General features: G+C 39.8%; 1 protein-coding gene and 1 long non-coding RNA gene across 14 annotated transcripts; one reads left to right on the top strand and one right to left on the bottom strand.

Moving 5' to 3' along the window:
* Positions 1-32,668: 32,668 nt before the first annotated feature.
* LOC103713326 (uncharacterized) lies at positions 32,669-43,337 on the top strand. Of its 13 annotated transcripts, XM_088709260.2 has the most exons (22): positions 33,817-34,167; positions 34,253-34,523; positions 34,831-34,910; positions 35,398-35,484; positions 35,707-35,757; positions 35,870-35,987; positions 36,171-36,227; positions 36,345-36,409; positions 36,570-36,653; positions 36,753-36,803; positions 36,899-36,961; positions 37,066-37,112; positions 37,253-37,322; positions 37,441-37,503; positions 39,369-39,458; positions 39,542-39,580; positions 39,714-39,941; positions 40,051-40,136; positions 40,247-40,295; positions 40,441-40,521; positions 40,613-40,706; positions 42,485-43,337. In XM_088709260.2, the coding sequence occupies exons 3-22, from the start codon at positions 34,860-34,862 to the stop codon at positions 42,691-42,693; spliced, it is 1,683 nt and encodes a 560-aa protein (XP_088565386.2). In that variant the 5' UTR covers positions 33,817-34,167; positions 34,253-34,523; positions 34,831-34,859; the 3' UTR covers positions 42,694-43,337. The 13 variants fall into 13 exon arrangements, with proteins under 13 accessions (XP_008798436.3, XP_088565371.2, XP_008798435.3 ...); XM_008800214.6 differs by lacking the exons at positions 33,817-34,167; positions 34,253-34,523 and adding an exon at positions 32,669-33,302; XM_088709245.2 differs by lacking the exons at positions 33,817-34,167; positions 34,253-34,523 and adding an exon at positions 32,671-33,302 and having other exon boundaries at positions 37,072-37,112.
* A 4,138-nt stretch (positions 43,338-47,475) lies between these two features.
* Positions 47,476-49,988, bottom strand: LOC120103940 (uncharacterized). The gene is made up of 3 exons (XR_016397933.1): positions 48,913-49,988; positions 48,638-48,703; positions 47,476-47,706 (listed from the first exon to the last, which is right to left on the bottom strand). It is a non-coding gene; the product is annotated as an uncharacterized LOC120103940 (long non-coding RNA).
* Between the last annotated feature and the right edge of the window lie 14,792 nt (positions 49,989-64,780).

Here is a 64,780-nt window from a genome sequence, read left to right as displayed (position 1 = left end):
TCGCCGAAGAAAGAACCACTCCTCGACCATCTCAACCTCCAACTCACTCATTGTGGACCCGATTTCATTCGGACCTAGACCCATTAGGAAAAAAGAAAGAGAAAGAAGAGAAGGGAAGAGGGGTTCCGAGCGAATGAAAAGAAGGACACCTATGGGGGTTCGCCGGAGATAATGGAGGATCGACCGCTTCGGACTGAGAAGGAGATGGGAAGAGGATGAAGACAATGGGAGGAAAATCGGAGATGGCCAAGAAGGGATTTATATATAAACCCCTCTGACGGCCCAGATCTGCGAAGTGGAGCGCTGCTCCCCGCTCAGATCATGACACGCGTCAACCCTGAGAATTAATGCGTGGCGTTCAGTTCGGACCGACGCTTCGAATATAGAAGCATCTCGTCGGATCGTGTGGTCTCATCATGAGCCCACGACGCGAGGATGCTTCGAAAAATGAAAAGGTACTCCTCTGATAAAATATTTTCGAATAAAGAGACGCCGCCCATTAAAGGCGTCTTGAAACGCGCAATAATTCAAAATTCCCCTAATCCACATTAACGCAGCCAAAACTACTTCCCGTGCTCGAGCCTGCGAGCAGCTCGAGCTCGAAAGTTGGGGGGTAGTGTTGGGGAAAAACGTCACCACGCCCTCCGAGCAGGGGCCGACCGAGTAGATCCCCTCCGAGCAGGGGCCGACCGAGCAGATCCCCTCCGAGCAGGGGCCGACCGAGTAGCCCCCTCCGACCTGCGGGCGGTCGAGCAGACCCCCTTCGACCTGGAAGCACCCGAATAGCTCTACCAACCCAGACGTCCGACCTGCGCGCTGAGGCCACATCCTCCCGCAGCACGACCGAAAGACTACGTCTTGCCTTCGTCAACAATTAATGTGTATGGGTCCTGCGGACATCCGGTTCACTCAACAATTAAAGCGCATGGCACCTGCAGGCCCTCAGCCTACTCAACAATTAAAGCGTATGGCTTCCGTTGCCTACGGACATCGAGCCTCTCACGGCAAACCCGCTTGACTACGAATGATGGCATGACTCCACGACGACTTAAGAGCTCTGGCCTAATCTCCTACAGCAATAGCATTGATTCACACGATCGAGCATTAATGTCCACTGTATGCCCAACTGTACGATAGACCATTTGCCCTGTCACATCACAGGTAACCCGACACCCTCTATAAAAGGGAAACCCCTCCATTTTAGGGGGGGATTGAAATCCTGTTTTTTGGCTTCCATCTCCGTTTATACACTCCCCCTCTGACTTAAGCATCGGAGGGCCGGAGCCGGAAACCCCGGCCACCGGCTTCTTGCAGGTCTCTCGGAGGACGTCACGCACCGCCGGACTGCCGCACCCCGATTCTCACCGGAGCTCCTCCTTCCTGGCCCATCGATCACCCCCGGGTCCAAATTCCGGCAACACCAATAAATCGAATTCATCGGATCGAATGGAATCAATTAGGGTTATGTTAGCTCAAGTATAGCTAGGACTTGCTTTCATTCTTTTTTATTTCTTATTTGAATTTGATTTTTTTTTATGTTTTAAAGCTTTGGCAAAACAGATACTCCCTTGGTCCTCATGGGAGTTGCAAGCATGTCGCTCTACAGTTCGTATTTTCATTAATACAAGTTAATAACTAATATCTCCTTTATTTTTAACTTTCGTGGAAGAGAGGGATTTGTCATTGCTATCAACCAAGAGCAAAAACTTTGGTATAAAACCACAAAGGTCAATACTTTGCCTCCAAATGTAGTTGGAGATAATTCAATTAATGAAGGGTGCATTAAAAATGCCATCTATGATGGAGTGTAATCATTTTATATTTTTTTCAAAGCCCCAGTGGTGTGTTAAATTTAGACGAGAATTGCTAGCCAGATAGATCATTATAAGTAGAATCATTGTTATATGTGGAGAATAATAGAGAAACTAACCTAACATCTTGAAGCATGGTATATTGTATCGGCCCGAATCGAATGGTACGGGACGTACCATACCGGTTCAGTACCGGTACTCAGTGCGAGTGATGTACCGACACTCGATACATTAAAAAGACTCTGTACTGTACTGTACCAATACTGTGCTAGTGTGGTATTGGTACGGAATTCAGTACCGAGATGGTAAATCTTGTTTTGAAGTATTTACCATGAGAAAGAGACAGAGAGAGAGGAAAAAAGAGAAAATTTATGGTCTAAATATTGCTAAAAAGTAAAAACAAGAGGCAGGACAATTTGGGTTGACATAGTCTGCATAATGAAAGCACCGGCCTGCTTAATTCAACTGGTAGAAGATGGAACCAGGCCGGCTGAAAGTCCAAACCTCCACCGAAACCGAGAGAGACTAGACATGCAGCCCACTCAAAATCAACTGGCATTTAAGTTTGACCCAACTCAAATATCTCCCATTGCCTCTTCAATACCCAACAAACAAGCACATAAAAGGTGTAGTTTATATGACTAGAATATATAAAAGGTTACATAAGCAAGCATGGTATCAATGGGATCCTCTAAGCCAATCAATTTTTAAATATTATCTTTAACACAAAAATACTCCCTTTTTGAAGAGATGTATAGGGAACTAACAAACTTTGACAAGAAGGGCAGGCCCAGTAAGCCCATTTTGCTTGTGAAGCTAGGATACAATTGTGACCTTGCAACAACGTAGGCCCAATTCCTTTGAAGTTAAGATAGGGACCTCCTCTTTTGCTAGAAATAGCTTAGGTGACTTAAAATCCACTCCTGACCTTTTGGGGTTGGGTTGGGAACTCCAGCATATTACCAAACCTCTGCTATATTGGTGATTATACTGTTTGATTTGGAGTTTTTCTATCATGCATTTGCCACCCCTCTCCTTACAAATTGTTCCCTAATGAGCATTATGGATGCCCCACCAAACAGGCCCTAATGAGACATCAGGCTATACCAAGATAAGGGAGGCTTACAAAAGAATTACTTGCAATACTCCAGATAGCCTATGAAGCGATTAGATAATAGAAGCTAGCTGATGTGATGGCCCGAAGAGAGCACATGCATAAGAATACAAAAAAAGCCCACACCTATAGAATTCTCCGCACCCCGCTCAATTATTGGTTGGACCAGAGTTACTAACTCGGCGGTGGATCAATCCAACCGCAAAACCAATACGTACATTCATGTAGGAAAAAGAAAAAAGGAGGGAAGTGGAGCGATACAAACATGCATGTTGCTCTGCAGTTGGGTTGGTCTATAGCTGAGTCGGTGGATTTGATCCGGCCAATAATTTTTTTCTCTCTCAATATTCATGTGTTGTTTTCATGAGCCCATGTTCAACCACAACTCAGATATGGTCAAGTTTGTAATCACGGGGCACCACCTCGCAACACATGCAGTCATGTACGTACGCTACAAGATCTTGCTGACCACATCCTGCACTCGTGAGAGTTCAAGGTTGGTTAAGAGATCCGGACTTTTACCTTGGGCCTCATATGCTCGAGACCAGAGCCACGTGTGTTGTCGGGGGGGCATGACCCATTCGCCCATACTCGGCTTTTGGTATCACATGCACCTGACTTCCCCGCAGGAAAGCCCACGAGGCCCATCACATCAACAAGAATCTCTCTCTCCCTCTCTCTCTCTCATTTTATAGCTCCAAGATATCATAGTATCTTCATCGGGAATAACGACTAGGAGACATCATATCTCCATCAAGAAATAATAATTGAGATATAGAAGCATGAGATATATTAACACCAGAATGGTAAGACATTAATGATATTTCAATCTGATATTATTTGGACTGAAGAGAGCATGAGGGTTTTTTTTTGCGTACATGCCCTCCTGATATTTGAATTTACGTAAATATTCTTTTAAAATTGATATTTGCATGTATATCCTCATCAAACACTTGTTTTGTATATATATTCTTTTTTTCTTTCTTTTTTTGCATGTGTACTCATGCTATCTAACGCCATTAAGAAGTTGGCGGTTTAAAATTGAAATGATGAAAATACCATTAATGGATAAACATGCAAAAAAAAAATGTTTATAAGGGTATATATGCAAATAGCAATTTTGGAGGGTATTTATACAATTTCATATATTTATAAAGGTGTACACACAAAAAAATTCTTAGATTTTTGCATAAATACCCTTCTAAATATTGAAATTTTCATGAATTCTCTCCAAATTGATATAGAAATTGCATGAATGAAAAAAAATAAAATTAGAATTTTTTGCATGTAAATCCTTCTAAATATGTGAAATTGCATGAATACTCTCGTAAAGTGTTATTTGCATCTTACCCTTATAAACATTTTCTTTTGCATATCTACCCATTAAGATTATTTTACTTATTTTTAATTTTAAACTACTAATTTCTTAACAGCGTTAGATGATGTGGGTATATATGCAAAAAGAAAAGAAAATGAAGGGTATGTACGCAAAATAAGTATTTTATGAAGATATACATGCAAATATCAATTTTGAAAGAATATTCATGCAAATTTTAATATTTAGAAGGATATGTACTTAAATAACTTATTTTAATATTATTTGGACCTAAGACATTAATAATGTACCAAAGACAGAATTTAGACCCAAGTCTGTCATAGAATCAAGAGACTTATATCATTTGGAAACGGAAAACTCTATGTTTAGAAGATGGAAAAGAGAACTGAAATATGTCTACTGGGTTGTTGATATCAATATGTAGGCTGGTATATTAGAATGTATCAGTGCACTTTGGCTTAGGTAATGAGTGAGCTAATCTTTATCTACTGTACATGTGACTGAGTTTTTGGGATGGATCAACTAAGATTAAAACCATATACCCCTTTTTGATCTTTGAATCGCAGCCTAGGGATCTCATGGTCTCCGAGGTTGGAAAATATAAGACCTTCCTGCATGAACAAACGCCGCCAAATCTGACCCTCTAACTGCCCATGTTTTAAGTGTGGTGCCGTCCCTTATCCAAAAACTATAACATCTGTGGAAAGAACGTGGATCGCGAAGACCAAGAGACAAAACTTGAGCTTTCAGCTTTTCGTAACAAGCTAGGATTCTTCATATGCAATATGACCCAGGATCTTCTACGTAGAATGTTGTACACCTCTCGATAGCCGCCATTAAGAGCAGCATATAGCACTCTGCAGTGCAAACTGCACACCGTAGATGATTTGTGCCCGTGGAGTATAAGACACATAGGCGAAGAGCATAGTAACCATTTACACCTTGGGGTGGTAGGTACGGCAGTTACTAGGACTATCTTAGATGAAAGGCTTGCAGGAAGGTTTCGCCGTGATTGCGTGAGATTTCGATATATTTCCAGATTAGGGTTCACTCCACCTTAATAAAGGTAAGGTGAAAAAAAGCCCTTGTTGATGTTGAAATTTTGATCAATAAGCCTAGACAGCCCTTAGGGGCCTATCATTATCAGGCCCCTGCTCCTTTGGAATGGAATTCCTGACATGTGGACCCTAGCTAGCTAGGTTGCTCAGCAAAGCACACCAATCCTTTAATCCTGAGCATTTTAGTATGAGATTTCACACAAGGAACAGATTCAATTTGATAGCATCTCATCTGCTGCAACAAACTTATAGTGTGAATAAGATTAATGATAGGGCATATGGGATAAGCCAACCCAAACTTTGAACTCATTTGAAAATAGTAATAGTTGCAATAACTGATCCATAATGTTGCACTGGGACAAGTGTCATGGCCTTGGCCTTGCTGCACATCCCAAGGTCTAGTGAAGCGGACCCTAATAGGGAGATACCTATGAATGGGTGAGGCAGAGTTGCCTAATACTCTTAGAAATGTTTTGCTTTTTAATTTTTTTGGCTGTATTCATATACATTTAGTATGATACTTCCGTTTTAGTGGGAGAAAAAAACGACCTCGTTCAGCTGGGACGCAATTCCTCTTGAAAGGGATATGCGGAAATTTCCAAACAGTTCGGATGGGTGAAAGTAGACAATTGGTTGGTAGCACGTTAACTCTGACCTTTTTATTTTTTTGTTTTTTGGTAAGGGAAGAGACAAGAATCTTTTTCGGACATGTTATATTTTCAGAAACCGAGCTCTCTCCACTGTGATGGTCACAGCTATAGTCGCTAAAAATTATAATAGGATTTCGTAATAAGATTTTCTCAGTAAGATACATTAAAAATTAGTTTTTATACTCATATTTAAAAGATAAAATTTTAAATTACTTATCATCTGCATACCAGCTATGGATTTCTTTTTTGAAAATTCTTTACATATACTTGTATATATGTGTGTGTGCAGATATATGTATATTTATACGCATAATCTAACTAGAGATACTTAGGTACGTAATATACTGGGTTGTTAATGGACTGGCCTAGGCAGCATGCCGGAGAGATTAGAGGCTGGTTATAATTTTTGCTTGAATAAATTTTGAATCGAATTTATTGGTAGTTTGTAATTATGGCGAGGGAACTTTCGGGATATTGTTTGAATGATTTTTGAATACCAAAGTTTAGTTATCTAGGTAGAAAGTAGAAATGCTCTAAAAGCCACTGCCTATTCATCATCATTTGGAGAAATATATTTTTTGAGTCATGAATTTATTTGACAAGTCTTCCATGTTTTATGGGGCCAACTTTATGGGAAAATCGTGTTGGTGGTTCTGGGTGTGACAGCAAGACTAATGTATAGAATATGTGGATAAGTTGAAGACTAATACCAAGTTATCAGACTAGGTGCTGTGAAACTACAGTCCAAGGATTAGAATTTTTCCTGCATTGCTGCACCTAGCATTAGTTTCTTTTCAAGAAGAAAGTAAAAAAATAAAAAGGAGATGAAGACAAAGGACAACTTTGATAATATTCGAGCATACCCCATTACTAGCATGCGTAATATTGACTGTACTAAAACCTAACCCGCTCCACCAACCATCCTCTTTCACGTACGCATGCAGCACCTAATTTTGTTTACTCTGGAAGAAACATGGTCAAACCAAACCGTGGAAAAAATGCTATGATCATTTGACTGTTGTTCTTGATGACACATTAACCAAACAGAATTAGGCAAGTGTAAAGTCTTCTGGCCTGATCCATGTAATTCCTTATTATTCAATTAAAGTTTCAAGGACTTGCGAGCAATTCAACATTGGACTCTAGGATGGAAAAAAGATGCCTGACTGGAAAAGAAAACCATCTCCAAAGATATATATCGTTACCAAACTCTAACTGGAAAAGAATTTCTACCATTTGAATGTTGCATGGGTCGGATGATTCTTCTCCATGCAACCCTAATCGGACGACGTGCATGGCGTACAATATGCACGAGAATTGCATGGCATAAGCACATAAGATTCAATCAATCCACCTCTTCCTCTACATTTCCAAGCCTCCAAGGCATGAATCATAGGATGTGTGATGTATAGATGTCAAAGCAATTATCTCAAAATCTCCATCATCTTGACGTTGATGAAGATGTGGGTATCATGCCCAGATTCTCGCGTGGTTCTTTTTTGTTTCTACGTTGCTGCCAAGCGTTGCAACGGACGCTTTGGCCCCAACCAATCTCCTCTCCGCCAACCACGACCTAAAACATGTGCAACCAAGAGCCTGCTCAAAATAATTTAAGTGATCTACGCAGTTTCAATATGGAAGAACCTTGGAAGTTTGTTTGAGTTGAAAGGTGTGGTGGTTTGCTCTCCCACAGACCACCCCACTTTTAATTCCATCAATTGCGAGCTTTTGGAATAAGAAAAGTAATATTAAATCTATTAATCTATACCAGTGTAAACAGGTGTAGATCTTAATTTTTATTTAGGAAACAGTAGTGTTATGCGGACAAATGCTTGCAGTTATTCTGTGTGTCTTTGGATGCTGATGGAGAAATGAAATTCAACAAGTTTGCCCTTCAATCACTCTTATTCTGTCATATAACAGTATTATGACATCATACAGTACTATGATATGAAAAATGATATCAGTAACCTAGGTGTTGTGCGAGGATTAGAATTATTCCTGCATTATTCCACCTAGCCAATATTAGTTTCTTTTTAAGGAGAAAGTGAAAAAGAAGATGAAGACTGTGAGGACCCGTACGGGCGTGTGTTTAGTCCCACATCGGTTATTCGTTGGGTAGATCTTGGGTACTTATACAGGATCAAGGAACCCAAATAATAACTTCCGGCTAGCCATTTTGGGTGAAGTTCTAGGTTGTTACAAATGGTATCAGAGCGGAGCCAGTCCATAATCTATGTGGGCTAAGGGACACTGCAGCACGGATCCCTTGGGGCTGACCACGGGCCGATCATGGTGTTCGTGATTAGATTTAAATGGATTTGAACCCTTAGCCTGACGAGGACGTCAGGACTTGAACGGAAAGAGTATGTGAGGACCCGTGCAGGCGTGTGTTTAGTTCCACATCGGTTATTCGTTGGGTAGATCTTAGGTACTTATACAGGATCAAGGAACCCAAATAATATCTTCCGGCTAACCATTTTGGATGAGATTCTGGATTGTTACAAAGACAAAGGACAACTTTGATAATATTCCAGTATACCCCATTACTAGTATATGTAATATTATTGACTATACTACAAGCTAGCCCGCTCCGCCAACCATCCTCTCTCACGTATTACGTTTAATTTTGTTTGTTTTGGAAGAAACATGGTCCAAGCAAACCGTGGAAACAATGCCTTCATCGTTGGACTATTAATGTTCTTGATGACGCATTAACCGATCAAAATTAGGTAACCGTAAAGTCCTGAGCCTGATCCATGTAATTTCTTATTATTAAACTAAAGTAATTTTAAGGATTGGGAGCAATTCAACACTGGATTCACTACAAAAAAGGAGATTTTTCGACGCCTATTTTCTAATGCTAGGAAGAAGTGTCGAGAAATTTTGGTTCAGCACCAAAATTTACCAACGCATTAAAAGCGTTGGTAAATCTTTAGAATTGACGACGCTTAAAATGCGTTGTTGTAAGCAGGACCTACGATGACGCTTATAAGTGCCGTCATAAGCCAAATCGCTTCCCACCCTCGCCCCACTCTCGATTGATGCCCTAGCTGCCTTAAAATTCTCTCCTCTCCTCTCCTCTCCTCTCCTCTCATTCAAAAGCGTCCCCATGCTCCGATCGGCATCCCCGTGCCGATATCAATTCATCGCCTCCCCATCTCGCTTCCTGAGCTCCGATCGGCGTCCCCGCATCGACATCAATCCATCGCCTCCCCATCTCACTTCTCGAGCTCCGATCGGCGTTCTCCATTCCGCTTCCCCGCCACCGTCGACCTCGCCCTCTTCCGGTGCCCTTCTTCTTCTCTCGTTTCTTGCGTTTTTTGCTCTTCGTGAGGCTAGTATTTTCTGTTGATTTTTTGGGGGGTTTTGCAGATCCCTTTCCTTTCTTGGTGATTGCAAGTGCTTCTGGGCCTTAAAAATTATAGGCGTTTTCTTTCTCGTTTCTAAAGCGGCTTAGGAATTTAGAGAGGACAGAGAGGAGCTCTTCTTCTATAATTCCTCCCCCTCCATTACGGATCGTTCGCAATCATTTCTATTTCTTCTCCTCGAAATCGAATCCATGGTGCGAAAGCGGAAATCGAACACGACGCGCCTCGACGAGGTGGATCGAACACTCTACTCCGTCTTCTGCAGCGCGGCCAAGTCGCTCTCTCAGTTCTACACCCAGGCCATAAACCATCAGAAGCTCTCCTTCCAGGCCGGCAAGCACCATGCCCTGGTTTCTCTCTCTCTCATCCTCATCAATTGACTATTCCCAGGTTCATCTTTACTTTATGGTTCATTTAGATCATTACTGGTTCCTACTTGATGGATTCAATTTGTATTGGCTCTTCTTTCATTGAATTTTTGTAAAATTTCTTCTTTGTAAAATTTCTCCTTCCAGGCCATGAACCATCAGAAGCTCTCCTTCCAGGCCGGCGAGCACTATGCCCTAGTTCCTCTCTCTCTCTCATCCTCATCAATCGGTCGTTCTCAGGTTCATCTTTACTTTATGGTTCCTTTAGATCGTTACTGGTTCCTACTTGATGGATTCAATTTGTATTGACTCTTCTTTCATGGAATATTTGTAAAATTTCTTCGTTGTAAAAGTTCTCCTTCCAGGCCATGAACCATCAGAAGCTCTCCTTCCAGGCTGGCGAGCGCCATGCCATGGTTCCTCTCTCTCTCATCCTCATCAATCGATCGTTCCCAGGTTCATCTTTGTTTTATAGTTCATTTAGATCGTTACTGGTTCCTACTTAATGGATTCAATTTGTATTGGCTCTTCTTTCATGAAATCTTTGTAAAATTTCTCCTTCCAGGCCATGAACCATCAGGAGCTCTTTCTTTTTTATATTTTTTTAAAAAATTGAAGGCTAAAGAGCGTCGGCTTTGAGTCTTAAAAGCGTTGCTAAAAACCGACCTTTCATGACGCTTTCTAAAAGCGTCGGAAAAAAACTTTTCCCACTCAGATATCACCGATGCTTCGGCGACGCTTTGGATAGCGTCGGGGGGATCTTTACCGATACTTATAAGCATCGGTAAATGATGTAAAAAATGCCAGGAAAAACCACTTTTTTTTTGTAGTGATCCTAGAATGGAAAAGGGTACATGCATAGCCAGACTATACAAAAGAAAGATTGAAGATGATATGACCTCCTTATATATTATCCATGGGTGGTATATATTCTCATCAATCAAAATATTCCACTTTTGAGAAAACCATCTCCAAAGATATAATCACCAAACTCTAACTTGAAAAGAATTTCCATACGTCTTGGATTCTCCTCCTGCATGGTGTACAAGATGCACGAAAGCTGCAATGCATAAGCACATGGAATTCAATCAATCCACCTCTCCTCTACATTCTAAGCCTCCAAGGCATGAGTCATGGGTGGCGTGATATATAGGCATTGTGCTTGTACTATAGAGAAAATAGGAATTTTCGACTCTGATCTGCTGATGCTAGAAAGAAATATCGGTAATTTAGTTATCGCACCAAAATCTGCCGATACTTTTTACTAACGTCAGTAATGTCAGATGTTCCTGTAGTGACAGTGCAATGGTACCATGAACTTAGACAATTGTGTATAGTATACACGTGGCTGTGATTCAGATGAGTCAATTAGCGCAAACACTCTTGTCCCGACTAATCTTCTCTCCGCCAACCACAATCTACAATACATGTGCCACCAAGCCAACTCAAATAATTAAAGTGATCTACACAGTTGCAATATAGAAGAACCTTGGAAGTTTGTTTAACTTGAAAGGTATGGTGGTTTGCTCACCCACAGACCACTCCACTTTTCCATCAATTGCGAATAGTTGGTCCATGAGCAAAGTTATATATATTAAATCTATTAATCTATACCAGGTAAACAGGTGTAAATCTTAATTTTTGTTTAGGAAACATAATGTTACATTGAGCAATAATTGCAGCTATTCTCCGAGTCTTTGGATGCTGATAGAGAAAGATACGCTATTTGGATGTCAGTCAGGGATAAGTCAATGAAAAAAATATTTTTTTATGAAATTCAACAAGTTTGCCTTTCCAATCACCCTTATTATGTAATATTACAATATTATGGTATTATATAGTATTACATCTATATTATATTATCGAAAGAGAGGTTTATTTTATGAAAGTAATATCATTAACAAATCAAATATATCTCTATTTACTTTCATGATTCTATCACACTTTCTCTTTCATTTTCCAGAATCAGGTTAGACCCACATAAAAAGTAACCGAAAGTCTTAAGAAAATTAGATTTTTCTAACCAAAATAACAAAAATACAATAAAGCAACTAAAATCCTGGATAAATTGGAGTCCCACACACCTCTCTCCCAAACATCTCTTACGTCTGTCTTTCCCTCCCACCTACAGGACCTCTCTCTTTCCCTGTCCTTCCTTCCCTGTGCACCTCGCTCACCCCGTCCCTTTCCTGCATCTAGCCTCTCTCCCTCTCCTATCCTCCAATTTCCATCCCTAGTTTACATATTCCGATATAGTTTATTTTATTAACTTCTTATATATTTCTTATTTGCCAAATTTTTTTGTATCTTTTGCTTATTTTATTTATTTGTTCTATAGGTTTTATTAAATATCATCAATTATTTATATTCTCCGTTGAATTTTAGTTTGTTCTAAATTTTATTTACAATTCTTTTTATATTCAATATTACATTATTTGATATTTTCTTATTTAATCTTTTTTATTCTTATTCTCTGTATTTTCATTTTTTATTTTATTTTTGCTACAAAAAATCTAGTCTTTTTCGACGCTTTTTACAGCATCTACCGACGATTGTAAGTATCGGTAATTTTGGCGCCGATGCTTCTAAAAGTGTTGCAAAAGAGTTGGGTAGGTGGGGATGGAAATTTTTTTTGCCAACGCTTTAAAAAAGTGTTCAAAAGAAAATGAAAGCTATGAGCGTCGGCCCGTTTTGGAGTCCGCCAACGCTTATAAGCGTTAGCATAGATTTCAAATAAAGATTTTATTGCTCCAAGGATAATCCGTGAAGCATTTAATCCATATCCATTCATAAGCAGCCCCAATTCTTCATCTGCTGTTTTAAGTTAAGAAGAAATATTTGCTCAAGCTCCCATGGAAACAACTCAAGATGACTCTGACATGGTTAGACAGACTGATTAATAACTGCAGTATGGCTTCCCATCCAATATGTTAAAACAAGCCCAAATAAATCAGAGATAACACAGCTTCCCAGATCGTAACTGCGCAACTTGAGGTTGGGAGAAAGGGGGGAAGATGATAAAAAATACCCAATATGCAAACAATGAGCCAAATTACAATGCGGATTAGAGATGAATAGGATTAGAGATGAATCCACAAAAATACAAAAAATAGTAAAAAAAAGAATTAAAAAACATACAAGTGGGTAAACGACCCACTTTGGATAAGCTTCCGGAGCTTCTTTCTGGCAAGGGGTTTGGCGATGGGGATTGCAATGGCTCTCTCTACTTCGAACAAGCTTCCAGTGATGGAGACTGCAACATCCCTCCGGTCCTCTTCGAGCTTTGCCATCTCATCGGATTCTTAGATCGCTTCCTGAACCACGAACGCCGATCCCTCGAATGTGGAACCAAAGAGAACAAAAGAGATTTTGGAATTTCTCTAACATCGGTTAGGAGGCAGGGCATCGGCCGGAAAAATCGCAAAGCTTCCTAAAAGAAATTCAGACATGCATGACATATAACCCCAAAACTAGAATATATAACCCCAAAACCTCTGATACTCGAATCGATCAAACAATTAGAGAAAGATGACACAAGAATCAAAAATCTAGGTTGGAAAATCGAAGACAACAAACACAGGAAGGGGATCCTGAGTGCAGGACAAATCTGGTAAAATTATTACCGGAGAGGGGACAAATCCAGAGCTCGGAGACGACAATATCTGGAGATTTTCTCACCAAGACGGAGAGAAGAAGGAAGAGGGGGGTTGGGGAGCTTCCGGCTAGGAACGGCGTAGCGTCTTATAAACGTCGTCGGACACCACGAGCTTGATCAGGGTTTGGGCTGGGTTGGTGTCCGACGATGTTTTTAAGCATGGGCTCCCTACTAGGTTGGTGTCGCTTGGCATCCGACGACGCTCTTCGGCGTCGTCTGGCCCAAAATTTTAAAGAAAAAATAAATGTTAAGTGGAGTAGGATTCGAACGGCGCTTCACTTTGGCCTCCGATAACGCTTAACAGTGTTATGTTATAATTTGGTTTTCACGACGCTATTTAGCGTCGTTTTAGTTTCGTCACTGTCGACGATGCTAAAAAACGTCGGCAATTTTTTGCGCGCTCATAAAATTGCTGACGCTTCTTTCCCGCATCGGTAGAAAAAAGTCAGAAAAACTATTTTTTGCTATAGTGTTTATTATGTTACAAGTTTTATTTTTATTTGATATATTTTAACTTTATTTCTATATAACAATAATTTGATATTTCAAGAATGATATCTTTATAAGTATATCAGTTTTATTATTTTTGCTTATCATATCAATTACTTATTATTTTTTAATTTATAATATTCTATTTATTATGACCTCTTTCATTTCAATGCAACTCGTTTCTTTCTAAATTTTGATTCATATTTATTATATCTAAATTTTTTTGTTCTTTATTCATTTCATTGTATTTTATTCTATCTGTGGCTTTTAAATATTATATTTATTTTATTTTTAGTTATGGTTTTTAGTTATGGTTTTACTATGATTTTATTTTTGTTGTTATTTTATACATATACTAGAGTCCCTTAGGTACGAAATTGTATTAGTTTAAAGAATCTAGGACGTTGACCGGATAGCTTGACTAACTTATCCCAGCCCACAGCTTATCGTATTTGGGTATTTTCTCCGGGATAAACCGGGATAAAACCCGGCGTATCCCCGCACCTAACGTGATGGTGTAGTGTCCACTCTCACACCTTAAATAGCATCATCCTGATGTCCTCAAACCACCTTTATCCATTTCCCTCGGTCCACGTCTCCTTTTTATCTTATTTTCCTTCTTTCTTATGATGCTTCCTTGAAAACGCCTGACCAAAAGAAAAGTTTCCCTTGAAAACGCGGGTAGAAGAACGAGAAGGTGGCGGCCATGCCCGTGCACTCGTCCTTCTCCATGAATCCTCGCAAGCCAACGCAGCGCCGAGGCATCAATGAGACCTCTTGACGTGCCACCTACGTGTCTCGACTGCGACCCTTCGAGGTTGGCCTAAACCGACAAAAAAAGAAAAAGAAGGACAAAAGAAATATTCTGCTCTGTTCTAGATATTCCACGGAGCGGACTATCTCCTTCGGAGTTGGAATAGAAACTTTTTAACTATTCCGGGAGGCATCGGTGGCCTGCCGCCAATGGAGATGGAATAAAAACAAACTATTCCCCGGCGCATAGGTGGCTTATTCCGGTTTCTGGAGAAAACGAGAAAAGCAATGGGCTTTGAACAATGGTTCCATCGCCGGGTCCCATTGTACAGTCCGCTCAGATCCCGCGACCCCGGGCGGAGACTTCTGGGCGTCGGTGGCGAACGGGCAGCCGTCTCGGTGGATACCGACACGTCGGCATGCGGTGGCGATAAGAAGATGCCGCCGGATCGATGCCGACAGCGCATCGGATTGATGGGCTAGCTGGCAACGTCGGCAAATATCTGGTGGGAAGAAAAAAAATAGAACAGGGTTTGAAATCGCGTCCATCGTATCTCTACAACTGACGTAATTCCGTTTCAGCTTTGTACACGGTTGATACGTAAATTTGTTTTGAAAGGAACGGTTGGTCAGGTCAGTTCTGTACTTTATGCCTATTTATTTGATGGCTCACACAGCGGTGCCGAAGACCGTGCTGGTGGAGATAGAGCGGCTTATGCGAAGCTTTCTTTGGGGCTCCTAAGGGGGGCCATGGGATACATCTGGTGGCGTGGGAGAGAGTGTGTCCACCACTGCGGGAGGGTGGGCTAGGGGTGCAGTCACTCTTGGTGCGACGCGAGGCCCTCTTGGCACGGAGGGTGGTACAGTTTGTCTTGGAGCTGCACAGTCTCTGGAGCGAGGTTATGATAGCCAGGTATGGCCGAAAGGGACTCGAGGGCCAAACGACAGCTCGGCGGAGGAGATCCTTTATGTGGCGAGAGATTGGGAGGTATGTGCCTATGGCCGTGGCGCATTCGAGGTGGCTGATCGGCGACGGACGTAGTATTGATGTGATGGAGGACCCATGGATGGATGCACTTTCCTTGAGACTATGGCAGACGATTCTTAGTACTGAGGCGGGGGAGGGACTCTGAGTCTCTGATCTGCTCCGGCTGGGAGAGGCGGAGTGGGATGGTGACAGGCTGGGCCAGTTATTTGGAGAGCATCTAGTAGAGCGGATTCGGTCGATTCCCCTTCCGGGATCAGCAGGTCCACATGTCAGGGTCTGGAGCACCACCTATCGAGTGAGCATTGGGATCGGCGAGGTTGCCCGGCTTCTTCAGCCGGGCTCACCACCGGGCCAGACTGTGGCTGGGTGTGGAGGTTTGGGCTACACCAGAGGGTTGCTCTCTTCCTCTGGAAGGTGGCTTGGGAGCGGTTGTCGACATGCTCAGTGTTGTGTAGACGAGGTATGAGCCTCTCCCCCTCATGTCCGAACTGTGGGGTGGACGAGTCGGTGGATCATGTTCTATTCCACTGCGTGTGGGCGAGAGGTGTCTGGAGTATGACTGGGATCCTGGGGGACAACTGGAGCAGGAGGGATTTCCTGGAGGAGGTTCGGCAGTGGGCTGGTGCTCCTCAGATGCGGGGATTGGCTATCAGGGCGTCTTGTACAGCGTACCAGATATGGCTGGCCAGGAACGCCTGAGTGTTTGGAGAGCCGGCTGTCTCTATGATTTGTGATGGAGCGGGCCTGTGCTCAGGCTGCAGAGATTATCCAGGTAGAGCCAGCTCATAGACCTTTGTTAGCTCGGGAGATCTGGGGCTCCCACATTGCCTCAGCAGCTCCACATAGGGTATTCTTTACCTAGGAGCCCCCACCCCCAAGTTTCCTCAAGGTCAATTTTGATGGCTCTGTCTTGGATGGTGGCAGGAAGGGAGGGGCCGGATTCGTTGTTAGGGGCCCGAGTTCTGATGTGGTGGCAGCAAGGGGCTGTCAGATTTTTGATACTTCAGTTCCAGAGGCAGAGTTACGAGCGGCCTGGATGGGCCTGTCTTATGCGCGGCGGGTGCTCCGGGCAAGCTCGGTTTTCTTGGAGCGTGACTCGGCTACGCTGATTACCTGGATCCATAGTTATGGGGGTGCTCATCTCTTGCTTCACGACATTTGGATAATGGTGAGAGAGGGGGTTACATTACAGGCCATGCATGTATATCGTGAGGCTAATGGGGCGGCCGACTGGGTGGCAGCGTATGTAGTAAGCCACTCAGGAGGCACTCTATGGGCTGGGGAGAGAGAGATGCCCGGAGCACTTCGGGACCTTTTGTATTCTGACACTTTAGGGTGTATTCATACCCGTGATGTATAAAATGCCCGCTTTAGCCAAAAAAAAGAAAAAAAAGGAAGGAATAGTTGGTACATTATGATTAACCACTAGCTTTTTGTACTTGCAGCTGCCACCAACATTCAAGCTGAAGAGATCTCACAAACTCTATGCTGATTAATGGTGAGAGAAAAAAACTTAAAGAGTGCCACCAAGATGGTAGCCTGGTGGTACGGAGGGCGATAATTCTACTCGAGTTGTTCGAGTTCGAAACGCGCGGACGTCGATTAAATTAGGGGACCGGATGCTCCATGCCCGAATGGCTTACTAGCAGATATACTTTTCTTCCATCTATATCAAGATGGCGCTGGGGTGACATACCCACACGTGAGGCAGTGAGCCCACGGGTCAGAGAAGGCACGCGAAAACCTGCGACCTATATCGAATATTTTCTGGTGGAAGGGGGGCTCAGTGGGGGCTATTACGCAGGTGGGCTGGTCCCTCCCCCTCCCCTCCTATTCTTTTTACTAAAAAATAAAAAAAAAAACTTAAAGAGTGTCTAGCAAAAGATCTTTGTTATGCCTAAGTCAAGCAAGAATTTTAAAAAATAGTATAGGCTTGAGAGTATGAGAGAACATAAAAGTGTGCAAGCCTGAGATCTTGATTTTAGATTACATAGAGCAAAGATCGACTCCTATTATCGAGTAAGGCAGATGTGCGATTTAATTGCTTGATAACCGTTCCACATTATGCATGTCGCTGAGTGCATTGGACGTGCGTTCACGAGTTGAGCTATAATGGCCGCCCATCAAAAAAAATAAATAAATGGCTTTATGTCTGTAATGAAGGCCACCTCCCAAGCTGTCATTGGTCGGCTTTCGGCTTCATCATCCAACAACTATTAGATTCGAGCCATTTCACTTGCTTATGTTCATTCTATATAAAAATAAAATATTTATAATCTACATTTTGAATGTGCATGCTAGATCATGATTGATGTTTTATCATGTAAGGAAAAAAACTACATTTTGCTATTGTATTTTTTTCCATTGTTACTGAGCTAGAATAATAAATTGAATATATTAAGAGCAACAGCGAATCATTATTTTTATGTTTCCACTATAAATGGTTTTGATTCTTTCCTGACAACTAAGTTTCTATGCTCTGAGTTATTTTTTTTTTGAGATGCTAGCAGTGGTATCAAAACTAATAATATTTTTTTTAAAGGATAGATATTGGAGGAATTAAACGTACCATTCAAGTGTAAATACATTTATAAGAATCAAAAAATAAAATATTTAACAATTGAACTAGAAATATTTATCGAGAAATCCTATAAATATGACACGATGCAATCAACTATATTATTAACTTTTTTTGTAAATATATAAAACTTCAATAAAAAAACAAACTACACGCCATCTTCCAATAGTCATACAAAAGTAGATGGAATCTAGCATTGGTAAAAAAATTAGATCCGAAAGCTATCTGATAGCCACTGAGGTGGTAGCTCAGTGGAACTGAGCCTTACTTCCAACCAAGTGGTTTCGAGTTCGAACGCACGGGCGTCGATTAAATTGTGGTGACCGGATGCTCCCTGCTCAGATGCGTGGTTTGAAAGGGCTTATTGGTCCGCTGGTAGCCTCGCTAGTGCTAGATGTGACGTACTCACACGATCATTTCTGTCTGCATCGAATATTCTTCTGATGGGGTAGGAGCTCAGTGGGGGCTGCGACGTAAATTTTTTTCTATCTAATTGATTTAGATGGCACTGTAATTCATCTCTCAAGCCTCCATTTGCCATCCGACACTTGTATATCGCACTGCGAGAGACAAAGGCTACCAAATGTAATAGCCGACAAGTATCTAGCATCGAGAGGCATATCGCACAAGGCGGCATCGTTGCACGTAGCACCAAATAAGCAAGTTGGTACCGACATCACATGCAGCCTGTCCTCTCAAGCAAAAGCTAATGTAGATCCCACATGTTAGTTACACAGGATTGGAGTCTTTGTCCTTTTGGATAAGTGGGTCATCACCGGCAACAATTGTTCAACGTCCAATTCCAGTTAACTAATCCATCCAATTGCTGGTTTTTCCAACTTCCTGTGGGTGGTCGGGCCAGTAAATGGAATTCCGCGGCCATTTTGGTCCACCTCCCCATTAAAGGCTCCAAGAGGTCCATCGATTGTGCGGTCCAGATGTCCCCATCGAGAAAGATTTCCAGTCCCTAATATCTCTCGTCCCAAGTCTTAACTACCAACGGTAGCTGCCGGCCACGTGCCGGATGCCCTCGGGTACGGGGCTCCGCCGAGACCGCGGTCGGCAGAAGGTGGAACCTTCTCTGGCCCACCGGATTCGTGCGTCCAAACCACTCAACAGCCACGTGGGCCCTAGGTGTCAGGAAGCGTGCGCGGATACACGATCTTGTGACGTGGCAGATACCGGACGGGAAGTTTGGTCGCGCCGGATCCGCGGGTCCCACACCAAATCCTCGGAATAGATCCGGGGCCCGCCGATCGTAGCCCCCGAAGCGCGCTGATGACGGGAATCCCGCGTTCAGGATAATTTTATTTTAATTTAATTAATCGTTTTCTTGTCCCTCCTCCTTCCCGCCAAATTTACGTAATCGAGGAGGGCGGCGATTGTAAGGATGGCTCTCAGAACGGTCATGATTGACCCACGTGAGGGATTCACTGGAACGTCGGTGATCTCAGTCAATGCCGCAGGTATGGACCACCACATGACCTGCTAGTCCTCTGTCATGATGCTGGCTTCGCAACAAGGATTAGGCTTAGAGCACTTTGAAACGAAACCAATATTTGAACACTTTATAAAAAAAATAATAGTTTAAAAAAAAAACTATGCCACTTATTATTATTATTATTATTATAGGTCAATTGAAAGAAGACTTCACAATCGTAATACCGTAGATTGATATTTGGAGATTCATTGCACTTAGATAAAAGGCAATAGTATACACGTGGTAAAGCATAAAGAAAGTGTGGTATGGAAGTTTTCATTGGAGCCACCCCAATGACTTCGGGACTTGATGATTATGACTGGCGCTATTATTTAATAATCAATACTATTGGATATATCTATTCTAAAACTTCGTAATGAAGACCGAGTCAAAAAAAAAAAATAGATATTTTTATCATTGAACTTGTTGAGAGAGCAAGAAATATTAAAAATGCAAGTTTGTCATTTTGAATATCTTATTATTAAATAAACTAAATTATTTATAAAGTATATTAAATAAATAAATATTTTCTATAAATATTACAATGTTGACTGAATAAAATGACATTAAAGTACAGTAATTATTATTGATATGCTCAATAACAATAATTAATTTTGATTATTGTCTGTCAATAAAAAAACACAAGAACGTGAAATTTGATTGTATTTAAGGTCCGATGATCTAACTAACATCTATTAGTTCTAACTGGCAACCCACATGGATTTCTTCATCTTGGAAAGGAAACATCACATGGCTATCAGTTCACAGGCCGGCAAGGCAAGTGAATTCTCACCAATGAGGTGTACGGCGAGGGCGTCACGGACCCCCCCCCCCCCCCCCTTCCCATAACTATGTCCTTATAGATAAGAAGAGCTACGAGGACCACCACCTGAAAGCAGCCACATTTTCCTGCACACGATAAAGTCGGTGCATGCCTAATTAGGAAGAACTCTCTCTCTCTCTCTCTCTCTCTCTCTCTCTCGGTTCAGCCGGTTGCCGAAAGGTCCAAATCTGACACAGCGTCAGTTATGGCCGTTTTTTCTTACATGTTGGGTGCATTGGAGGGGCCTACCATGTGCAGCGCGACAGACATAGAGCGCCGTGTAGTGTCGCGTGGCACAGTTAATTAGGCGATTGCCTCCGTGCAAAGAACGGTCGGATCGCGCCCGCGCGAATCATAAAGCAGCATGAGTTCTTTGCCCTGTGGGCGGCCAAGTGGACCAAAGCCATTGTAATGGCCGTTATGACCGTTTTAAGAAACTGATCACGTTACCGACAAGGGGAGTTTATAGCGCTGGACATGTGATCCAACGCTTGCAAACATTGATTGCGCGACAGGGGGCCTACCATGTGCAGCACTTGACTCATGGAGCTCCGTGCGACGCATCACTTTAGTTGCATCCCTCCCAACGTGTCAACCGTGGGACTGCATCTTTTACCAATCTTAAAATACTTTATATTATTTTATAAATCTCAAAGCAGCTTTTTTTTTTCACTTAAAAATAAGATAAGAGGAAAGAAAGAGACAAGCCCATCCCAGCGTAGCAGCACCCACTGGGTCCCCATCCCGCTAGGAGAATGTTCGATGCAGACAGAAATAACCGTATGTTGGACATTCCGGTCGGTTTTAGTCATACCCTCCTCATCCGTGGGCTAGCTCGGTGACCCCTCTGGGCTCCAGCACGAACTCTCCGTGTGAGTACGTCACATCTGGTACCACCGAGGCTATCAGCAAACCAGTAGCCCTTACAAACTTCGATCCGAGCAAGGAGCATCCAGTTTCCTTAATTTAATCGATGCCCGCGCGTTTCGAACTCGGAACCACTTGGTTAGAAGTAAGGCCCCATTTCTCTGAACTACCACCTCAGTAGCTATGATCCAACTATTGATGCTGTGAAAGAAGATGAATCATTAATCATTTTTTTTGTATCAATCTGAACTAATATTTTCTTGTAAAAGGTGAATCATTTTGTTGCATCGATCGGTACGATCGCATGAATCAAACCGAGACAAGTGGACTAATATTTCCTTGTAGCCTTTTGAAATGGTTATCTTTAGGCTGAAAACATGGGTACACACAAGCACTTTGCTATTGAAAAAGAGCCAGATTGGAATTGAAAACTTGTGGGCCCAGAACATGGCACGTTTAGTGATTGAACTAATTGTATCTGAATTGAAATCTTAGAAATTTTCTTTCTTTTGTCATTCCTGCTATGCATTAGTACGTGCATTGGATGATTCTAATTGAAAGATATTCCTCATGCTGGAGAAATTTTGTTATGCATCCAATTCATTGAGGTGGAAAATGTGTAGAAATTAACTACAACTCGGTTTGGCGAAAGAGTACATCTTTCGGTGGTCTTAAAAATGGATACGTGAAGCACTGCATCAGTTCAAATTGGAAAAAACTTAAGCTCCTGAATGATGAATCCGCGTGTTCAATGCGAATGAGAAGCAAGTATAGGCACCAATCAAGCCAATGCCACGCCACCTTTGAAAGTCAAATGGCATGGCACGTACTTTTAATTAGAAAACCTAAGTTTCCTTTTTCTTCTTTGGTAGCCTAACAATGGAATTTAAGTGCATGAGTCATGCACTCATGTAATCATAGAAATATTTTGTTGGCATTTGCTAATTTGATAATTAGCTAGGAGGTATTGGGCACTGCTTCAAAAAAAATTCTACCTTCTAGCATTTGTTACGCTGGGAGGTCAAGCAACATGACTTCTTCACTTTGTTTTCTAATTCTCCAGACAATTCTTGTTTCCTAACAAATTTGTACTACCCACCTTTTTTAGGGAGGAAATGACACAACTTCAGCAGCTAATTCTAAGGACTTGGTTGGTTCGTGTGAACAGAAAAAAAAAAGTCAATAAAAAATTAAAAAATATCTTCTATTTGATTAGAGTTTTTTTTAAAAAAAAGATTTTCAATGGGAATAAGATTCCTACACGGATAAGTTATTTTTTTAGTGGCAGAAAATTAGATTTTTTTTTTCAAAAATACTCTTAAGCTTTTAAACAAAATAAGATAAAAAATTTTCTTTTATTAAAAGCATAATAGGTTTTTTCTATACAAGTTTTTCAAAAACATATCTGCTCAACAAAAAATAAGTCATTCTGAAATATACAATTTGTTTTATGACCAATCAAATATATAAAAATTATTTTTTCGTGCATCATGCTCGAAAGACCAAATTTTCCGTAGAACCAAATAAGTCATCACTGTATTTGACTTTAACGAGTGATGAGTCAAAATCTACCGGTTCCATTACAAAAGCTGTGCCTCATGGAAAAAAAGGGCAAGATGATTTCATTTGGCGGGGACAGAGGACTATAACTTTTTTCCTCTAGATCACTCCGGTCACCCAGTAGTGATTGCACCTTCCCCTAACTCACGGCACTCCTTGCGTCGGCCTTGGCCAGTACCAGCAGCGCAAGAGAAGGCTTTTTTTTTTTTTTTTTCTTTTTTTTTCCGATACAGATAGAATTTTTTTTACTTATATCCTTTACATCCGTGGCAGAGCCTCACCAGCGTGGCAGTCCTATCTTCATGTGAGTACGTCACACCAGTACCATCTAAGTAAACGGCAGACCAGATAGCGATTCTACTGGACAAACCAAACGGAGAACATCCGGTCTCCGCATTTAATCGATGCCTACGCATTTCAAACCTAGGCCACTCCAGTAGAATCAAAGCTCCGTTCCTACCGTGCTACCATCTCGGTGGTAAGAAAAGCCTTTTTGAATCCTACAACCGTGTCCATGAGACTAAGTTGAGGGTGGCTCCCTTTCAAACTCCATGCCCAAGAAAACCCCGTCCACAATTAAAATCAAATAGAAAAATAGACCCAATGGCCCCACTTCAATATGAACTGCACGAAACTGGTCAGTTCGGGATGGATGTTACACTTGACAAACAAGCTTCAGGAAGTAGGGATAAGGGATGAATAACCATCATGGTCAAACTTGCTTTACCACAACTTTGAACAACTAGTACATGACTGCTCTTGGAATAACACCCTCTCTTATTCTTCTCATTTTTTCACATGGATAACGACATCCTCATTTAAGAGCCACTGCAATCAAAGATAAAAAATATTCCAGTCAACAAAACAATAAATGACTATTTCACAAGAAATAATCGTTTTTTTTTTTTTTTTTTTTTTTTTTTGAGATAGGAGGGTTTCATCCCCACCTACCCGATAGCTATCCCATCTGCTTTCCAAGGGAGCAAGATGTGATACCATCCAAGAGCCTATTTGATATTATTTTTTTATTTTTTAATATATACGAAATCTAATATAGAAAATATATTTGATTATTCTATTTTTGTTCTTATTTTTAAATAACTTTAATTATTTTTTAAAAAATAAAAGTGAAAAAATTCACCGCTAATTAGTCAACTTAATCTCGTCTTTAGCTCCGTTGTCTCCGCCCGATCAAACGGACTCTTTGAGTCCCATCGATCCTCTCTCTATTCGATGCTGAACTATTCCTCATCTGCGGTCGTATCATCGATTCTATCCATATTTTCTTTTTCTTTACTCCTCTCTCGACTGCCTCTTCATTCAACATCGAGCTCTCCTTTATCGCCAACCACAATATCAGCTCCATTCCTCCTTTCCCTCCCCTCTTGTTTTTAATAAAAAAACCAAACATATTATCTATTATCATAAATCTAAAAAAATAAAAATAATTTTTAAAATTTAGTTTTAGAAAATAATAATAATGCCAAAGGTTGTCCAAGCAAGTACTTGGTGTTTTTTTTTATGATAGATAAATCTAACACGGTCTTGGTGTGGTCCAATCCGATGATTGACTTATCAGCCAATAGCAGCCGGACGCGTCATCTCCTTTACGTTTGGAATATTCTTCTCTCGTGATCCCGGGTCCGCTTTTCAAATTGGAGGTTCAGTTATACTTGAGGTCAGAATCACGAACAAGAAAACTATTTAAATCTCATCATAACTGAATGCTCATGTTACCATTTCTCGCAGAACAAACGAAAAGTTTCTGATAAAAAACGGACCGCTCCAATCAAAGACACCTATGAGTGCTCCCATATGCCTGCCGGTTGGTTGGACAAACCACGGCGACCGGTTCAAGGAAAATTACGTCATGGTCCTCGAAGAACGAGGTTTTTTCCGCACTCTCATGCACCACAGGACTCGCATCTCTAAATCCCTCCAATAAAGCTATGTCTTGTTATTGGTTGTTAATAAATGATATCATGTCTTATTATCGGTTGCTAATAAATTAAAGCCATATCCTGGGGGACATCAAATATTCTGTAAGAAGACACAAGGGGACAACGAGACCATAGAACACATGGACGCTAGATACTTTAGCATTGGCCGGTCAAGTAGTGAGTTCTCAACACTCCACAATAATGGGAATCTATTTTCATATTTATGCTCTTCGCAATTATGGACAATGGTTGTGTTGCTGGAAAATGGAACTGGATGTGACCTCTGACTGAGAAGGTGGGGCTCCGAAGAGGATGGTACGTCGGTGGGCTGCGTCCTCCGGGGGGCCTGCAAAAAATCGGCCCCTTCAAGAGGAAGAAGTTCCTCTTTTAAAGGAGGGATATAGTACCTGTATGTGACTGGGCGAATTAAAGAGTTACCGTTATAATTGAGTGTGATCCTGTGAATTAATGCGTTGCCGTGGAGGACTGGACTGGGGCCAATGAGTTGTTGTGGGTGACTGGACGTAGTTGAGTGGGTCGATGAGTTGCCGTGGATGGCCTGAGATTTTGAATAGGCTGGAGGTCCGTGGAGGTCGTGCGCATTTAATGGTTGACAATCGTGGCAGGGCATGGTCTCTAGTTGATATGTCGTGACAGGGCCGGCGAGCGAAGCATGATGTGGTGAGGCTGCTGCAGGGCGTAGCCGCAGCATGTGGACGACAAGGTCGGCTCGGCCTTCATGAACTCGGCTCGACTTGCTGAAGTTGGGGATGCCGAGGTGGGGCGCCTTGATGCCCGGCGTCACGTGCCGGCGACGCGTCCACGTGCTTCGGGACAATCCATTTTCCCCCAGCAGGTTGTGATATATTTTCATTGTTGTACGATTTTTATAATCATGGAATCTTTTATTGTTGACTTCTATTATTGTATATATACATTATAATTATTTTTGAGATCGTACGATTCATATTTAAAATTATTTAGAAATTGTGTGATTTGTATTATACGAGACTATATACATTTAAGGAACATAATAAGGAGAGTTGAAGTCAGACCACATACCATTTTCTTTCAATATACTCAAGGTGATAGAATGCAAAAAGAAATGAAATGGATTTAATGGAGAGAAGATGGATGTTACATATCCCGCTCTGATGCATATATAAACTCTTGAAATAATTAAATGGTTGCAATACAAATAAAAGTATGTATAATGATACAACTCATACAATACAATAATCTTATATATGGTTTAAGTACAAATAATCTTACGCATATATCAACTCATACAATACAAATTCTATAATTTTTGAGATAACTAGAAATAGAAATTCAATAATCTTATAAATGGTTACAAAGTATGTATAATGATAACAAAAAAGAATCCCATGATCGTGGAGGGCATAGATATGAAAATCGATTCCATTGATTATCTATGATCGTAGAATGCATGCACAAATATGAAAATTGATCCGAAGGATTGTGGAGAGATGAGATTACACGTGCTTGACTAGGCTGCCTAATAAATATATGGAAAATAAACATCATATTGTAAAGTGCACAAATATGGAAATGGATTATTGATAGCAAGGGATTTTTTGATTAGTGGCAAATAAAATCTGACATACCTGAAGATACCCAAAGAAAAATCAATATATATAGAGAAGAAAACAAAAACAAATCAATGGCAATAATGTAGATCCCATCCTCAGCAATTTTGGAGGCACCTGCATTCATGTTACGTTTGTCAGTGGTCAAAGTGAGAAATAAACCTGAACAACTCATGAAAATGCAGTTAAAAAATCCCTCAAAAATCACTACCTTTCATCTTTGCCACCTATTGGTCTTTCACTTATTTTTTGCTTTTCCTTGCTGCAAAAGATGGATTGAAAACTTTTTATAACTTTGTCATCTAATAATTGAAACAAGAAATTAGGATTTACAAGTCATGAAATCACAATGGTGATGTCAATTTGCATAGTAACTCGCAATTCCACATTAAGTCTACCAAATGACAAAAACATGCAAAGCCAAAGATCACATGAATACTCTTGTTTTGAAGGCAAGCATGGAAGGTACAAAAGTTCACGTGATTTACCAACATGACCTCTCATGATGGACCCTTCTGGCACATGAGTTGGTAGTTCTTGTCTGTTGTTAGAATCTCGCACAAGCTATGCACGTGCCAGTTAGCACGTGCGAGATCCATCTCAAAGAGAGGTTTAAGGGACTTGGTCTGCTCTCTCTCTCTCTCTCCCCCCCTCTTTTTTCGTGCTCTTTTGGTGCGTCATGAAACATTCCAAATCTAATACACATGCATGCTGGACTCGGGAGTTTTATAGAAGTAGAGATGTTAGTCATGTTGAGTGCTCATCCAATAAAAATCTGTCCCAAGCTTCAAGAACATCGCTAGCACCAATTAGACTTGACCATGGTTCCGAAACCATCGGTTCCGGTTCCACAAAAACTTAGAACCTTAACCGGAACCGAAAATAGTCGGTTCGGTTCCGGTTCTAGAACCGCCGGTTCCGGTTCCGGTTCTAAACGGTTTCGATTCCGATTTTTCAACATAAATTATATTTTTTATTAAAAAAAAGATTGTGTAATTAATTTGGAAAAAAAATTTAAATACAAATAGATTGTGTAATTAATACAAAATGATAATTTGTACCTCATTTTATTATTTACTATCAAAGTAAAATTTAATAATACATCTAGATAACATTATAAAAAAATAATAAGTTACATTAAATAAATTTGGAACTAATTTATTTTATTATAAATGGGAAAAAAATAAGGCTTGAACTTAATTAAAATTAAGCTGCCTACGTATCCTCTTGGGGTTTAGAGGAATCAAAGCCTTCGTAGTTCACTTACCTTTATGGTTGAGCAATTAACCCCCTTATCTCAATGATCAATATCATTGCTGCCGGTTGTAGACGATCTGCTAGTTCCAATATCAAATAAGTCTTCACTGTCCTCAAATGTGTTATCTTGTAATCTACGTTCTGTCTTTCTCCAATCGTCAACACATGCTTGGGCTTCCAAGTTATTCGGCCTTAAACAAGATCGTCGCTCATCTAAGATTTGACCTCCAGCACTGAATGTTTGCTCAACAGCAACGGTTGAGCATGGGCAAGCTAAAATCTCCTTAGCAATTGCCGAGAGGACTGGGAATTGGTTTGAATGCTCCTTCCACCACTTTAATATTGGAAATTGTTGATCTGAAATGCTATCACCAAACTCAAAAGAAGTGGTTAGATAATAATCAAGTTCTACACTGGAATTTGATGAACTCCTCGGGCGCTTTTGACGTTGCAAAATCATTTGCTGTGCAACATCTCCAATGCCTCCAATATTACTGGATTGTTGAGGGGTGACATTTTTACCATATTTTGTATTGTACTCATTGTATAAATTAATAATATTATTTTTAATAATAAAAATAATATTTAAAACATTAATATCTTCTTCAAAAGAATCTAAACAACTATAATATGCAGGTTGTAAAGCTTCTTGAGTCATAGCAACATATTCAGGATGTTCAGAAAATCTGAATGACAAATGCATTGCTGAAACTATTTTTGCTAATGAATTCCTATATTTTGCATCATTATGTTGAAATAATTAAGAAAGACTAGATGCAGTGTACCCGGTCATTTGTGTTTGTGAGCGATCGATGCCTACTTCTGTTGCATGCTTGCTGTTAAGGTGCTTGGTGAACGATCCATATCCACCATCGAGTTTCAATTTGAATATGTGACTGCAGTAGTTGCAAATTACTTGCCATGAACCATCTGGAAGTTGCACTTTTTTGAAATGCTTGACAAATATGTTGGATTTTGGAGCTCTTTCTTTTGATTATGGATTTGATGGTGGAACTGTAGAATGACTTTCTTGAGTAGCTGTATTTGGATCAATATCTTCGAAGATTGAGTTAAATCGAACTCATCAATAGAGGAGGGTCGGTAATTTGGATCCCAAGAATTTGGGTTTGGAACATATATTTTCTTGCCTTTATTTGAGCGGGAGGAAGACATTTTTGATAATTGGATTGGAAAAAATGAAAATATGGGAAGGTTATGGAATGTGTAGAGAATTGGAATAGATTGAATAGTTGAAAGAGTGAAAAATTAAGAGAGAGATTGGAAGATTGAGTGGTGCGGTGAAAAAAATGATTTGGAGAGGTATATATAGTGTTGGAAATAATTTTCGTTTTCCAAAATGCCCCTCAAACTAGCCGTTTTTTAGTTGTTAGGAGGGGTAAAATAGTTGTTTCCCAAAATGTCCCTCAAACTAGCCGTTTTTTAGTTATTATGAGGGGTAAAATAGTCGTTTTCTTCGGTTCGAACCGGAACCGAACCGCCGGTTCTGATTCCGATTCCGGTTCCTGTTCCGGTTCCGGTTCGGTTCCTTGAAATCTGAAAGCTTAACCGAACCATATTCCACAAGGTTTCGGTTCGGTTAAGAACCGTGAGACACGGTTCTGGTTTTGGTTCTGGTCCGATTCTTTTCGGTTTGGTTCCGGTCCGGTTCTCCGGTTAGAACCGGACCGTTGTTAGGTCTAGCGCCAATCTATAGAAGAAGGATACAAGCATTTTAAAAAAATATCAATTTCATGGTTTCATTTTATATTTTCAAAAATGTTGTCTTAGTTAAAATTTCATCGGCATGAATCCCGCGATTAGATCATTTAGTGGCCACTTTAAAATTTATGCAGTAGATGAATTATGGAGTTTGAAGTGCTTTGAGATTTCTGCCTCGTCATCCAATAGTGGATTCATGAGGAGAAAGACCAATGCAAAAGATACAACCCTGGTGCTTGCAAAACAAAATGTCATGAATTGTTATGGAACCCATTCATCGCACTATCCATTTTTAGAGTAGACAAGGTATATGTTTGAAACTTAATTGACAATATAAAGTGTCTCAAGATATTTGTTCATAGAACTGCATTTGGAGGTTGACACATCGTAAAACAAGACGAAGTGGCCTTATATATTTTTGGATTCGTTATGGATTCAATAAACGCCGTCCAAGTTAATCATCAACCGTGAGCTGAACTTGGATCCCGAGCTGGAGTCACATCCAAGTCTACGTTAGGCATGAGCCATGCCAAATCCCCAAGGGGTCCTCGTACGTCCACTTGCCCCTCGTCCTACTCCCGTGGATTGTCATACAACTTCTTGTCATGCCGTCATAATTACCTTTCACACACAAAAAAAGAGAGAGAAATTTTACATTCTTTTCTTTCAATGGAAGAAAGAATTATTCTGCATGGTCCCAGGCTCTCCAAACCGATGATATCTTCTTCGTGCAGCTTTCCGAAAGTGAAGGGAGACTCAACTGCGTCGACTTTGTATGCTGTTATTATATAAGTTTAGAATATTCTTTTCTTATGCTGTCGTAGGATAAGGACTTCTTTTTGGCGACCACCCGACTAGACTTCAAGTTTCGGCTTTCGACCCCCCAAAAAATAGAACCCTCTGCCGTATAATTCACGCACCACAAAATGCTGTGCACTTTTAGATGGCTGCTATCAGAAGATGGACAACTATCAAATAACATATGCTGTATATGATGCAGTTTTTATAAACTGTCTTGTTTGATGGCCATCCATAGTTGTACAACACTCTACGTCAAAGAGAGTCCGCGCTCGTTCACACTAGAATAAAAAAACAGCCCCATGGCATATGGGGAGTAATGCTTCTTTGGTATATATAAACCGATCGGTAGTGTGGTTTAGAAACATGATCTTGTTAAGGCGAGACATGGGCTTGGTGGTCTCTAGGCTGGTTGCTATAATCAAAAACTGCAAGCAAATAAAGTTGTTTATGAATAACTTATCTTGAGTTAATAATTTATTCGTTCACATAGGGGGCCACTTATAGTTTTCGAACTTGGAGAGACCTACGACAGGCTCTTTTTATTGAGCTTGAACTCAATTTCTTCGTATGATGACAACTTACATGGTTTGAACCAAGATGTGCAATCAACCTTGTGCTGCCAATCCAATCTTAACTTGGTAAAAGCATAGCTGCCGACCAACCTTTCTAGGAAAGGTCTAGAGTTCAAATTATAGTGCTCGCATTCCTATCATAATTCACAAACTAAAAGTTAGGTTATATTTGGCATGGTTATTGCTTTTCTTTTTTAATAAATAAATAAATATACATATATACATGTATATTAAATTTTGATAATCTTCTACTAAGGTTGTCTCCGAATCAGGAGGAAAGTGCAGGAGGAGGCAAGGAACCGGAGGATAAGGCAAATACAAATAGGTGCAAGAAGGGAAGAGAGGGAAGAGGCAGAACCTTCTCAATATTGCATTGGGGGGGGGGGGGGGGGCAACAAGGTAGTAATCATCGAGGGCCAAATAGAAAAATAAATAATGGAAACTAAGACTCGATTTAATTTCAAGGCTCGAAACTTACTTTTATAAGTAAAAATAATTCTCCTGCCACCTTTTCCATAAATTATGAAAGTTACTTTTAAAAATAAAAAATAAAAATAATAGAACTAAACATCTAATTTCATATGTCCTCTTTTAAAAATAAAAAATAAAAAAATACCAAAGAGAGCCTTAGCTTTTTTTTTTATAAGAGGTGAGATAGATACATTGTTTTTTTTAAGTGGATGTGTGATAATTTTATTTTTATATGAACCTAGAAATAAGCTAACCTCGACCAATAAATTAAAAATAAAGATCCAAAGTTTATGGCAACGTATACAATCTAGACATATTTTATAAACCCAATTGTTGGAATTAGGTCATGTTGTTTTGATCGAAATCACAAAGTGGCTTTGTGTAACTCGTTTCATAGAAAGAAAGTAACTAATAAATAAGCTACTTTCATCTTTTCGGTGCGGTAATATAAATGGCGAATATTTACCCACTCTCTTTATATAGACCAACAAATCTAAAATAAAAGGTTGTTGCTACCATATTTTTTAATAATTTAATAAAATAAAAGAAATTACCTTTTGGTTGAAAATAATAGACTGTTGGTTGATAGTAGGCTATCTTTTTATTTTTTTGTTATTTTTAATTTTGGCCGTGTTCATCGCCGGCGAAATCTTGGGAATCTTTGCTTCACCTCCTCCTCATCTGCCCCCAACTAGTTTAGGGCTAAATCTTTGGGGCAAATAACTTTGAGCCATGTATAGTGATGGCTTTTGGTGCTCAGATCTTTGACTCCTACCAAGTTTCCTTGGACAACCTGACGTACCAGCCGCCTATGATCTAATCCTATTGAACGAGAAACGGCCTCCACAAAGGCCAAAGCCGGTTCTACGAGAGCATGGGAAAAATCCAAAACACCAATAGAGGGTGAGATGTAACCTAAGTAAAAAGGATAACATACTCTAATGCTTCGTCGCTGCTGAGCAATCAGTGTCAGAAACCATGGACTACTGGAAATAAACTATATCATGGATGCTAATCCAGATCGAGAATGCGAATATATAAATTTGGACAATGAATTAGGTATAAATCAGTGATGAAGAGGAAAAGGTGTTGATTTTTTGTTACAGAGAAGCCTCATGATGCCTTGAGTTTGGATTTTTTAGGATGTATTTATATTAGTACGGTATGATTTAGGTATAAATTCAGGGTGAAAGGAAAAAGTGTTGATTTTTTGTTGATGTATTTATACTAAAATGATATGATGTACCTATTTTATCAAAAAAAAGTGTTATTTTTCATCATGCATGCACCATTTGTCTTTCGTGCCGGCCTCGAGCATCGTACTAATGTGAAATCGGATAAGCTTAACCAAGGGTGTTACAAAATTTATATATTTAGACACCTATTTACGTGAAAGTGTGGATTTTTTTTGTTTTTGGAAAGCAATGTGAACGAGGGGAAAACCCTGATCAAGAAAAGAGGTATATTTGTAGTGCCATATGGCTTTCAAGAAAGCTAAAACAATTTAGAAAAAAGAAAAGGAAAAGAATTCCCCCCCCATTTTCTGATATCCTAATTGTAATATTTTCGTCAACAGGAGGAGGGAGTAGGCGGCTTGAGAGCGAGGGTATTTAATCCCCTCGTCCTCCGCCTATTCTCTCCGTCCCAATTTTAGTTACCTTATTCTTTCTCCCTTCTTGGCCTCGTTTCTTGCACCGCCGCCGGCGGAGAAACAGTGAGGTATATATAGACAGAGAGCGAGAGAGTTTCGTCGCCGACGCCGCCGTCGCGCATACCTTTCTCATGTTCTGTTCTCACTGAGCTCCCGGGCCCTTCTCTTCTTCGCTTTTGTTTACAATCTTCTCCTTGTTCGTTGTTTTGCGGTAGAGAGAAGGCGAGAGAGAGAGAGAGAGAGAGAAAAGAAGGGAGAGGAGATGAAGTACGTGTTGGTGACGGGGGGAGTGGTGAGCGGGCTGGGGAAAGGGGTGACGGCTAGCAGCATAGGAGTCGTCCTCAAGGCGTGCGGCCTCCGTGTTACGTCCATCAAGATCGGTATTTGCCTTGTCTTTCTCTTAAAAATCTTGTCTTTTGATGTTTTTTCGGTTCTTTTCTGGAAAAAGGTGGACTCTTTCTTTCCAATGAGATTCGGTTGGGGGTATAGAGTCTTCACCTTCATCAAGATTGGCTTTTGTTTGCTTTTCTCTTTGAAAGATGTTCTAAATGACCCTTTGCTTCTTGTTCAAGAAAAGAATGAGTTTTTCCTTCTAATCAGTTCATTTTTGCTGGTATAGAGGATTCACATCCAGCAAGATTTGGTTTTTGCCATACCTTTCTCGTTGATGTTTTTTTGCTTTAAATGACCTTTTCTTTTCTTTTCTTTTCTTTTGAAACCTTTATTTCTAATGCGGTCTTTTTTAGTGGCATCGATGTTTCACCTCCATCAATATTAGTTTTTAATCTCACCTACCTCTTTGTAATCTCTGTTTGAAATAGTAATTTTCTTTTGTTTCTATAGGGAATGAGGTCTTTTTTGGGGTATAGATATCATTTCCATTCCCTTCCTCTTGGTTGTCATTCCTATTTCGAATATTCTTAACTTCTCTTTCTTTAGAGAAAAGATCCTTTGTAATGAGGTCTTCTTGCAGCGAGATGGCTTTAAGAAGAGAAATCAGTTGTTTTTGCCAAACTAATTACCTAAGTTTAATAAACATAAAACTTGCAATTGCTATTTTGAAGATGAGGAAGACGGCATAGATAATAGTTTCTGGGCATTACAGATTTTGGTTTTTATTGCCACAGACTTGGATTAATACCCTTTCGGTTAGTAGTCAGTTTTATATCTTTCTGGGGTTTTCCTATATGTTCATGTATATATGGTGGGAGTGGTACTGTGGAAATAGACAATTTACAAGCCCAGGTAAATATGGCATCTTCTTGATTTAATTTTTTTTAAAACTCACCTAGGTTTTGGCTTCTAACATTGTTTCCCCTTGTCCTTGCAGAAATCGTTGCTGTTTCTTTTATTTAATTACTTTAATTTAAACTTTGTCCAAAAGATTGATATCTAGGTACTTTTCTTTTAAATTAGTTTTATCTCAACCAAAGAACAGAAGAAAGGGGGTAAAGTTACGTGGTCTTTTCCTTTTATTCTTTTATCTACAAAGGGGAATCTGCTGTTGTGGTGCTTTGAATCATCTTTCGTCTCGGTGCTTGCTTCCTGGACCACTTTTTTTTGGGTCTTTTTGCCTCTCCTGACATGAATTGGGAACGAACGTATGGCTTTGATACATCTTATGCACTGCCACTCAATTTGTTCAGTCATAGCAGTTCTCTTCTCAAGATTATTAGAAGAATTATGCAATACTCTTTTCCGACTATTGTTCTGTTGATTAAGTCTTATATTCTTTATAATATGAAAACATATCTACATTGATGTGTCAAATTGAGAGGTTTACATGCTGAGATCATTGTGCCTTTTCCATCCTTTATGTCAATGTCCAAGCCACAGTGGGTTGATGAATGCTGTCACATGCTTTATTTTGTTTTGACGAATATGGCTTTTGCCTACATACACATGCAGATCCATATCTGAACACTGATGCTGGAACGATGTCCCCGTTCGAGCATGGAGAAGTGTTTGTTTTAGATGATGGTGGCGAGGTAAAGAATGCTTCTGATCCCTGCTATGTTCCTGCTTACCGTTTTAGATTTCTGAAGGTGTAACACCTATACATCCCTTCCTTGTTCTCACCCTCATACGGGTGTTTGTTTGAAGATGTCTACTAAGTGGGAAGTTGTTGAAGCAATCAGGGTTCGACTAGGCATACAATTTTTACCTTTTAACCATGATTTTTTTAAAATTCCCCAGAATAAAACTTTGGAATTTCATCATCATCATCATCATCTCAAAACTCTGGTTTGAATACCTTGAATCTCTCCCTCTCTCCCTCCTCCCCCCCTAATGGTTTGTAGTTTAAACATTTTCAGTTGCCTTTTAGCCATCCAAGTAAACTTTTAACTCTTGCTTCATTCTTTCACCATGTCTGGGAAGATTCTACATTCTTTCTTGTTATTATAAGGTTTCAGCTATGCTACATTGAAATTGTTGTGCCTTATGTACTCTTTTTTTAATTATTTTATATGGAAGGTGGACTTGGATCTTGGAAATTACGAACGGTTCCTAGATATCAAATTGACTTGTGATAACAATATCACCACTGGGAAGATCTACCAGGTATTCAATTAATCGGGCTTTCTGGTTGTAGATGTATTGCATATTAAAGCCTATTTTGAAGTTTGATGGACAATGTAATCAGGAAAAAAAAAATTGAGGTCCACCTTTTTCTTAATTTTTGATCTATTGTATGACCGCTGTGGCCCTGTTTTCTCTTTTTCTTTTTCTTTTGAATCTTCTCACCTTTCCTTTTTTTCTTCTTTGTGATGTGTTTGGTGATAGTCTGTCATTAACAAGGAGCGGAGGGGTGACTATCTAGGGAAAACAGTGCAGGTGTGTGTGTATTGCTTGCATCTTTTTTCTTAATCATTTTGTCAGTTGCATGGCCCATGTCTATCTATATTTCGTAAAGGTTCTGATGCTGTTTCATCATTTTCTTTTTAAGGTTGTGCCACACATAACAGATGCCATACAAGAGTGGATAGAACGTGTGGCCGTAATACCTGTGGATGGCAAAGAAGGACCTGCTGATGTTTGTGTTATAGAATTGGGTGGAACTATAGGTGAAAAGAACTTCTAAATTGCTGCTTATTATAATAGGGAAATATAAAACAATATCCTGGTGCTTTTGGAAATTGCTTTTTGAAGAATTACAATTTGCATGATACTTCCCATAGTGGTGTAAGTATGCGATGCAGGAGCCACGATCTTTTCACGGCATAACAACAATGGAATTCTTGATGCAGGGGATATTGAATCAATGCCATTTATTGAAGCACTAGGTCAATTTTCTTATCGTGTAGGTGAGTAGACTGTGCAGGCACCTGTTTAAAGATGGTTATTTCAAAACTTCCTTTCTCATACTTTTTCATACTCATACTCTTTCATAATGATATTTTCTTCTTTGGTTCTCGTTTCAGGTCCTGGTAACTTCTGTCTGGTTCATGTCAGTCTTGTGCCTGTTTTGAGTGTAGTTGGTGAACAGGCAAGTCATGTTAAAATAGTTGCACACTTGATAGAAATTTTAATACTCAATGTACATTCCCAGTAAAAATTAGCTTGTATAATCAGTCAATACCCAAATTTTCTTCCTTTTTATTGTGATATTTCAGTTTGGATAATAATATTCTTTTATATCCTTGCAGAAAACTAAGCCAACTCAACATAGTGTTCGTGGTCTAAGAGGACTTGGGTTGACACCGAATATCCTGGCTTGTCGCAGTACTAAGGTCTCCACTCCAATCCTTTTCCCCCCTAACCTTTCCTTTTTCTTCATTTTTGTTCATTTGTGGCACTTTATGACTAGTCTATTTGAATGGTTTTGACAGGTGCTGAATGAAAATGTAAAAGAAAAACTCTCACAGTTTTGCCATGTTCCGGTATCGTAATTAGCTTAATAGTTGGTGTATTCTTTTTGCAATTTAGGAGTGTTAGGAGTAACCCTCGTGCTGATCAATCAACAACATTTTTGCAGGCATCAAATATCATTACTCTTAATGATGTTACAAATATATGGCACATTCCTTTACTATTAAGGGTAGAGTATAATTGGTTTTCAAAACAGTGAATTGTTTGCTTTCCTGAATCATATAACTATTCTTAGTTCGTTCAATATCTTATTTAAAATGCAATTTTCCCTAGGACCAGAAGGCACATGATGCAATTTTAAAAGTACTGAACCTTCAAGGGTTTGTCCAATGCACTTGACCCATTTTATGTCATTTCTGCTAAAGTTCAGCATTTTGGTTCTTTTGTTGGTGATATCTAATCTGTAGAAGGCACTTATAATCACTTTGTTGTCTTGTTGTGCTATCATTGATGTATGCAGAGTTGCACGAGAGCCAGACTTGGATGAATGGACAAATAGAGCTAAGCTCTGCGATTCATTGCATGATCCTGTGAGTTCCTCCTCCTCCTCTCTCTCTCTCTCTCTCTCTCTCCTGTGCGCACGCTTGGGCTGGTGGTGTTCAATTTGGCTGGTGATTGATACTCTTTTTCCCATTGCTAACTTTTCAGGTTAGGATTGCCATGGTTGGAAAGTACACTGGTCTTTCTGATTCTTATCTCTCTGTATGGAAGGTGCTTATACCATGTCATTCATCAGTCCGTGCTTTCCCAGTTTATATATTTGATTGACTAGAACTTAATCAAACATTGTTTCTGCTAATTATGTGCACCTGTATTTATTCCAACTATTAAAAGATATGAATGCAGCGAGAATGCTCTTTTCTTGTTCTCACACTTTCTACTTTGCACTTCTATCTGGCTAAAGTGAGATTTACCTTAGCTGATGTGAGCTGGTATTTACACATACATGCTGTACTTTAAATGCTTGGAGACAATCTTTTCCTTTATTATGTATTATGAGTTTCAATAGTTAAGGCCTGATATGCGTTGATGACCCCTTCCCTAGTAGATTAGGCTTTTGAGGTCTATTGGTTAGTTAACATGGTATTAAAGCTAAAGGTCATGGATGCAAATCCCTGTTCAAGCCAATTTTGTGTGTTTGTTTCTTGAGTCTTTTCCTCCCTTGACTCGTTCCCAATTGTGGAGTTCTTGACCCGTTCTTATCTTGAGTCTTTTCCTCCCTTGACTCGTTCCCAGTTGTGGAGTTATTGACTCGTTCTTATCTTGAGTCATTCTTGACTCCATGCTTTCACGTGCATGGTCCGGGCTGCTCATGAAGGGTGTGTTAAGGCTGGATACATTGCCGACCCTTTCCTTAATAGCTTAAGCTTTTGAAGTAGTGGTTAGTTAACAGCAATGCCTTGCATTACACTATACATGTTATAGATCGTGTGTCGTTATTTTAACATTTTGCTGTGTTGAGTGCTTTTAAGTAGAGTATTTTGTCTGTCAGCTTGGTTAAACTTTTGGAGGTGCTTGCTGGTTATTGTTATGCCTTTTAGTATATTAGCATTTTTTCTGGGATTTTTGACTAATTAAACAGCTTATTAGGCCGCTCACTTTCGAACCAAATAATGCCTAGTTGATATTGGCACTCAAAGTCTATATAGGTGGGAATTGATATTGTTGTTTAATTTACTAATGCAACCATTATGGTCAGCAGCCAGGACTGTTGACAGATCTGGATTTCCCTCTTTCTGTCTTCTTCCTTGCATCTAAACCATCACCTGAATTTCTTTTTGGGCAACTTTGACTAGCACTAAATTTCTGTGTTGCATCTTCTTGAATCCTTTTGAGTTAGTTTACCGCCATATATTGCTAAGTGAGCATATCATGCTGTAAAAGTAGGACTGCAACTTGTTAAGGATCGCTCACTTGAATGGACAACAAGGTGGTAAAAGAGTCTTGCTTCAGAAAAGAGCAAACTTTTGTGGTTATTAAACACATCTTTTGTTGAGATGGCTTGGTGGAAGGACATGATCAGAAATAATTGGCCATACCATTTGGTATGCACTTTTGTCTTTCTTTGGTAAATTTCTGTGTTTCAACCACACTGTTCATCTTGGAAATTGTGGAAGGCTTGAAATCCAGGAATAGGTTGTGTATTTACCTTAAGGACACCCTGTGTGCCTAAGAAAATAGCCTATTGATAGTATTTTTTTTTCATTTTCTTTTGATCTAAAGTCTTGATTACACCTGCAGTTTTGAGGAAAGGAGAGGAGTGAAACAGAAATAGAGGTTGCTGGTTCTACTATGTATTGAAGCATGAGATTATTGTTACTTATAATGTATCTATTTTAATTGTCTATATATGTGGTTTCCGTATGTTCACATAATAAAATGCAATGTGAAGTAAACACAAAAAGTAAGAATATAACATTTGAGGTCTTCCCTTTATTGCATGAGTACCCATCAGTTTATGCATACTCTTATGGATGAACAGGTGCATGTATTGATGTACCTGATGTTCCCAGATGTTGTGCTTCTCATAATTTTTGTGATAATTATTGTTTACTCTCTTCTGAACCTGTTTGCAGGCTCTTTTGCATGCTTCTGTTGCATGCCGTAAGAAACTTGTGGTGGACTGGGTTCCATCTACTGATCTTGAAGACACTACTGCAAAAGAGGTCAGTCTACTACTTTAGCCTCGTGTGCCCCTTCTCTTGTTGCTGTTTTGTATCAAGGATTAATTGATGTTTTCCTTGTATAGGCACCTGATGCTTATAAAGCTGCTTGGAATCTATTGAAGGTGAGGACTGCTTTTGTGGCACTTATCTTACATTTGCAAGAACACAAATTATTAGAATTTCTCAAGTGCATCCAATTTTTATATTAAGTTATGTTGTTTCTCTTGTAGTCATCTGAATAGTTTTTCAGCTCAGGGTGCAGATGGCATACTAGTTCCAGGAGGTTTTGGAGACAGAGGTGTTCAAGGGAAAATTCTTGCTGCTAAATACGCCCGCGAGAAAAATGTTCCATACCTTGGCATTTGTCTGGGCATGCAAATTGCTGTGATTGAATTTGCCCGTTCTGTTATGAATTTGCAAGATGCAAACAGCACAGAGTTTGACCCTGATACAAGAACTCCATGCGTTGTTTTTATGCCAGAGGTAATTGATTTTGTCACCATCCTCCATGAAGTTGTTTCTAGATATTTCTGCTGCACTCAAGTCTTTCTTAATATGCTTGCCCTACATATCCTGAAAATTACATTTGCAGGGCTCCAAAACTCACATGGGAGCAACGATGCGTCTTGGATCAAGAAGAACATATTTCGAGGTTACTGACTGCAAAGCTGCAAAGTTGTGAGGACCAACATATCCCCTGAACTTTAATTGCCATGTGACGTGTGATTTTGAAGTTCTATCATTTCAATTGGAGCGTATGATTCTTGAGTTGCACATTTTTTTGTTAGGTATGGCAATGTTAGCTATGTAGATGAACGGCATCGACACAGATATGAGGTTTGTTCAATTATGTTTTTTTGTATAACAATAGGTCAATGTTTTTCTGAGATTATTCTATTATGTAGTGCTGCCAATGCGCCAGAGCTAGTCTTTATGATACTATTTATTTCTTGAACAATCATAATCATTAATTTAGTCACAGGTCAATCCTGATATGGTTGCAAAATTTGAAAGTGCTGGCCTTGCATTTGTTGGTAAAGATGAAACTGGAAAACGTATGGAGGTACGCACCTGAAAACTTTTCCCCTTTTTGTGTTTTCTTTATTCTCCCAAAGTTCTGATGGTTATCTTTGATGCTGTATTGGTTCATTCAGATTATTGAGCTGCCTGCCCATCCATACTTTGTTGGTGTCCAATTTCATCCAGAGTTCAAGTCGAGACCTGGAAAACCCTCAGCACTTTTCTTAGGTAATGCTGTATTCCAAATGTTGTCAACTTTCTGTGATGCTATATGCTCATCTTGCTCTCAGACAGTGCCACCCACAAAATCCTGAAGATCACTTATCCGACTCTCCCTCTCTAATACATTCTTTAACTTACATTTAGAAGGTCTACCTGTTCTTGGCCTTATGTTTTTTCTTTTCAGGTTAAGGCCTGGTTCATGTTTGTGTTTATATAAATGTACTTAATCCTTAATCTGCTCCACCTCTTTTTTCGTTCTATTTGCTATGTCCTGTCTTCTGTCTAATCTGTGCCTTCAATGATATTGTGTACTTGTAATTATATGCTTGATGTTGATAGATGTACAGCTAAAAACTTCTCTGGTTGAGCTGTTGATTATTGAAGATGTTTTGTTGGATGCTTGTTGTTTTCATCGCTGCATTTCTAGTTCTGTCCTGGCTGGTTTGCTGCCGTGCATTTACTAAAGCTGTTGCATATTCTAGTACAATGTCTTGCTTTAGCTTTTGTAGGCAATAATATCTAAAATTATTGAACCACTGGACTCTTCTTCAGAGCATGTTGGGAGTCCTGATACTCTCTCCATTTTGATCATGTCAAAGACGATATGTTGTAAAATTGTGGAGTGGCATTCATCAATTTATGAATGCCTTAAAACAGTTAATGATTTACTATGAGGCTTAGGTGCAGACAAGATTCACCAAACCGTCTGAATCGCTTGGTTCAAGGCGTAATGTATCGAACTGACCAGGAACCAGGATGATTTGGACTTCCAAAACAGGCCATGGGTGAACTGGGCCAAACCATGCTGGACTGACTGGTTCTGCTTGGTTTCGGGCAACACCAACTCGGTTCTCCTAAGCTGAACTGATCCCTCCTGAGCTGAAACCTCTAGTCCCCCTCTTCCTCACTGCCGCCGCCTACTTTCTCCTTTCTCCCCTCGCTGCTGCTCATGGTGACACGCCTTGCTGAAACTCTAATGCCGCTGCTTCCTCCTCCCCTCTTTCCTCCATCGTTCACGGAGGACACCTCCCTTGTGGGATCTGTTCATCGTCCTTGTCCTCCACCCACTCCCCTCTTCCTCTCTCCTTCACTACCTTAAGACTCTCATGCTGGCACATTCCATGATAAGAAGTTTTGCACGAACTGTCATCTGACAGCTACATTGCTATTATTATTAGTGCAGCATCATATGGTACCATACCAACTTGGTACCTGACGAGTACGGATCATTGTATAGTTCAGCTAATATTGGGTGCTGCATTTTCCACCTGTGTGTCCTTAACACTCATGAGTTGAGGCTGTGTCATATACCTGGTTAAAGAAAATCTTTCCCCCTAATCCCGGCATCTCATCATTCCCTTTTCCTACTGATCTTGGACCTGTTAATGATACTATTTATGAGGTTCATTAGGAAAATGATACTATTTATAAGTTCTTCCTATGAGTGCAGACGTAAGAGTGTATTTTCTTTTCCCCTGTTTTTGATTTGTGAAGACATGGCTACCTGTTGCAGTTATATTTTTCATGTGCATTGCTCACTTCGGAGTGCTTTTTTTTGGTGGTACGCACTTGTAAGTGTTGTTTCAGAGGTCCATTATACATCTCTTTCATCGACTGATACTATATTCGTTTCATGTATTTCATTGTTGCTTATGTACTTGTTTTAGTGGCTGTAAATGAGTATCAGTCCTTTTTTCAGTTTAAACTTCTGAATATGTATGAATGCTAAAGTTCTTATTATTGAATCCTTGTTTCATAAAAACCTGGCATGGAATGTTCTACAGGACTGATAGCGTCCTCATGTGGGCAATTGGATGCTTTGCTGCAAAATCCAAGTCAACCTAACAAGCACATCCCTGCAAAGATTTCAAGTAATGGTGTTTTCTCACCAAAGGTCTATCCAAATGGGCATCAAAATGGACATGCATACAAGCCTGTTAAGAGCCTGGTAAATGGAAACTACTATGCAAATGGTAACGGTGTGCATGTCTAACGCATTGGCCAGTTGACTGTGGCTTTTGTGTTTTCCCCTCTCGTGCTTTTCTTCTTGTCAATTTTGGTTCTTCCGGATTGGATTGGCCTCCACGGTCAAGCGAGGAGAAAGATTTACTCTTGATAGACTGCTGCAAGAATCAAGCTTGTTCCATGGTTTTAAAAGGAACAACCTTTTCCTTGCAAACAACTGGGTTTTAAGGGTGTATTTATGTTTCATTTCTTTATAGATTTAAAAGTGCTGGATATTGTTGATGGGGACTTTGCTACGACTACATGTACATTGAGAATAACTTTTTGCAGCAGCCGGTTCTGTTTCCTGCTAGGGACTTCTTGCTGCGGCGTCGAATTGAGTGGCTTCTCTTTTATTTATGTGCTGGAGGATGATACCAAGCAGTAGTATTTCATGTTTCGTGGGCATCGCTCAGCTGGAGCCTTGATCACGCTTAATCTTGAACTGGGAATGTAACAACTCGTGACTTACTCTTTTAGTGAGATTTCTACAGTTGGCTTTTAGCTTTTCAGTTAGGGATGAATGAATGCAATACGAAGGGTGGTGGTGAGAGTGTGCCTCTGGTTGCTTTGTAAATGGAACTCTTGCAAGTTGAATTATTATGGCTGCCCTTTATGGTGTTTGTTTTGTTATACCTACTAAGTTGTGCAATTTCAGTGTCAAAATGAACAGCACGGAAACTGCTACAAAGTGTATGGAGACTAGCAATAACTTTCTCATGCAGAGCTTTCTGGGGTTCGATCCTGGGAGCAATTGTTATGTGTGGTGCAGGTGGACCCTATATGCATATATCTTCTGGTATGAGGTGGTATTTCTTTAGCATTTTGTTCTTGTGGATGCAGATTGTTCTTGTGAATTCATAAAACAAATTGGTTTCAGTGTTGGATTAGACCCCAACCTGATCATATAAAACAATAAGACTCTGGTTTGAACTCGATCCAGTCTTGGCGGTTTAGCCCGGTGTATATCTCTTGCCATATATAGCGCGAGCTTTGGGCATGATTTCGCCATTGCCAAGAGTTGTTTCATGTGCTCTCGGGTGAAACTTTGTGAGATGGAAACCATGCGAGATCGAAATCAATTTCCAACAATATAACACTTGATGATGTTCGAGGAAATTTATAATGGTAAGATTTTAGAAAACAGGAGCTTCCTCAAATCCCTGTAATCTTTGCTGCTGTAGCATACCATCTTCCAGAATTCCTCTCCTTGAAAATAAAAAGAAAAACAAAAAGAATCTCTTTCGGCAGGACCAGAGCTGTCCATCAATTTTCATGTCATGTGGAAAGCACGAGTTAAAATCTTGTATGTGCATTCATAAAGTCTTGCACATATATACCCTATAGATTTTCTATAAAGTTTGTTAAAATGATGAACATTTGTCTTCCCTTCCAAATGATTTAATTCTTTATATTTCTTGTCACAACAAATTATCATCAATTTGATCTGGCTTTCAAGCATCAGAGGGTATCAACAACTGATAAGAAGGATTGTCACAAGAAACTGTAATTATGTAGATGTTTTATTTGATAAACAGAACTCCTAAATTTCTTATCAATTTAAGGGAGGTGCCACTGAAGCATCATTATTTATTGGTAATACATGGATGATAATTCATGGATGGATCCTTTACTAAATCACCATTTTAAGATTCCTGAATGCAGTATATGAGGTATGTTTAAACCTCCTAAACAAGATATAACTATGGAATGCAATATATCAGTTTATTTTTAGCATTAACAACCATGATAAAATTAAATAGCAGTCACTTCCAGATCGAGAAAAAAGCAAGATGTTCCTTTGGAGAAGTATCTATGTACACATTTAGGTACATGTTGCCGACAGCAACTCTAGAGCCATATAACAAATTCAAAGCCTACCTTTTTTTCTCAACCCCCATACCCCCCCCCACAAAAAAAAAATTAACATCCTTCACAGATAATTGGTTATAGGTCTCTCTCTCTCTCTCTCTCTCTCTCTCTCTCTCTCTCATATAACATAGATCCCTTCCTCAATTGCACATCTTTGGTTAAATTTGGTTCACCGACAGTAAAATAAAGCCTCGCAGTTTTTCTTGAAAACAAATGATACTCTGCAAATGATATCTGGGAGCTAATTCACAAGGCTTCATAATGGTGCAGATTTGAATTTTTTTTTGACTACTAGCAGGTTGCATTCAAGAAAAGAACAAACTAAAAGCCCCCCATATTATGTTGTTTAAGCCAAGATGTATCCCAGATGGCTTTGAGTAGGACTCACCCAGCCAGAAACACCTTTTCTGGCACACCCGCATCATGAGAACTATTTAAGATGATTCCCCCATGCTAGACATGGCTCCAACGCTACGTCTCTGACTGGAAAGCCATCCTATGTTGTCACAGCTGAAGAATCTCAGAACCCAGGTTAAGTGCTCACATGTCAAGCCGAGCTAGTAACCAATCCTGTGGCCTCAGACATCCTTTGTTTGGTGGTCAGCTTTTCAGCAGAACTTTGTTCTGTTAAGTTCAACTGATCTTCCCTGTAGTAATTTTTATCAATAGTAATCTTACACTCCATGAATCCAAATAAAGCCCATGAAAGAAGAAATAAGCTTGCAATGCAGTCTAGGATGACTTAAAAAAAGCTAATTATGTCTTATCAGTATGGAGCAAAGGATTCTTAGAATGGTAATGATAGATAAGAGAGTCCCTCCAACAAGGTAAAATGGGAGGACACTACACTACCGCCTTGGAGTTAACCAGGTGATAGAGCGAAGAGCAGTCTCTAGTATAGATTCACCATCCAGAAAATATGCCTGTAAAAATTGCACATTTAGAGAAAGCAGTATTGACATGCATAGAATTTTGTATGTCGTCATTCTTGAGACATAGAGAGATGCCAAAAGCAAAGACAAGAAAATTTGAAATTCATGGATAAGCTACAGCAAAAGAAAATGGTTGGGCTCAATCTATGCATAAGCTAGAGGTTCACAAGTAAATAAATATCTAAGTGCCAAGAAAAACATGAAAGAAAGACACTGGAAGTCATTTTGCACGTGTTAGGATTCGTATAGCGGACTTTGCATAACAATCCACTTAATTAATGGTTTTGCAAGAAAATAACCGAATTCAAATTTATTTTTTCGTAGAATGATTCGCATTTAGAGGCTTCCCGGTGATTATGCCCCTGCATCTAAGTATGAGATAGGCTGTAGCATAAACAAATTTTTATCAAATATTCAAAATATGTTTATCAGGCTAGGTCTGCCGTACCATCCTGTACCCATTATACTGTACCATATCGGTAAGGCACTCGTACAGTACTAATGTTCAGTTCGGTATATGAGCCGAACTAGTCCAAACTAATCGAAACTGCCCCATATCGCTTGGTACCGACCTGTACCGTCCGGTTATAGGCAGTATCATGGTTGGAAGTGAAAAAAGTGTTGGAGCATGTTTTGTTACGGGTGCGTACGTTACTGTATCATACGAAACAGGTCATGTACTTACAGTTCCTAGCATCAATTTTGTAGACCTTATCTATCAGGCATACACAAATGTGCATCGAATGTTTTAAATTTGTGTATCACCCATCTTATACTTTAGACTTGGGGCAAAATTGTTAGGAACCCTAGGCAAATGTGTAATATTTTGAAAAAAAAAAATCTGGCCTGTTCTTGCAAAATCAATAATTAAGTTGATTTCTTATGCAAAATTCACTTCCATATATAATGTTATTCGAATAAATATGGAAATAATCACAGCAAAAACTTATTTCATTTAGGGGAAAATTTATAGGTTTTAATTAAAGCACAGAAACCACAGTTTGTCATCATCCATTTTGATGATAATCTACATATTCGAAAACAATAAGGCTTTTCTTTCATGCATCCAGTTTTGCAATCTAAACAAAGATTTCAAGACAGCCAATCTGACACCCATTATTAGTAGGATATTCTTCATCATTTAATGCAGAAAGAGGAGTAGATTTTGTATAGTTGTTATCGGAAATAAGTTGTTAATCAGGAGCTGCACTTGATGTTTACCAACAAAATTATAGCTTAAACCAGTGAGAGACAAGCAATATCTTGCTGTCCTTCTTCTTGCAATAAAACAATATGATATTGAAGGGCTGGAAGACTACAGTTAGTGTTAAGGGAAGAGAATGACCTTGCAGCAGCAACAGCATGTCCAAATTCATGTAGTGCAACAGACATCAGTGTTGAAACTATCATAATGCCAGTGTCCATATTGATATGCTAAATCCAGCTACCTATATAACTGAGAATAATAAATATTCCAGCATTTTTCAGACATGCAGACTCCAAATTTTCAACTAATAGTAACCAAACAAGAGTTGCCAAACAACCAGCCCCCCGAAAGATTGTTAAGCCCCATAGCTCTGTTGTGGAGATGAAAAGCCCCGGCTGACTCCCAGAATAGGATCTGCCGTTCATATGAATAGCGAGAACAAATATCAAGTGAATCAGGATTGCTTAATTTTGCCTCCAAAAAAATGATAACAACTGATTTGGAGTTCACGATATAAATTACAGTGGGAACTGCATTGAACATAGGACCAGCAAATGCCACACTTTGGAAGCAAGGTAAGGATACAATTACCATAAGATTAGCTTACAAAACCATAAAAGTTCTTTAAAAAGTTTATATCAAAATAATGTAATCAATTCGCATAGGCTGAAATAGGAATTTAGTTTCTACCCTGCTTCTCAGGTCATAATTTGAATTACCAAAGGCTGTTAATAACAGCCAGCCAATACAGGCTCTGCGATGCAGTCATTGAAGCTTGTTGGAAGTTGATTTATTCATTAACTCTGTTTATGTACAGAAGTATGTTGACTCTTAGATTTGTGGAGAATATATAATTAAAGGCCTCGTAGATAGAAGGTTTCAATGGTACATGTAGTATGCAACAAATAAAAAACCATCTCTAACTACTGAAACTCCAAGTAGAGCCATCAAACTGAAGGCAGCTCCCACTGTGAACCAAACCCATAGAAATCTGTCAAATCAAAAGTTGTCCAATTAGTAAAATCAACAGGCCAAGTTCTGAATGACAATGTAAATTTCTGAAAAACCGCAGGCAAGAGAATATGATAGCAAAAAATAAACATAAGTAGAAAGAATGAATAGTTAGTTAATTCAGGTAATGTAATGTCAGGCAACTTCATAAGTAGACAGAGTATGTATGTCAGACTTGACAACTTCAGGAAGCTGGCAAACCCCCATTTGATGTGATGTTAGACTTGACATCTTTTGCGAAAAGTCTTAAGTATCAACATGAAAAGATGTTGTCATCATGGCACAATCATAAGAAGGAGTTCTATTAGGTACCATGAATTGTCTAAGCGTCCTGAGCATAGGACATATCATAAGGCCTGTAGTACCATTAAGTGTCTAAATAATGAAAGTTTGAAATTTTGCTGAGAAGATTGTCATAAACCACAAGCTAGCAAAGGACGCCAAGGGAACAACCTAGACTTATTCTTAATTCTCTAACAAAAACTAGGTTCATAATGTATTAACAAGCAATCAATGAAAACCTCACAGGCTCACATTGTTCTTCCGAATACTGGTTTGTCTATATTTGATTTCAACCACCGAGTACCAGAACTTTGAACCTCTCTTGCCATTCACTTTTCCCCTCAAACCAGAGTGTTCCCATATAGAAAGTTAGAAGTGGTTGAGTAACTTATGATGTAGACAAGACAAACAATATGATTTCATAGGGTAATGTGAAGTGAGTTTGTGAATGACAATGTCAAGTGTGGTGCTCCGATAAATTAGCTACCAAACACATAACTGTAGCTTTCTTTTCTTTCCCATTTTTTTCACAACTCGAAACAAGTAATACCATATATATCACAACCTATGTAAAGAATGGAAAACTCGAAAGGAAAAAAGCAATCAAAAATTTGCAAAAGGTCAGTTACCTGGCATAATGGAATCCAAACGAGAATAGATGTTCATTGAGGTTATAAACCTTGAAAACACAATACCTGAAAACTAATGAGAATCAATTCAATAAGTTGCACATATAATATTGTGACAGTAAAAATTAGATGCAGCTGCAGTGGTTTAGTAAGATTGAGATAGTAATTTTATGGTCAAGAGACTAGCACGTTCCATTATTAATTTGTACGGTTGCCTGCACGGCTGCCTAGTTGTGGCAAGCCTTGAGACATTTTAGAGAGAAGGATGGAAATACCAGCACGAGATGGAGCATGAAGGATAGCTCGTGTGCAGTGGCAAGATGGTCTGGACCCGTTTGTGCCTTCTGGCCTGCCGGCTGACCATTTAAGCTTCCTCTCACGTTGACGGAGAAGATGGATGATTCCAAGAGCTTCCGGGGTGTGAAAGAGAGAGTTTCTCTTCTTATGAATGGCTAGCATTTTGTGGCATGCTATTAACAAAGTAAATTTCAAGCACTTCACTGACCCAAAGATCATAGAAGCAAACCAATCCTAATTTCTAACCAAGTTAGCTTTACAGCTCTCAGTCAAGCACCATGAAAAGGATAGAGAAAAGATGCAAGGTCAACTAATGACATAAGACAATATCCTACTTCTAGCAAATTGTTACTGAATCCGGATACAAGCAACGGTCCAAAGTGGCATTAGTCAGTAACCACTAAAATCTAAAACTTTCATATGAATACAAGCTAGTAACAACAAATAGAGTTAGTTAGGCATTTCTTCGAACACTGACATTGCATGCTATCCTCCTGAAAGAAAGATCAGTGATACGATGCTGTGGTTAGAAAGATGGCATGCTCGTTTTATTGATCGATGGTTGAGGTAGAGCACAGACAAAAGAAAGATGAAGTGCTGGTGAGGAGACGTCAAAGAAGGGAGGAAGAGGGAATAATTGCAAGGGGTGGTCGAAGAAATTGGATGAGAATGGTGACAGCCATAATCCGGGGAAAAAATCATCAAGAGAGGAGATGCGAAGAGTTGGCTAAGGATAGGGCAAGTAGCGGAAGTAATGTTATAATTTCGAATATGAAAATACATCAAGAGGATCTTGGATTATCACATTAATCACAGTCATAATGCGAAATATAAAACCATAAAGACATACCTGTAAGATCACCCTAACAATGTTCCTCAAGAGCGTCTCATGATGGTTAGAGGCACAAATTATGTTGTAGATTTGAACCTTAGAGTCTCTCATTTCTTTTATAGATCTCCCACCATCAAAAAAACCAAAAGACTCTTTTAATAGATTTTCTACCAGCAAGAAAACTAAAAGACTCTTTTTAATAGGCCTTCTACCCATAAATACAACTAGACTAGTAATAACCCATAATCATTTAATCGGATATTATAGGATGTGTGAGACACTTTAATAGAATATTAATTTAATAATATTTTTATATTCTCCCACTTGGCTCATACACCCATAAAACAAAATAAAACCTTCTTTGTAATTTGAAAATACTTCAAAACTTTTTCTTCTAAAATAACTATTATGGGTTATGACATTAAAATCATACATGTGCACGCTTTTCATTACAAACCTTCCCAGTCTAATATACTTCATATGAATTCTATTACATCAATGTCAAATTGGCTACTAATACGAGTCATGGCGGTCATTTGTTATTCAATCAACAAAATGCCTTCCATGTACCACAACACTAGCAACTTCATTCAACATGATCTTTTATAAGGGTTTAAGGCTACTATCATAATCCCTTGGGTTCACATTTATATCTATTTCTTGTCATCTTTCATCCACACCATTCAATGTACATATAAGTGGAAAATGAGAAAACAGAAACAATTATACTTAGATATCCATGTATGTTCAGAAGAAAACATCCAATACATTTATGAGCTCACTGACATGTTCAAAACATGGATAAATACATAAGACCTATACTGTCAACATATTCTTTAAATTTCTTTCCTGTCAATCCTTTCGTCAAAGGATCGGCAACCATAAGTGAAGTCTCGATGTGTTCTATGGACACTATTTGTTTCTGTACTTCCTCATTGACACTAAGGTATTTGAGCTCCATATGCTTCACACTATTAGAATACTTGTTGTTCTTGGAGAAAAAGACTGCAAAAGAATTATCACAATAAATTCTCAGTGGCTTGGCTATAGAGTCGACAACTTCAAGTCTCGAGATAAAGTTTCTCAGCCACAAACCAAGCACTGTGGCTTTAAAGCACGCCACAAACTCAACCTTCATTGTAGACAAAGCAGTAATGGTTTGCTTCATACTCTTCTAGAAAATAGCTCTATCTGCTAGTAAAAACACATAACCAGAAGTGGATTTTCTGCTATCTGAGCAACTAGCAAAATCAGAGTCTGAGTATCTGATCACCTTTAGATTATCAGTTGTTCTAAAGGTGAGCAAATAATCCTTAGTTCCTTGCAAATAGTGAAGTACCCTCTTCGTAGCTTTCCAATGGGGCATTCTTGGATTACTTTGATAACGCCCAAGCATGCCAACCGCAAAACTGATATCTGGCCTCGTACAAGTTTGCTCATATATCAAGCTTCCCACAATGGACGCATACAGAATCTTTTCCATCTCCTTCCGCCCCCAATTAGTCTTGGAACATTGTGAGATTATCACCTTTTGTTATCGGGGTATCTAAAAATGAACAATCTATCATGCCAAATCTCTCAAGAATTCTTTCTATATAACGTTTCTGAGACAATCCCAACAATCCTCGTTTTCGGTCTCGAAAAATTTCGATTCCAATCATGAAAGATGCATTGCCCAAGTCTTTTATTTAAAATTTTTTTGAGAGAAAACTCTTAGTCTCATACAGTAGACTTATATCACTACTGCCCAACAATATGTCATCAACATATAGAACTAGAAAAATAAACTTGCTCCCTAACCTTTAAATATATACATCGATCAACGACATTTTTCTTAAATCCCAAGGTAATAATAGTATTATGAAACTTTAGATACCATTGTCGAGGAGCTTATTTAAGTCCATAGATTGACTTATTGAGCTTACAAACTAAGTGACCTTTACTCTCTTCAGAGAAGCCTTCCGGCTGCTCCATGTAGACCTCTTCATCCAAACTTCCATTCAAAAAGGCCGTTTTCACATCTATTTGGTGCAACTCCAAATCGAAATGAGCCACCAATGCCATAATGATTCTGAAAGAGTCATTTTTAAATACTGGAGAAAAAGTCTCTTTATAATCAATGCCCACTTTCTGAGTAAAATCTTGGGCCACAAGTCTGGCATTATATTATTGCACATTGCCTTTAGAGTCATGTTTTTTTTTTGAAAACCCATTTACATCCGACTCTTTTGCATCCTTCAGACAATTCAACAAGATCCCAAACTTTGTTTTAGGCCATGGATTTGAACTCTTCCTTCATGACATCAATCCATTAATCAGAATCACTTCTTTCTTTAATTTGTGAAAACGTAACTAGATCATTACTTGTTCCAATATCAAATTCATGTTCCTGGACATACATTACACAATCAGATGAAATAGCAGGTCTCCGTTCCCTCTGAGATCTGCATAACATTATCTGTTCTGGTATCTCCATAGCTTGTTCATCAGTAGCATTCTCATTATGAGATGGATCATTATTTACTTGTTCCACAGTATCATTAGAATGATCATTAGGTAGAACTTTCTGAAAAAGTGGGTATTGGAACATCAACCCGCACTTCCTCAATGATTACATCTCTCAATTCTGTACTCCCACTGACTTCACCAAGCTCAAAAAATTTGGCATTTCCAGTTTCTACTATTCTCGGACTATGGTTGAGACAATAAAACCTATACTCTTTAGATCTCTCTGGGTGACCAATAAAATGCCCGCTTACAGTTCTAGGATCCAATTTCTTTTCATGTGGACTGTAAAGCCTTGCTTCAGCTGGACAACCCCAGACGTGCATATGTCTCAAACTTGGTACCCTTCCAGTCCATAACTCAAGAGGAGCTTTTGGAATTGACTTACCAGGGACACGGTTCAAGATACACAACAGTCTTAAGAGCTTCACTCCACAATGACTGGGGTAAGGTAGAATTGCTTATCATACTCCTAACCATATCCAGTAATGTCCGATTACGCCTCTCAACAACACCATTCTGTTGAGGCATATCAGGCATAGTGTATTATGCCACAATGCCACGTTGTTTAAGAAGTTTGGCGAATGGGTTAGAGTTATGACCCGATCGTCATATCTACCATAGTACCTACCACCTCGATCTGATCTGATGATTTTCACCTTTCTATCTAACGGCCTTTCTGTGGAGTGATTGATTGTAACCCTATTTGATTTTGATGAGCTCAAAGCATTTGAGTATATCTTATGTTTACTAATGAATTCAATCTAGTGTTTCAGTGAAAATCTTGTAAATTTATGGTTAAGAGTCTCTAGATTTGGTTCAAGACAATTTGGATAAGTTAAGAAGTCTATATGAACCAAAGTCTGAGACTCGAGTCGACTCCTGGAAAGTACGAGTCGACTCCAAGCGTATCAGAAGCATTGGCACAGGCTCGAGTCGACTCCGGAATATTACGAGTCGACTCCGACTAAGAACAGACAGACAAACAGAAAGACCCAACTCAGAACCTGTCAGCGAGTCGACTCCTGAAGTGCGCGAGTCGACTCCGATGCTTGCCGAGTCGACTCCAGGGAAGTATGAGTCGACTCCAGGGAGTTACAGACAAAAAGTCAGAGAGCAGTTTTCGGACCCTGAGAGCCGAGTCGACTCCTGAGGAACGCGAGTCGACTCCGATGGTTGGCTGGTCGACTCCAAAGAAAGCGAGAGTCGACTCTCAGTGTATTACAAGGCAAAAGTCAGAGAGCAATTTTCGGACACTGAGAGCCGAGTCGACTCCCGCAAAGCCCGAGTCGACTCCGAGACAGCGCTATACCAAAAGACAGAAGACAGTGTTTTTGTCTCTGAGACGCGAGTCGACTCCAAGAAAGTTCGAGTCGACTCCAAGGCAGCGCTACTCCAAAAAGACAGAGAACTGGTTTCCGGATACTGAGAGCCGAGTCGACTCCGGAACAGTTCGAGTCGACTCCAAGACTGGACGAGCCAAAAGACAGAAGATCGGGAGTTCGGGCTCTGAGCACCGAGTCGACTCTCAGAATTCACGAGTCGACTCGAGTGAGCCAAGTTGAAGAATACATCCATGGATTCCTTGGCATGAGCCGACTCCAAAAATGCTAAGTCAGCTCCAGACTCTGGAGAGTCGACTCCGGGTTAAGTCGAGTCGACTCCCAGTTGAAAAGACCACTTTAATTCAAATCTGGAACAGTTGCTGAGCCGACTCCAGAAAAGCATGAGTCGACTCCTGCTACAGCCGAGTCGACTCCAGATCGCGCGAGTCGACTCCGATCCCAACAGACACATTGTCAGGATGTGCAGAATGTGCAGAACGGCTAGAAAAGTGTGTCTAACGGCTAGTTTCTGTGGGGAATGGCTTAAATAGCCACAGAGGACTATAGCAAGGTAAGAACGAGAGACTCCATTCAAAGCTAAAGTGATTTTCACCTACCAAAGCCTCTCTAGAGAAAATATAAGAGAAAGAAGAAAGAAGTGCATTGAAGTCCATACTCCCAACGTCTTCTTCGCATTCAAGGCTCCTCATCTGACAGCAGATCTTCTTCCCACTCACGAGGAGATTGCAGAGTTCGAGAAGCCTCCTTCCTCAAATCTAAAAATCTGTTTGAGGGCTTCTAACTCTTCTTTAGTTATATTGTTTATATTTGCTTTTCAAGAAGCTATTCCTGTATTCTTTATAAACTGTTTTCTTGTCACTTGATTCAATCGGGGGATTGAATCAAGGGTGTAGAGGTTGGTTGGTGAGCCGAGGGTAAAACCAACGTGTAAGGGTTCGATTGTGATCCCGGGAAAACAATCGGGTGGTTCTAGTCGGTTAGCCTGGAAAAACCGACCGTGTTCGTTGTGACCTCATAAAACAACAAGTTGGGTTGTGAGCTTGTAAAACAACCGGCTGTAATCCGAGGGGTTATAGTGAATTCCCAAGTGAGACTTGGGGAGTGGACGTAGGAGCAAGGGTTAGCTCCGAACCACTATAAAAACATTGTGTTTGTGATTGCTTGTGTCTCTCTCTTACTCTCATTTCACTCACAGCACATAGCAACTAATTAATCATCTTGCAAAAGTATTAATTAGTCATCCACAAACGTTTTAATTGCAAAATTATTTTAAAACCCAATTCACCCCCCCTCTTGGGTTGTCTATCTGGGCAACAAGTGGTATCAGAGCAGGAACTCTTTTACCCTAAGAGTAAAAGATCAAAATGACAACCCCATTTGGATCTTCCCACATGGAGGGCCAGTCCACCCAAAGACCCCCATTCTTTAATGGATCCGACTACTCATATTGGAAGACTAGGATGAGAATATTTATCCAAGCCCAAGACTATGAGATGTGGACCATTATACTAAATGGACCATACATTCCATCCATATATGTAGAGGGTGTCACTGTACCCAAACTTGAAAAGGATTGGGATGACAATGACTTTAGGAAGGCACAACTCAATGCCAAAGCAATGAATGTGCTCTACTGTGCATTAGATAGGAATGAATTCAATAGAGTCTCTACTTGCAATTCTGCAAAAGAGATTTGGGATAGACTTGAAGTGACCCATGAGGGCACGAATCAAGTCAAAGAATCCAAAATAAATATATTAGTTCATAAGTATGAGTTATTTAAGATGGATTCTAATGAAACAATCACTTGCATGTTCACTAGATTTACTGATATTGTCAATGGCCTAAAAAGCCTTGGCAAAAATTATACTAACAGTGAGCTTGTCAGGAAGATTCTTCGCTGTCTACCAAGGTCATGGGAAGCCAAGGTGACAGCAATCCAAGAAGCCAAGGACTTGAACAAGCTTCCACTTGAAGAGCTTCTTGGATCCCTAATGACGCACGAGCTAACAATGAAGCAACACAGCGAAGAAGAGTCCTCCCATAAGAAAAAAGGTAATAGCTCTCAAATCTACATCTTCTAACAAAGACTTGTCTTGCAGTAGCAGCAGTGAAGAAGAAGATCATGAGGGAGATGATGATGAGGCTCTTCTCGTGCGCAAGTTCAGAAAATTCATCAACCAAAAGAAGTCCTTTCATCAAAGGAGAGGCCCCTCAAATTCCTATCGCAAGGATAAAGGTAAGGAAAGGAAAAATGAGGGGATTGGATGTTATGAGTGCAAGAAGCCAGGGCACATCAGAGCTGAGTGTCCTTTACTGAAGAAGGGGAGCAAGTACAAGAAGAAGAAAGCCCTTGTCTCCACCCTATCGGACTCCGACGCATCATCATCATCATCGGATGAGGAATAAAAAGAAAAGGCCAATTTCTGCTTCATGGCCAATGAAAATGAGGTAACATCCGAAACGCATTTAGATTTTACCTTTGATGAACTGTATGATGCATTTAATGAATTAATGATTGAATATAAGGCTATAAATCTTAAGAATAAAGAGCTAAAGCTAGCTAATCAATCTTACCTACATAAATACGATAAATTAGTTAAGGATAAGGACTTTATCACCAAAGAAAATTTAGAACTTAAGACAAGCAACCAACTCTTAATTCAAAAAACTAATACCTTGAGTAAAGATAATGAAAAACTAACTAAGAAAATTTTAGAACTTAAAAACAATAAACAAATCTTAAACGAGAATCTCACAAAAGACTTGAACATTCTAAAAACGGAAAAACAAACACTAACTAAAGAACTTGAAAAATACAAACCTTTGGTTGAAAAATTTACATATAGTTCTGAAAAATTGAATATGATACTTAATAGTCAACGAGCTGTATTCAATAGAGCTGGTTTAGGATATAAACCTAAAAATAAGCAAAAACTTCTTAGTAACTTCTTTGTTAAAGCAGGAGAAAGCAAAACTAAGAAAATAACATGTTTTTGCTGTGGAACATTAGGACATAAAGCAAATGTGTGCGATTATAGAAAAGAAAAAATTAAAAGAAAAATTAAAAGGGTTTGGGTTCCAAAAGGAACCAACATTACTAACCATGAAGGACCCAAGAAAACTTGGGTACCTAAGATTATATGATTTGCTTGTGTAGGAGTGTCTTGCAGCCAAGGTTGACAAAAATTGTTGGTACTTGGATAGTGGCTGCTCAAGACACATGACGGGTGACAAGGATCAATTCTTCACCCTTGAAGCTAAGAAGGGAGGTGCTGTGACTTTTGGAGACAATAACCAAGGTCACATCATTAGTATAGGTAAAGTACAAATTACCCCTTCAATCTTTATTGATAATGTTCGATATGTTGATGGTCTTAAGCATAATTTACTTAGCATTAGTCAATTGTGTGATAGAGGTTTTGATGTTTTGTTCAAACCATCACTATGCATCATAACCAACTCAAATGACAATAGTTTAGTTTTTAAAGGAATAAGACGCGGGAATGTGTATGTTGTAGACCTTGAGGATCTTGCCAAACATAACCCCTGTTTAGTTGTTAATGATACTAAGGATAATGATGCTAGTTGGTTATGGCACCGTAAGTTTGGTCATGCAAGCATGGACACAATATCAAAACTAGTTAAGAGAGATTCCGTAATAGGTTTGCCAAAACTAAAGTTTGAAAAGAATAAAATATGTGAAGCATGTCAATTTGGCAAACAATCAAGGAACTTCTTTAAATCTATAAATTGTGTCTCTACCTCTAGACCTCTAGAACTACTACACATGGACCTATTCGGACCAACTAGAACCACAAGTCTAGGTGGAAATAAATATGGTCTAGTTATTGTAGATGATTATTCTAGATACACTTGGGTCATGTTCTTAGGTCATAAGGATCAAGCATTTTCAGTCTTCAAGAAATTTCACAAAGAAGTAACAAATGCTAGAGATACTTCAGTCATAGCTATTAGAAGTGACCATGGAACCGAATTTGAAAATCATTTATTTGATGAGTTTTGTAGTAAAAAGGGGATAACTCATAATTTTTCTGCACCTAGGACACCACAACAAAATGGAGTTGTAGAAAGGAAAAATAGAACTCTAGAAGAAATGGCTAGAACCATGTTATATGAAAGTAATCTTCCTAAGTACTTTTGGGGAGAAGCCATCAATACCTCATGTCATATATTAAATAGAGTTTTATTAAGACCCATTATAAAGAAAACACCTTATGAACTTTGGAAAAACAGAAAACCAAAAGTGAACTATTTTCATATCTTTGAATGTAGGTGTTTTGTTCATAATAATGGGAAAGATAATCTAGGAAAATTTGACTCTAAATCTGATGAGGGTATATTCTTGGAGTACTCTACAACTAGTAAAGCCTACAGAGTCTTTAATAAAAGAACCCTAGTTATAGAAGAATCCATACATGTTGTTTTTGATGATTCTAGTGATATCTCTTCTAGCAAGAGAGTTAATTTTGATGATGATACGGAAATTCTTGAAGAAAAGATTGATGAGATGACATTACAAGATGATGAACAAAAATTAATTGGAAATGCATCATCAAGCCAAGAGGATATGATGGATCATGGGCTAACTAAGGCTTGGAGGTATGCTCACGGGCATCCTAAAGAATTGATTTTAGATGATCCATCTCAACTTGTTAGGACTAGAGCATCTTTTAGGAACTTAAATAATCATCTAGCTTTTGTCTCACATTTTGAGCCCAAACACATAGAAGAAGCTGAAAAAGATGTAAATTGGATAAATGCAATGCAAGAAGAATTAAACCAATTTACTAAAAACAAGGTATGGAATCTAGTTGAACGACCTTCTGAATATTCAATTATAGGTACCAAATGGATTTATAAAAATAAACTTGATGAAAATGGAATTGTAATAAGGAATAAGGCTAGACTAGTAGCAAAGGGGTATAATCAAGAAGAAGGTATAAATTTTGATGAAACCTTTGCTCCTGTAGCTAGACTTGAGGCAATTAGACTTTTACTAGCATTTGCATGCTCTAAGAACTTCAAATTATTTCAAATGGATGTAAAAAGTGCATTTTTAAATGGGTATATTAATGAGGAGGTATATGTAGAACAACCTCCTAGTTTTGAAAATCATCAATACCCTAATCATGTATATAAATTGAACAAAGCACTTTATGGTTTGAAACAAGCACCTAGAGCATGGTATGAAAGACTTGGCAAATTTCTACTAGATCATGAATTCTCTAGGGAAAATGTAGATACAACACTATTTTTGAAAAAGAAAAACAAAGATATGTTATTAGTGCAGATTTATATTGATGATATTATTTTCGGTGCTACTAACAATCGCCTCTGCGAAGAATTTGCTGACTTAATGCAGAGTGAGTTTGAGATGAGCATGATGGGAGAGCTGAACTATTTCTTCGGGCTTCAAATCAAACAATCAAAAGAGGGGATCTTCATCAATCAAGCTAAATACATCAAGGAGATGCTTAAGAAGTTTGATATGGAGGGAAACAAGCCAATCAGCACACCCATGAGCTCATCATGCAAATTAGACCAAGATGAATCAGGTAAATCTGTAGATCAAAAGTTATATAGAGGTATGATAGGATCTTTATTGTATCTCACTGCAAGTAGACCTGATATCATGTTTAGTGTATGCATGTGTGCTCGATATCAGTCTAATCCTAAGGAATCTCATCTAATTGCAATCAAAAGAATCTTTAAATACCTAATAGGAACAAAGAATATAGATTTATGGTATTCTAAAGAATCTAGCCTGAACTTAATAGGATACACAGATTCAGACTTTGCTGGTTGTAAACTTGATAGAAAAAGCACCAGCGGGTCATGTCAACTCTTAGGAGAAAATTTAATCTCTTGGTTTAGCAAGAAACAAAACTCGGTTGCATTATCTACTGCTGAAGCTGAATATGTTGCAGCCGGGAGTTGTTGTGCTCAAATCATGTGGATTAAACAACAACTTGAAGACTATGGCATTAAACAAAATAAAATTCCCATTAATTGTGATAATACAAGTGCCATTAATCTAACTAAAAATCCAATTCAGCATTCAAGAACTAAACATATTGAGATAAGACATCACTTCATAAGAGATCATGTACTGAATGGTGATGTGACACTTCAATTTGTTTGCACTGATGATCAATTAGCTGATATTTTTACAAAACCCTTAAGTGAAGAGAGATTTAGTGTGCTTAGGAGGGGATTAGGAGTGATTGATCCATCCTAGTGGTATTTTCCACTAGTTCATTGATTTTGATGATTAAATTGTGTTAAAAATAGAGTTTCTCAACTATGATCATCAAATTAGATCATAACTTAGTGAGTGTCCCTGGTTTGGTACGAAAATAGCATGATTTTTAGGTGCGTGCCGGAGTTCGAGTCGACTCGAGTAAGTTTCAGAGTCGGCTCATAAGGAGGAGTCGACTCGCACATAGACGAGAGTCGACTCGAGGACAATGAAAGCATAAGGGAAGTCGACTCGCGCATACTTCGGAGTCGACTCGAGGTCGAGTCGACTCGCGACTCAGTGGAGTCGACTCGAGGTTGGGATCCGGGTTTTTTAACCCTAATCCAAGCATTTAATCAACACTTCTATTCACCGCCGCCACTGTTCAAAAAACCCTAGAGCCGTCTCCTAGATCATCTCCGACCGTCCTTAGGACTTTTTCCGTCGACCTTCCTCCGTCCATTAGCGTTTTACCCCATTCTAGGTCGACCATGCCTCGTAAAGCCGTTGTCCCAAGCCGGAAGAGGCCCCAACCCGCGACCGGCACTGAGCGACGGTCCAAGGCTCGGAACGATCCCGTGAGGCCACAACCTCCGGCTCGTTCCCCGCCGAGGCCCGCTCCCTCGCGTCCGTGCGCCGGGAAGGCGGTCTCCACCGGGAGATACGTCAACTTTGACTATCTCTCCCGGGAGGGCTTCACCATAGGAGAGAGGTTAAGGGCCCAGGGTTTAGAGTTCTTCTGTTCCCTAGATCTCCCCACATACCCAGGGCTAGTTAGGGAGTTCTACGGTACCGTGCATAGGGGCCATGGTGGGATAGAGGGAATGGTAGCCGGTGTCCCATTGTTCATTTCGGAGGATATCATTGCTCAGATCCTCCATCTTCCTCAAGTTGGGGTATCTCCTACACATCCAGAGGACAGGACTGAGGCCCTTACGGCCATTTTAGGGTGTTCACCCCAGTCCCCATTAGATGAGGTGTCCGCCAGCTCACTGTCAGTTGAGATGTGGCTCCTCTTGAGTATCATCTCTAGGACCCTCTTTCCGAAGACTGGCCGCTTCGATTTTGTTTCTGAGAGGGACCTAGCCCTTATGTTCTACATCCTCCAGGACACCCCAATCAACTTTCCCAAACTCATGTACAGATACCTATGCGAGCCACTAGACAGGCCTAGGCTCACCCTTCCCTATGGTATGCTGTACACCTTGATCTTTAGGGAGTCCGGGATCCCCATTCCTGAGGGGGAACCCTCTCGCGGTCTGCGATGGACAGATCGCATGGGTGAGGGGACCCTGCACCGGATGGGTTTTCATAAGGTAGAGGGAACTTGGGTCAGGAAACCATCTACCTCCACACATACTACCAGACACTCCTCCAGTCCTGACCCTGATTCAGACATCCCTACCTTTCCCTCCACCTCAGCCCCATCCACCTCTGCCGGACCCTCCTCCTCAGCTCCACCCACTCCGCCGATGGAGGTTCGGATTTCACCTGAGCAGCTCCGGGAGTTGCGACAGGAGATCGTCAGGGACCTTCGGGACGATCTGCTGAGGGAGCTACGAGGTTCAGCGACTACTCCCTCCACTGCCCCCTCTTCTGTATTGGTCCCTTTCTTATCAGCCGTGACCGAGATGACGGCTCATCTGAGGGAGGAGATCTTCAATGTCAGGAGCCTGATACAAGCCCAGTTCTCTAGCATGAGTGATGTCACACGCACCACACGACAGATGCGAGATGACATCCGACAAGATATGGGCACCACTAGTCAGGGGGCCGAGCGCTTGGCGAATGTGCTCATCGCCAAGCTGGACACACTCCAGGAGACAGTGACCGAGCTCGACACGACACACAGCAGGGCTACCTCGGCCATTATCAGACAGTTAGAGCACGTCACCAATGCGGTCACCCTACTCGTGGAACAACAGTCCAAACAGCCCAGGGGAGCCGCATCCTCCTCGAGGAAGCCTTAGCTCTTTTTGTATTTTGACATGTATTTACTGCTTTACTTATTGTATTCACAAATGTACTTACATATACATCAATACAATGAGTAGACAATTTTCTTCAATTTTGTGCACATTGATCTCTACTTGCTTATGTGTTCTGCTTACCTCCTTTTTGATACGATGACAAAAAGGGGGAGAAATATTTAATAGATATGTAAAAGGAATCAAAATGAAAATCAAAAAATTAAAACAAACAATAATTTGTTCTTAGTGGATTTGATACCTCGAGGCTCATTATCTCTCTGTTGGGGCTCCTAATGGAGTAATCTCCATAATCTATTCAAGGGATATTCGGAGATTAGTTGAATCCTACTCAAGAACAAATTGACAGATTTTTCCTCTAAAAACCAAAAATTTCAGTTCAAAAGTTTCAATGCACTAAAAGAAAATTCAGAGAATCAAAACAAAGTTGAATGCATATGTTGAGGGGGAGAATCTGAATTGTTAAGAAAGCAAAATCATTAAATATATATATAAGCCAAACAATTAATTGCATGATATGAAGGCTTATATAATTCCAAATGAAAGGGGGAGCTTTAACTCCAAAATTTATTGTTTCACACCTTTCAAGTATGGATAAATTAAATAACCAGACATTTGAATTCATTTCAAAAATGTTTTGTAAATTTCCTTGTTTGTTTGAGCAATTCACTTTACATATACTCAATATTTTGTCATCATCAAAAAGTGGGAGATTGTGGAGTGATTGATTGTAACCCTATTTGATTTTGATGAGCTCAAAGCATTTGAGTATATCTTATGTTTACTAATGAATTCAATCTAGTGTTTCAGTGAAAATCTTGTAAATTTATGGTTAAGAGTCTCTAAATTTGGTTCAAGACAATTTGGATAAGTTAAGAAGTCTATATGAACCAAAGTCTGAGACTCGAGTCGACTCCTGGAAAGTACGAGTCGACTCCAAGCGTATCAGAAGCATTGGCACAGGCTCGAGTCGACTCCGGAATATTACGAGTCGACTCCGACTAAGAACAGACAGACAAACAGAAAGACCCAACTCAGAACCTGTCAGCGAGTCGACTCCTGAAGTGCGCGAGTCGACTCCAGGGTAGTATGAGTCGACTCCAGGGAGTTACAGACAAAAAGTCAGAGAGCAGTTTTCGGACCCTGAGAGCCGAGTCGACTCCTGAGGAACGCGAGTCAACTCCGATGGTTGGCTGGTCGACTCCAAAGAAAGCGAGAGTCGACTCTCAGTGTATTACAAGGCAAAAGTCAGAGAGCAATTTTCGGACACTGAGAGCCGAGTCGACTCCCGCAAAGCCCGAGTCGACTCCGAGACAGCGCTACACCAAAAGACAGAAGACAGTGTTTTTGTCTCTGAGACGCGAGTCGACTCCAAGAAAGTTCGAGTCGACTCCAAGGCAGCGCTACTCCAAAAAGACAGAGAACTGGTTTCCGGATACTGAGAGCCGAGTCGACTCCGGAACAGTTCGAGTCGACTCCAAGACTGGACGAGCCAAAAGACAGAAGATCGAGAGTTCGGGCTCTGAGGACCGAGTCGACTCCCAGAATTCACGAGTCGACTCGAGTGAGCCAAGTTGAAGAATACATCCATGGATTCCTTGGCATGAGCCGACTCCAAAAATGCCAAGTCAGCTCCAGACCCGGAGTCGACTCCCAGTCGAAAAGACCACTTTAATTCAAATCTGGAACAGTTGCCGAGCCGACTCCAGAAAAGCATGAGTCGACTCCTGCTACAGCCGAGTCGACTCCAAATCGCGCGAGTCGACTCCGATCCCAACGGACACATTGTCAGGATGTGCAGAATGTGCAGAACGGCTAGAAAAGTGTGTCTAATGGCTAGTTTTCGTGGGGAATGGCTTAAATAGCCACAGAGGACTGTAGCAAGGTAAGAACGAGAGACTCCATTCAAAGCTAAAGTGATTTTCACCTACCAAAGCCTCTCTAGAGAAAATATAAGAGAAAGAAGAAAGAAGTGCATTGAAGTCCATACTCCCAACGTCTTCTTCGCATTCAAGGCTCCTCATCTGACAGCAGATCTTCTTCCCACTCACGAGGAGATTGCAGAGTTCGAGAAGCCTCCTTCCTCAAATCTAAAAATCTGTTTGAGGGCTTCTAACTCTTCTTTAGTTATATTGTTTATATTTGCTTTTCAAGAAGCTATTCCTGTATTCTTTATAAACTGTTTTCTTGTCACTTGATTCAATCGGGGGATTGAATCAAGGGTGTAGAGGTTGGTTGGTGAGCCGAGGGTAAAACCAACGTGTAAGGGTTCGATTGTGATCCCGGGAAAACAATCGGGTGGTTCTAGTCGGTGAGCCTGGAAAAACCGACCGTGTTCGTTGTGACCTCGTAAAACAACAAGTTGGGTTGCGAGCTTGTAAAACAACCGGCTGTAATCCGAGGGGTTATAGTGAATTCCCAAGTGAGACTTGGGGAGTGGACGTAGGAGCAAGGGTTAGCTCCGAAGCACTATAAAAACATTGTGTTTGTGATTGCTTGTGTCTCTCTCTCTTACTCTCATTTCACTCACAGCACATAGCAACTAATTAATCATCTTGCAAAAGTATTAATTAGTCATCCACAAACGTTTTAATTGCAAAATTATTTTAAAACCCAATTCACCCCCCCCTCTTGGGTTGTCTATCTGGGCAACACTTTCAACCTCAATGAGAAATATCTCGAGGACCGTAGCGGCTTGAGATTTCTCATGCAGCAAATAAATATATCCATACCATGAAAAATCATCTATGAAGGTGATAAAGTGTTGCCCAGAGATGGTCACCCAAGAGGGGGGTGAATTGGGTGTTTTAAAACTTTTTGACTAATTAAAACAAAACACACAAGTGTATGTCCAAAGGTAAAACTTAAAGTAGCAATCACAGTCAAACGCAAACACACAGAGATTTATAGTGG

Source organism: Phoenix dactylifera, chromosome 1 (genome assembly GCF_051530095.1).
Source record: "Phoenix dactylifera cultivar Ajwa chromosome 1, Ajwa_hap1_PhDact_Kaust_v1.1, whole genome shotgun sequence".
NCBI classification, from domain to species: domain Eukaryota; kingdom Viridiplantae; phylum Streptophyta; class Magnoliopsida; order Arecales; family Arecaceae; genus Phoenix; species Phoenix dactylifera.
The sequence above is the reverse complement of the archived record's forward strand: the minus strand, read 5'-3'. Positions and strand labels throughout refer to the sequence as shown.

Excerpts from the sequence above, each read along its gene's own strand:
- LOC103713326 (XM_008800208.6), top strand. The coding sequence starts at position 33,185 with ATGAAGTACGTGTTGGTGACGGGGGGAGTGGTGAGCGGGCTGGGGAAA. Across the intron at positions 40,296-40,434 it reads GGCATCGACACAGATATGAG|TCACAGGTCAATCCTGATAT; the intron begins GTTTGTTCAATT and ends TCATTAATTTAG. Across the intron at positions 40,707-42,484 it reads ACCCTCAGCACTTTTCTTAG|GACTGATAGCGTCCTCATGT; the intron begins GTAATGCTGTAT and ends AATGTTCTACAG.